Below are 72,089 nucleotides of genomic sequence, written 5' to 3' on the forward strand. Positions count from 1 at the left end.
AAGGGGGAGCCCCATCTTTAGCCCAGTGGTTAAAGCTCAAAGTTGAAAACAGGTAAACAGCCTCACTTGTTCCTCATCTCCATAAAGGGGGAGCCCCATCTTTAGCCCAGTGGTTAAAGCTCGAAGTTGAAAACAGGTAAATAGAGTTTTGGGGGGTCTGAGGCTTGTGTAATCTGAGGACACTCCATTTAAAAAAGTATACATATGTTTTACTTTTGAGAATGTTAACAGCAAAATGATCACATGCATTTATTGCTAAGACCTCCCCGCCCCCACCCCCCTCCCCGCCCCAAAGCCTTGGATGTGTCTCTCTGTAAGGAGGGAACTGAGGCTTCATCTCCATGGCTTCATGACAAGTCCACCTCTGCCTGGCCGTGACCCTGGATACTCTCTTTTCTATTCCTAACCCTCAACATCCAATTCTGCCATTCCTATTTCACAAATATCCCTCAAAGGCGTACGCTTCTCTCTGTAGCTACTAGTAAGGTTCTTCTCGTCCAAGCTAGGATCATCTCTTGCCTGGATATCCATCAAAGGCTCCTCGCTGGTTTCCTCACGCACATGGTTGTGCTTTGGTTATTTTTCTACAGAGCAGCCAGAGTGCCTGTTTGAAAATGTGAATCCAAGTTTGTCACTCCTCAGCATAAAACTAGTCATTTCTCTGTGCATTTAAGAGATCTTCTTTCACTGCAGTCTAAGTAGGAGCATCCCCAACACTTACTCTCAACATTGCTGTGTCAGGTTAATTTTCTTTGTAGCATTTGTCACAATGTATAATTCTATATTTATCTATTTTTTTGCGTGATTACTTATTTACTGTTTGTCTCTCTACTATGTTGTAAGTGTCAAAATGTCAGGGACCGTATCTGTTTTCTTTGAACACATTCTCAATTGAGCATAGCTCTTCACACATAGTAAGTGTTCAATTAAATATGAGTTGACTAAAGGGATTTAACAAGCTGAGTGTGGCCATATTGGTCAAAACCAAGGGATGCCTACAAAAAAATGAGAGATTTTCCTGGGTGAATGGTTGAACTGAATTGAACTGGACGAACTTTCAAGAATGATTTGACAAATGGTCCCACCATTTGGAGGAAGTGTGCAGCCTTCTACATGTGACTGAATGGAAGAAGAAATAACCCAACACACATGCTGATGGGTAGGCAGGTTTTGGTGTGGGTTAAAAGTCAGTTTCACATCTCCACAATCACACCATTCATCATTTGAAGGGTTTTGGAAAGGGATGTAAAACAAGAAACCTGAGACAGGGCCTGTGTGGTGGAATAGGGGAGGGTTTGTGGGGCATGCTGAATTGCAGTTGCAATAAGAATAATATGTAGTGTTTTTGAATGCTAACGATATGATGGGTCCTGGTAAGAGATGGAGCCAGAATTTGACCTGTAACTTCCCATAAATACTTCACTTCCTATAAAGAAATTTACATCAGCTAAGTTAAAAAAATCTCAAGAAATAAGAAGCATGGTTTATTTTGGCTCCTTTCAATTTTTTGAGAAGTTCAGACAAATCTGTCTCCCCAGGGAGGATAGGAACATGTGGCCAATGAACCTAATCTCTAAAGCCTGCAATTTCCCAGTTATCTTCTTGGCACCTTATTACTAACATAAAAATATCATGCTCACCAAAATGCTGCTGCTGTCTCATTTCCAATGCGGTTAACAAGAAAAATTGCTGCTATTTTAAGAATTTTCTTATAGTATTTTCAAGAATTGCTGCCTTCCTCTTCAACATACAATTTTCTCGTTATAAACATTCTTTGATTTTTCTCTTTCTTTCAGACTTTCTTTTTTCTGCTCTTAGAATGACACATCATCATTGATGGTGATGGTAATGACATAAGCAGATTGTGTCATTGCTTCCAAAAAAAGCACAAAAGGCTAAAACTAAATCAGATATATCCAGGTATACATTAACTTCATAAACTTTGTCAGGGAATAGGGGTCATCTTAACTTAAGATTCGCCATGTGGCCACATCTGCATTCATGCCATTGATCCAAGAAGTCCATGGGCTCTGAAGCATTTTGAGTTTCTTCTAAGATTCTTTTTACATAAGTGATAGCCTTGTGATTTGGATACAGCTTGATTTTTCATTTGGCTCTCTGAATTGAAAAACTCAAATGGCAACAAGAAAAAAGGCAACAAAACAAAAGATCCCTTTTTATTCTGGAACTCCCATTGTTAGAGTTCCCTTATCAAAAGAGAATGAATTTTTTATTTTTGTTCAACTGTAGTAGGTGTCAAGGAAGCCTCAACCTGATAGTCTGGCTTATAGAAAAGTCATGTCAGTTCAATTAACACCTCAAGAGGTTCTCTCAAGAGTATTGTCTCTGTGTTTGTTTTATTGAGAGTCATGGCTAAAGATTGTGTTTAAGGCCATGGGCTGGTTGTGCTAAGTACATACCATAACTTCTGTAGTAAGACTGGCCATCCCACCTAACTTTGATTGGTACCTTCTTAGTCATTTTAAGAATTGCCTTTGCTCCTTTATAATTGGCTGATTATATTAATGTGGGTCTGTTTCTGGGTACTCTATTCTGCTTCATTGATCTATGTGTCTGTTTTTTCACCAATAAGACCCTCTCTTGATTACTGTAGCTTTGTAGTAAGTCTTGAAATCAGTTAGTATGATTCTTCCAAATTTGTTTTTCATCTTCAGCATTGTATTGGCTAAACTTTTGTCTTTCCATATAAACCTTAGAATCAGTTTTTTTATTATCTATAAAATAGCTGGCTGGGATTTTTATTGGAATTACATTAAGTCTGTAGATCAGGTTGTGGAGAAGTAACATCTTAACAATATTGAATCTTCTAATCTATGAGCATGGCATGTATTTCCATTTGTTTCATTTTTCTTTGACTTTTCACCAGAATTTTGTAATGTTTTACATTTAGATCCTGTTTATATTTGGCTACATGTATCCCTAAGTATTTCATTTATTTTGGGTGCCACTGTAAATGGCATTGTTTTTGTAATTTTAAATTTCAGTTGTTAATTGTTGATATATAAAAAAGAAATTGACCTGTGTATTAACCTTGTGACAGGAAGCCTGCTATTTCTGTACTTGCTTATTAGTTCCAGTTTTATTTTTGTGTGTGTGTGTGTGTCAATCCTTTCAGATTTTCTACATAGATAAACGTGTAGTTTATGAATAAAGACAATTTTATTTATTTATTTTCAATCTGTATACCTTTTATTTCTTTTCTTGCCTTATTGCACTAGCTAGGACTTGTAGTATGATATTGAATAAAAGTGGCAAGAGAGGCCAAATTTGCTTTGTTCTCAATTTTAGGGGACATGTCCACTTTTTCACCATTAAGTATGATTTGTAGCTGTTCGTTAATTTGAATTGAGAAATTGAGACATTTCTTCTCTATCCTTAGTTTGCTGAGAGTTTTTATCATGAGTGGTTTGTTGGATTTTGTCAAGTGCTTTCATGGTATCAATATATATGATTTTGTGAGTTTTCTTCTTTAGCCTATTAATGTGGTGGATTGTACTGATTGATTTTCAAGTGTTAACCAGCCTTATATATCTTTAATAAACCTCAGTTGTGGGATTCCTTTTATACGTTGTTGAATATGATTTGCTAATATTTGTTGAGGATTTTGCGTCTATGTACACGAGAGGTATTGCGTCTATGTACACGAGAGGTATTGCGTCTATGTACACGAGAGGTATTGGTCTATAGTTTTCCTTTCTTATAATGTATTCATCTAGTTTTTGTATTAGGTAATTCTGTTCTCATAGAATGAGGTAGGAAATGTTCCCTCTGCTTCTGTTTTCTTGGATAGATTGTGAAGATTTGGTGTCATTTCTCCCTTCAGTGTTTACTAGAATTCACCAGTGAAACCATCTGGGCCTGGTGCTCTCTTTCTTAGAATGTTATTAATTTTTTATTCAATTAATAGATGTAGGGTTATTCAGTTTATTGATTTCTCCTTGTGTTAGTATTGGTAGCTTGTACCTTTTAAGGATTTGGTCCATTTTATCTAAATTAACAAATCTGTGGGCAGTTTACAGTTGTTTACAATAGGAAATCATATTTTTACCACATTTAATTTTAGGTTAATGTTCAAATGTATTTTCTAGTCTATATGCATACCTTTTGTTTTTGAATTTTTACTTCAGCTAGTCATCTTGAAAAAGAATATGACTTGAATAAACACTGATACAGTAGTAGAAGATGAAGAAACTATTCAGCAAAGATACTCAAAATCCAAAGTGGTATGAGTTTGATAAAGAAAATCTCTATTAATATAAAACCCTATATTTGGAAATTAGCTTTTGCCCATAATCTTCTCTGACTTTGTTGTTCTCAGTTAAGATAGAGTAATTCCCCTTCATTTAGAACATTTTTGAAAGAAAAGGCCGTAGAAAAAGTGTTCTGTTAATAACCTAGTTGTTCGACAAGCTGTAAATATAGATTAGATTAGCTACTGTTCTGTATTAATACAGAATACCAATGAAAAATGCAAATAAAGCCAAATGTAAAAGCAGTGCCTTTATTTTCAAGTCATCTAGCTTTCGTTTTTGACATCTTTGTAGTTGCACTTTGAACTTTTGTCTTTTCCTTCTTGGGTAACCATTTGTGAAGTTCTCATTTTCGCATAAAATAACTTATCTACTCATCAAAAGATAGCTTAGGCCAGAGAGAATTGGACTTGGTGAAATGTAATATAAAGGCATCTGTTCCTCACTTCTGAGTGCACTGTCATCTCCTGTTCATCCATGCCCAACCCCACTCATGGATCTATAAAGAAAGTTTTAATATACACATGAGGGAGTTTACAAATAATATCAATAAGAAATAATAGTACTTGTTGAGTATGTTCAGGTGTTGTGACATGCACTATATGTTGCCTTATTTAATACTTACAACAATGTTGAGGTAGGTTTTATATTATTATCTATTTTATAAATTGAGAGAATGAGGACCAGATAGGGTAATTAAATTAGTCATGGTCACACAGCTAGCCAGTTGTTGAATAGAATGATTATTAGTCTTCATAGTTGTGATAGATTACACAAATGACTGTAAACATTCTCCTTCTGTATCCATGACCCTTGCATTGTGACTTTGAAGCTCCTCCCATCATGGAAGCTCCTCCCTGATCTCTGAATCAGAGTTTGCTCTGGGACTTGCCTTGGCTAATAGAATGTGAGGGATTTGGCTACATGCCAGTTTAAGCTTAGGCCTCAAGAGGAATTAAATACTTCCAACTCAGGCTTTTGGACCCCAGCCTCTGCCATGAGAACAAGCCCAAGTTAGCCTGCTGGAAGATAAATATCCATATGGAGAAGAGTCCAGTGGTTCCAGTTAAGGTCATCCTAGACTACATATGGGTGACATAGCCCAGCAAAGCAGTGCCATCTACCTAAAGTCCAGTTGATCTCAGAAGTATGAGTGAGCATGGCAGACAGAGACCAGACAAACTTCTCAGCTGATCCTTTGACCAATAGTAAATGCTTATTTTAAGGCACTGAGATTTGGGGTGGTTTGTTATGCAGCAGTAGCTAACTGATACAACAGGTTTCTTAAGATAATGTTATTAATTAATGGGGAATAAAGGTAAAACAGATCTTATTTCTCAAGATACTTTGACAACTCATCAACAGATAGATGGTTCTATAATGACAATATCCCTGATTGTGCTTTAAAATTTTTTTTACCATCCCCAAATCTTGCATTATATGGTCTTTAGGAAATAAATTATGTGAATGCTATTAGAGCCATGCTTTTGGTAAAATAAAGCCCTTAAGTTGCTTGACTTAATTTTAAGAGTTGTTTTCATTTTAATCAGACCCTTAGGTTTTATATACCTTTTTCAGTTTCTACTTGTTAAATTGAAATAAAACTAAAAGCACTCTTTAAATGAACAGTGAATGTACTTTCTAATCTTTGAATTGCATTCTCAAACCATGGCAGTTTTAATTTCCACTATTTCTTCTAAATTCCTTACAACCAATAGGTAGAAAATCCTACAGACACTCAGAGAATGTTTAGTTGCAAGGAACAGAAGCCCAATCAGATAAGTTTATGGAAAGATGAGTTATTTTAAAGACACAGAGGATACTTACAGAAACCAATTTTAGGGAAGAGCTGGGAAAACAGGCAGTATGTCTGTCTCTCTGTCTTTGCTTTTCTCTCTCACTTGAGATACATGGGCTCCTACCTTTACCATGATCTGCTTAATTCTTCTGTGTCTGCAAACTCCCCTTAGGCCTTTTACACAGATCCTGTTGTGGACAGGGTGGTGCATCACCCAGACCCCCGCTTCAGGACTGAGGCATTCTTTCTCCAGCAACTGGGAGTGTCTGTGGTTGATGGGTCTCAGATGAGTTGCTCTCTGTGTTTCCTTTAGCTAGAGAGAGCATCTTTGCCCTGTTTTGTTTTTGTTTTTTGTTTGTCCTGTTGTCAAGGAGGTGTAAAGATTTGGCTCCCTTTTCTCAAGGTGGGACACTGAATGGGCATCATAACTTCACAGCTTCCAGCAGTGAGTAAGCCTAGAGCAGAAAAAGGCTCTGCAGAGGTCCAGGCTGCAGGACAATTTTCCTGCTGCTTGGGCTACTTGACCTGACAGCCCATATGGCTTTGGAAGCATCTGTGGTGGGGAAAGATGCAAAGTGGAGTTTATAGCAACCTCCAGTAGGAAAATAATAATGCAGAGCCCTAGGTTTCTGGAGCATAGCCATGCTATCTGCAGCAGAGAATTATACACAATTTAAAAAAAAAAATAGCTCTTGGAATGCTACTGCCCCCGGTAGAGATAGAGTCCCTGACCATGGGATATCAAGTGGTCATGTGGCCAAGGCTGCTCATGGTGATCTAGGATCTGTCAGGCCCAGCAGCAATGCATCGTGCAGTGCACGTGGCATATCTGGACTTGGGAAGGAGCAAGGCCAAAGGGCACAAGTAAACTCCATGAGCAGGTGGCCCAGTCCCCCACATCATTCACCAGGGTTGTACCATTGGTTATCCATCAGTTCAGACCTGTGGGCACATGAAGGTTCTCCTATGACTAGCTGATAAAGGACAAAAGGGACCAGATTTGTTGCACGGGCGAGTTAGCTCAGCATGTCGAGCAGGCTGTTGCACACTCAGGGACGACCCAGAAAACAGCAGTGAAATCTTCCCAGTGGCAGAGCTTTGGACAGGGTACCCAGATGTACACTGTGGGGAAAGAGATGGGCCCTAAGGATAGAATATGGACTCCTGGGTGGTGAATAATGGCTTAGATGGTTGGCTGGGAGCCCAGAAGCAGAAAGATTGGAAGAATGGGATCAATATGGTTTGGGGAAAGGGCATGTGGGTGAACCGTTGGAGTGGTGCAAAGTGTGAAGACCCTTGCATTTCATGTTAATGTCCACCAGACAGCAACCACCAGAGAAGAAGCACCAAATAATCACGGAGACAGAATAACTCGGCTGGTTGATGTCAGCCAATATCTGTCATCAACCTCCCGGTGCTGCCACAGTGCATGATGGGATGCTTATGTTGGCAGGGTTGGAAAATATACATGGGCCCAACAGCAAGCTTGGATCATCAAGGCTGATGTAGCAGCCACTGCTGCTGGGTGTCTAATCTGCCAGCAACAAAGTGTGTGCTGAGGGAGCGCCTGATAAAATGCCTTTCCACGACGAGTCTATCCAGCCATTTGGTGGTCAGTTGATTACATCAGTCCCTTTCCTTCATGGAAGGCACAACATTTCCTTTTCCCTGGTGTCAACACCTAATCCAGGTATGGCCTTTCCTCTCCTGCTCACACAGCCTCTGCCAGCAGCACGTCCCAAGGTTTTACAGTACCTGAATACTGTATTCAAGTACAGGATCTTGTATAACATGATGGTGGACCACGTTACAGTAAAGGAGGGCATGGCCAGGGTCCCACTGGTCCCATTGCTTTCTGCAGCCCTCAGAGCTGCCTGATAGAGTAAGGAATGGCCTTTTGAAGAAGCAGCTGAGCTTGCAGATAACCTGAGAGGATGGGGTGCTATCATCCGGTCTCGGCACATGCCCTGAGTCAAGTCCGTTACGTGATGTTGTGTTCCCAATAGGTAGGAAACATGGGTTTTAGAACCAAAGGGTAGAAAGATGAGTGGCCCCACTTACCACCATTCCCAATGACCCACCCCATCCCAGCTACTTTGGGTTCTTCCTGAGAGTGAGTGCCTCCTTGAGTTTGGCATCCGGGGCACTTCATTTGCCCCATCCTAGCCCCAGCTCTCCTCCACATATTCACCCCACTCATATTTTTACTGTCAACTGATTCATACTCTGTTTTCCAATTCTAAATTCCCAAGATGGTAGGATTGAGGGAGTATAATGTAGCAGCTGTTAGGAGTGAGACACCGGGGTTCCAATCTGAGCTTTTCCAGGTACAGATTGTCTGATCTTGGACTTGTTACGTAGCTCTCTAGACCATAGTTAATTTTCTCTAAAATGAAAATAACTGTCATGCTACTCTCACAGGTTTGCTAGGGGAGGTTCAATGTGGTAGTAAACGTAACGGACTTATCACATTGCCAGGCACAACAAGTACTCAGACATTGTTAGGAATTATTTTTATTGTTATTGTTATACCACTACAACAATTACTTCTATTTCCAGGAGAATTTCATGAGATTATGTGTACTTGGTACTCAATGGGTGCTTGATAAGTGGTAGTTATTAAACATAGATGCCACTAGAGAGGGTGGCACATTAAACTTATTGGCAATATTAAACATAGATGCCACTAGAGAGGGTGGCACATTAAACTTATTGGCAATATTGTGTGTTTTACAAAGTTGCTGAGTAAAGGAGCTTCACACACAGATCTGTAGTGTGTCTGCCTCTGTTCCTCTGTCATCGTCATCAAGATAGCTGATATTCTTTGACACGTATAAAGTGTGTCAAGCACTTCTCACGTAATTATCTCATTTAATCCTCATGCTGACTCTGGAGGTAGGTACAATGATTATCCCCATTTTACAGATGAGGAAACTGAGGTCACATCTAAAACCTAAGCAGTCTTCCTCCGGTGCCTGTGCGTGTAACCACTGTGCTATGCTGTCTGTGTTGTCACCGTTGTGAACTCATCACTGTGGATCATTTATTAAGCATTTACCCCAGGCAAAGAGGAGGGGAGGGCCTTTGCGTGGCTAGGGCAATATAGAAAGAAGGATAATTTTAAACTAGGTCCAGAGGATGACTATGATGTATCTATATTCTGAATCTTGACAGGAGGCAATTAACCTAGTATTGTGTACAAGACCTTTGCCAAGTTTACATTCATTATAAACTTTCAATCTCAATGTAAATCCTCCATCATTCCACTTTTTATGCAATTTATTTTACAATTTGGCCAAATGAACCTTTCTGTACTTTTGGTGTGGTTTACTTTGTTCTGAAAGAAGAGTGTGTGATGAGAAAGCCACAAAAGTTATTACCAAAAGTAATAAGAAGTAAAAGATAATTATAACTTTATATTAAATCTCTCTGATCCATATTTTATTAGTTGCTAGGTTGCATGAATCAGAGGTGCAGTGATTACCAAGGGTGTTTCTCATGTTTTGAGGTCCCAGATTTTGACTTTCAATCTGAAAAGCTTTCCAAGCCCGGCGAAATATAAGTGGTCACCCCAGTGAATTGCTTCAGTAGTCAAATGTGGATTGTATAGATTTTGTGTGCCTTAATGAAGTGGCAGAAATGTGCTCTGATAAAATTTCAGAGCGTATTTGGTCTTTGAAGTATAAATTACTGTTATTTTCTGAAATGCTTTAGGAAAAGTCATTGTGGAGACAAAATGGTCTCAAGTCATAATCTAGAATTTTTCACCTAGTGCCACGTTTCTGTAATTTCCTATTTAGATGTGATCTACAAAGTGCTTAAGCTTGAAGGGACCCATAGACTTTGTAGATAAGTTGAGGCTTAGAAATGTGCAGTCCATTTCTGTAATCGTGTAGTCACAGCATCGCATTGATTGATTGATTCCCAAATATTATTGTCTGCTCTATGCCAGGCACTTGTACTAGGCTGTAGGGTTCAATATGGAATAAAACAGACCCAACATATTTGACTTCATTGAAATTGCTGACAAGTGGGGGAAATTGAAGCTAAACAAATAATCATACTAATAACACATGGAATTTCTGTGGGAAATTCCATGATTAAGAAGTACAAGGTTAACATATATATCTACCTAAAGTTGGAGGGTAATGCAAGACATTTTCACTTGAATTTCCCCCAACTGAATTCTAGAGCTGCACTATCCAGCATGGTAGCCACTAGCCACATGTGGCTATTTACATTTAAATTAATTAAAGTGGAATGAAATTTAAAATTCAGTTCCTCAGTTGCGTTAGTCACATTTCAGGTACTCAGCAGCCACTGCTGCCTACGGGACAGTGCAGACCTAGAACATCCCCATCATGGGAGAAAGTTCTCTTGGACAGTGGTGCTTGGAAAATGAATGTGATTTAACCAAGTGATGAGGGAGGTGGTCGTTCTAGGATTAGAGACTATTTTCTGGGAAGTTCCTGTGGTGAGAACGAGTGTGGTCCACTTGGGGACCTGCGGGAAGGCTGTGTATTTCCGCTCAAGGATGGGGAGGGGGTGGGTGTCAGAACCTGCAAAGCCTTTCAGTGGTGGGGAGTCTTTCTTCTACAAACAGTAGGAACCGTTGCATGGTTCTAAGCACGAGAGTATTTGGTTTTTAAAACAATCACTTTGTTATACCTGTAACTTATATAATTTTGTACATCAACTATATCTCAATAAAAAATCACTGTGTTTGTAGTGAGGAGAATGGATTGGAGGCTGCAAGAGTGCAGAGCACATGTGGTACCTGATAGTTGTTAATAAGTATGGGATGGATGTTGACTACATGTCATTTAATGAATAGATGCTCTGATACGAATTATATGGGCTCCAGACCATTCACATCACTGTTTTAATCAGCATTATCAATCAGATTCAATTATGATCAGTATTAATTATAAGTAATATAATCAGCATCATCAGTTGGATTTAATTATCAAATCCCTGAGCTCATCCTTTTCATTCACCACATTGTCCAGCAACATAGGAGCAACCAACCAATGTTATTATTTTCCTTAGTTTTCCAAAAATTTTAGAAATTATCATATACAGAATCACTTAGCTCCTTACTTCTTATGAGTGGTTGACTAGGATTATCCAAAGCAGGTATTTTGCATATCTCCATTAGTAGTTCACACCATGGGAAATAGGTGCTCTTTTTACTAGTGGAAATAGAATCTTTGATCATATTAGAGAGCCAATTCCAGAAACGCTAGAACCAAATCAGAAAACTCATCTTTATACATGCACCCCTATGTTCATAGCAGCACTATTCACAATAACTAAGACATGGAAACAACCTAAATGGCCATCAACAGATGAATGGATAAAGAAGATGTGGTACATGTATACAATGGAATATTACTCAGCCATAAAAAAGAATGAAGTAATTTTTGCAACAACATGGATGCAACTAGAGGTTATTATACTAAGTGAGGTAAGTCAGAAAGAGAAAGACAAATACCATATGATATCACTTATATGTGGAATCTAAAATATGACACAAATGAACCTGTCTATGAAACAGAAACAGAATCACAGGCATAGAGAACAGACCAGTGGTTGCCAAGGTGGAGGGGACTGGGCAAGGGATGGAGTGGGAAGTTGGTGTCAGCAGATGTAAGCTATTAAATGTGGAATGGATAAACAAGGTCCTACTGTATAGCACAGAGGACTATATTCAATATCCTATGATAAACCATAATGGAAAAGAATATATATAAAAAATGAATGTATATATATATGTATAACTGAATCACTTTCCTGTACAGCAGTAATTAACACTGTAAATCAACTATACATCAGTAAATAAATAGATAAATAAATAAGAAAACTCATCTTTAAAATTCTGTTCCTCTAGAACCACTCCTGGTATCAAAATCTCTACTAGTAGCCAGGGTTCTCCTGAGAATCAGAAAAAAAATATCTACCTATCTATCTATCTATCTGTTTATCTCTAGAGAGAGATTGATTTACTGTAAGAATTGGCTCATGTGGTTATGGAGGCCGAGAAGTCCCGTGATCTGCCGTGTGTAGCTGGAGCCCCAGGAAAGCAGATGGTGTAATTCAGTCTGAGTCCAGAGGCCTGAGAACCAGTGGGGCAGATGGTGCAAGTCCTGGTCTGATTCCAAAGGCCCGACAGTCAGGAGCACCAATGTCCGAAGCAGTTGAAGATCCACGTTCCAGCTCAAGCAGAGAGAAAATTCATCTTTCCTCAGCCTTTTTGTTCTATTCAGGCTCCCAATAGATTGGCCGATGCCCACTGCATTGGTGAGGGAGATTCTCTTTGCTCAGTCCACCAATTCACATGCTAATCTCTTCCAGAAACGTCCTCACAGACACACCCAGAGTGTTTTATAATCTATCTGGGCATCCCTTAGCCCAGTCAAGTTGGTACATAAAATTAACCATCACAATGCTCTAAAGTGAATTATGTGGGCCCTACACCATTCACACACTTTAATCAGCATTATAATTTGATCGTCATTCAAGCATTAATGTTTATTATGTGCCCACCATAATGAGAATACCTCCAGAACATTAATATCATATCTAATCAAGTACCTGGTGGAGGTGAGATTTTACTTCTTTATGAAGTTGGAGAACCAGTTATTAAAAAGGGAGGTGTACTCTTTTTCTAGTGGTGGAGGCCTCACTTCACCTTGGGTCACCCTTTGTATTTTGAGAAACAGTAGAATTGATTCTTTCATTACACGAATGAAAAGCAAGCACTGAGCCATTGTTCTGAGGTGAGGGTTTTCTGAAACACATGGATTTCGATTATGTTGGTATCGCAGTGTGGAGGTTTACGGGGGAGGTGTTACAGCAATGGGCATAAGACCACAGGGGCATCTTAAGAGGATGCTGGTGAAGAATTTGACCCCTTTCCTTGTGGTTCAACATTATTGAAACATTTCCCATAAAATCGTGTGGTCTTGAGCCTGGGTGTCAGATGAGGAAGAAAAGCCTCATAAACTCATCATTAGGGAGGAGGGAGTTTGAAACAGTGACCTTGACCAAACCAAAGCCTGAGCTATTGGAGAGGAGGGCAGTGTTTGAAGACAGTATGTGGATGATGCTGAAATTCTTTTTCTCCCTGTGTCTTGGAGGAAATAGCTCTTTGTATCCAAACAGAAGGAACGGATGAATAAAAGTTAAATTTGGGGGCTTAAACCATTTTCGGCAAGGATTATCCATGGCCACACAAAGAACTATAAGAAAGGAACCCCTTCCTTCATACCTGAAAAATCACCATGAGGATCGACCACAGTGACACCAGCAGCAAGGGATGGAGCAGCGTTTCATCACAGAAGTGGTTCTAGTTACAGAGGCCACAGCCTTGGGCTTTCAGCTATTCAGACTGTCCAGCCCTGGAAGATAGTGAGGGCTATTAAGATGGCCCCTTTTAACTGGACAAGTCCTCCTGGGATTCTTGAACATACCATCAAGGAGCTTCCAAGGGAGAGAGAGAAAGACTAGACTTCTTTCTCATCTCAGAATGTGGGAGTTTGAATATTAAATAATATGCAGCCTTGGGACATACAGGTAATGCATATACAATTTACGAAATTATTTGTACACAATTTATCTTATACAGCCCTTACAACAGCTCAGTGAAGTAGGTGGGAGAGATCACTATTCTGTTTTCCATGTGTCAAACGCTGTGCTTCTCCCTGTGGCAGGGAGGGGATACAGACATGAATCAGACGGCCTCAAGCATTCCTGGGCCAGCCAAGAAGCCCAAGGGCAAGTCTAACCCAAGTCAGAACGTGCTGAGTGCAGTGAAGGGTGCATGCAGGTTGCTCTCTGTCTTTGGAGGAGGAGAGATGAGCTCTGGCCGAAGGAATCAGGGAAACCGCAGGGAATAAAGTCTAGCCCAATATGGCTCCTCTGAGCCAGCACTCAGGTCCCTAAAGGATGTTCTAGGAAGTCAGTGACTATTGTGCCCCAGTGTGAATTTTCCACTCCTGGGTTTAGTTCTGATCCTCTTGTCACAAAGCTCTTCTCCACTTGCTGAGGGACTAAATGTGCTGCTCCTTTTCCCATATTGTGCCTGACCTTGTATTGGGGTTGTGCCCTGGGATGCTTCTGCTGTGACCTTGACTGCCTTTGTCAAGGTTGAGTCTGCTTCGAGCTGACTTGCCTCACATCTGTCCTGAGGTGGTCCCTGGAACCTTACACTCTCAGTTCTTTTTTTTAAAAAAAAATTGTATTGGAGTGTAGTTGATTTACAATGTTGTATTAGTTCCTGTTGTACAGCAAAGTGAATCAGTTATACATATACATACATCCACTCTTTTTAAGATTCTATTCCCATATAGGTCCTTACAGAGTATTGAGTGGAGTTCCCTGTGCTGTACAGTAGGTTCTTATTAGTTATCTATTTTATAGATAGTAGTGTGTATATGTTAATCCCAATCTCACAATTTATCCCTGCCCCTGCCTTTCCCCCTTGGTAACCATAAGATTGTTTTCTACATCTGTGACTCTATTTCTGTTTTGTAAATAGGTTCATTTGTACCGTTTTTTTAGATTCCACATATAAGCAATATCATATGACATTTGTCTTTCTCTGTCTGACTTCACTCTCAGTTCTTAAGTCTATCTCCAAAGATAACTTTTCCTCCTTGTTTATTCCCTGCCCTTCCTCTCCCCTGCCCCCATCTTGAGGGCAGAGGTCTGGATAATATTAAGTTGGGACCTAATGGACACTTGCATTTTGGAGAAGCAGAGATCTGGCTCAGGCCACTTTTTGTCATGCAGATTTATACCTGGACGCTGAACAGCAGCGGGCTGAAGCACCACGGAGTTATCCCTTAAGGGGTTTGCAGCTAGAGCGTCAATTTCCAGACTCTATTAGTTAATTCACTCATTCATTCAACACAAAATTATTGAATTCCTCCTGAGCGCTAGGCATTGTGCAGGGTATAGGAATTATCATTCTGAACAAGACAGATCTGATCATAGGTCTTAGGGAGTTTATAAACTATCAGAAAGTAAAACGATTAGTGGTAATTGTGACAATCAACAAGAAAACCAAACCTAGCATGTCTGGGAGGAGAGGGCATTCCGGGACCAGACAAGGGGAGGGGCCCCATAGGGAGTGGCATTTAAGCAGTCTTGAGGAAATGTAGCAGTGACCCCACTGTAGGGGTCGAGGTGGGCAGAGGGATCTGTGGGCACATAGGCCCGAGATGGGAAGAGTCATGGTTAGATGTGAAGGGTTACACTCAGCTTCTGTGGCTGGACTTGGAAAGTAGAGAGTCTGGCGGGGCGGTGAGTGGACATCACAGCAAAGGTGAGGACATTGGGTTTTATCTTACAGGTAATGGGAAGCAAATGAAACATTTTCATCAGGGGAATGATATGGTCAAACTTCAGTTTTTAAAATTTCTCTGGTATCATTTGGGGGGAATGGAAGAGGAGGAACACCCTGGATTCAGGGTCACCAGTCAGAAAGCCTTTCAATACCGAGGTGGGAGATGCTGGTAGCTTAACCAGAGTGATGGCAGTGAAGATGGAGCAAAGGTGGAGGCCTGTTTTCTAGAAGAAATTCTAGGGGACCCTTAGAAGGGTCCCACTCCCACTTCTAGAAAAGGTGAATATTCCATTTCTGCCCACTTTTCATCATAGAATTAGATACTCTGTTGTGGAACTGTAATACGGATGCCTTGTCTAGTCCCAACAAAGGTACAATTTCAGAACTTTCTGACGAAAAGAGAAGAAAGAAAAGGGGACTTCAAGCGCTTGAGAGGGAGTGGCGTTCAAGGTAGGGAAGCGAGTATTGAAAACCCAGGAAGGGGACTGGGGGGGGGCGTTCCTTCCTGAAAGAGCAAAGAAAGCTTTATGGCACCTTTCTCCTCCGTGTTTCATCTATCAAACAGGAACCCCTTCCCCTGGACCAAAGCAGCTGACTTCTGTAGATCCTCTTTATGAAGATATTTTCAACCATTTCCCTTTGGAAAAGGCTGTTTCATGTAAATCTGCAGTCCAGAGGATGAGCGTATGCAGGTTTCTTCCAGGACGTGTGGTGTGTGTGTGTGTGTGTGCGCACATGCGTGCACACAAATGCACACCTGCACACATGCTTGCACACGTGCTCACACAGTACAGATTCAACAGTTTGTGTAGAACTTGAGAATAACTCCTGTGGGGTTTTTTTTTTTTCTGTTTGATGTGAGAGTGTTTCCATAGCAATGTGAATAATGAGAACTTGAGTTTTTGAGAGGCTATTTGATGGGGCTTCGGCAAGCCATGTAAAATCACTAATTGCACACGAGTCTGTCTTCTTTGGCATCTGCTTGTTGTAAAGGAAGCTCTTGGGAGGCTGGGTTGACATCTTTGTGTCTCATGTGCATCTGGAAGCAGCGTTCTTCCTTCCCTTCACTATCTGTGGCTCACCTTCCTCTCTCTGCTGCCCGTGCTGGCCACAGAACAACTGGAGGTTTGGGAAGCAAGAATTTTCTCCTTTGGTCAAAGATTTGGGAAATAAGTGTTCTTTCAGGGCTTGTTATTGATTCCATCTCATCATTTTAATTGTCTTTGTTAAGGATGGTTTTTTCCCAGCTCATTTGGGCTAAAGTCCTCACTTGGTTGTCCTCAAAAGGTCTTGGACCCACACAGCTCTTTCTTGTCACTGCACCGAGTCAGATTGGTTTCTCTGTTAATACTTTTCTTGTAAACTTAAGTGAAGCATCTTCCTGCATAGAGCTGAGAATAGTAAAATGTTAGCAGGGAAATGTTCATTTCATGTTGATTACCAAAAAGTGTAGAAAATTCATTTGCCCCCATATCCTTTTACTGTTTTCTATTGAAAGCAAAAGACAACTGTGTTACTTTGGAGGTTTTGGTTGGAAGAGGCAGAAGTTCACCCTCATCTACTTTAAATATAAGAAGGATGTATTGGCTCTGTCGAGTGAGTGGCATCTGTGGCCTGTCACCAGGAGCAGAAGTCTGAGCACTTCCGCCCGCTGCATCTTGGTACTGGCTGGAGCAACAGTTTCTTCATGAGAGAGAGACAGAGAAAGATCAGCTTCTGTAATAGCCATCGGGTCCCCCACGGCAGTGGATGCAGGGTCATTGGCTTATACGTACCCTTCTTGTCCTGCAGCAGAAGGACGCTGTCCCCTCCCTGCAGGGAACAGAGGTAGCAGTGGGGTTGGTCCTGTGCCATATGCCACACCCTTAAAGCAGAACAAAAGAGCACATGAGCCTGAAACAGGAAACGATACTCCCACCCAAGACGATAAGCCCAGCACAGGCTGGGAGGACTCCTTATCTCTTGGGAAGGAAGTGTTCCAGGCCCATCCTCATGTGGCCGAGAGAGGGTTCAAAGGCTGTGCACAAGAGATTGCCTTTCCCAGTGGACTCCACTTGGGCCAAGTCCTGATATGGGCGAGGGGGAGGCTTAAGTATGAGTGGGCAGACATTTCATCTGCAGAAAATTTTCATCTCCATCTCTGCTTCTTGCCTAAGCTTCCTTATTTTGGCATCATTCTCTAACACTGCTGTTAAAGAAAACAGCCATCGGCTGGCCTTGATTCCTGCCCACCCAGGTTCCTGACTCAGAAGGCAAGGGCAAGGTCCTTTCTCTTCTGCTTCCAGATATAAAATCCTCATGGAACAACTCTGATTGGTTCTGCTTGGGTGACATGCTCATCTCTGGATCAACCAGCATGGCCAAGAGCATGGGGCATTATGATTCGCTGGGCCAGGGTCCCAGGCCCACTCCTGGAGAAGGAGAAGGGTATTATGATCAGCATTGGCCCTGTCGGTCGTGACACTGAAGTGGAGGAGTAGCAGCTTTCCAGTGGAGAGGCACGTGCCTGCATGTCAAAACAAGATGCCCACCATGCTAGGCAACCTCACTTTAATCCGAGTGAGGATTAATTCTGCCACCTTCAAAATCAAAAGATACCCATACCAGGCTGAACATTAAACCACCGAGGAAGCCTTAAAATACAGATTCCCAGGACCCCATCCTTACAGTATTTAATTCAATGGGTCTGGGCTTGCCCTCTGTATTGATAACATTTTTAATGCTTTCTTGGTTATCCTGATAAAGATCCTGCTTTGGCAAACACTGGTGAGTACAATTGTAGTAAGATGACAAAGTGTAGACGCTTCAGTGAAAGGTTAAATTGAACCAAGTGTACTTGCAGAAGGCCGTATTTGATTGCACTTAAATTCTCTAAATATCACAGTCTATATTGGTAGATATCATCTGATTCTTTCTACGCTGATGGGGAGGCAGGAGGGGAATCAGGCTTGAGGATGAAGACCAGAACCCTGGCTGAAGGAGGGTACTGTGAGGAACAGCCCAGAAGTGCAAGGCGCGGGGGGTTAGTGAACATGGGCAATACATTTTGGCCACCAGCACCTAAACCCCTTTCAGTGTCTGGGGAATTTTACATCCTTTTGAGTCTTGGTGAGAGGATTACCTTGCGCTTTAGTAGCTGAAAATGCCAGGAGCATATTGTCCAGCCTCCCTTGCAGCTTAGATGTAGGTCCTACCAATGAGCTATGCCATCCTGAGACTTTGTCTTGTGAGGTTGTGACAATAAACAGCAAGGCCTGTGGTCAAGGTGAGAGCAAGGCATCCTAGTTGGTGCAGGAACATCAGGAGATGATTGGATGCTTCTCTGTGACAGAGGCAATATCTGAGGCTGGAGATGTTGCATGATTCAAACATTTTGATTGGCTGGGTGGGTTTGATCAGGGCCGTATGGGCAGCTGTGGTAGTTTGGAATTAGTATGTGTTATTTCCCATTCAGACCACCCTAGTCCCCAACAATTTTCTGTCTAAATCTATGAGTTAGCTGATTTCCTGTAAAATGTAGAGTTCAAATGGGAAATAAAAACGTTATGGGACTTCCCTGGTGGTCCAGTGGTTAGGACTCCACACTTTCACTGCCAAGGGCGTGGGTTCAGTCCCTGGTCGGGGAACTAAGATCCTGCAAGCCATGTGGCGTGGCCAAAAATAATAATTAAGAAAAAAAAAGCACCACACTTCAAAAAAAAAAAAAAACCACACACAAAACGTTACTATAAAGAAGCCTCTCTGTCACAGGTATCCTGAAATGCTTCTTAAAAGTAAAAACAGAACAAAACCAGACATAATACAAAAACAAAAAAACACCACACACACACACACACACACACAAACAACAAAAATTAACAAGTAAAGAGGATGCAGGCTGGCAGTTCTGGAGCTATCTGTAGCTTACAGTCATGTTTGGGTAGCCCCCAAACAGTTTTGAACTAGTTGCTAGTATCTAAAGGTGGGAGTTTCACCAGAAAATCTGAATTTATCTTTCTACTGAAAAATCAAATATCTGGCATTGTGCCAGGCTTACTAGCAGCTGCCTGCTGGGCATGAGGCGTAGATGATCTACCTTTTCAGAGTTACCCCCTGCTGATGTCACCATGTCTGGTCCCTGATTAGCCCCGGTGTCCATCTGGACTCACAGTTGCAAGCAACCAGAGCTGACTGGCTGATTTCAGTAGAAAAGGAATTTATTAAAGTGCATTCAGTGGTTCACAGAATATCTTAGAGAACTGGAGAACTGGGTTGGATCTGATGCAGCCAGGAGTGACACCCTGGCTCATAACTTCTGCTACTGAACTGAGGCCACTGAGACAGGACAGCCATGGCCCCTGAGCACAGACCCTGAGGCACGCTGCACCCGTATCCCCTGCTCTAGGTACGTGATGCTGGCTCTGTTCCAGAACTGCGGCACCAGCAGCCACTTTCCCTAGAAGGGGTTCTGCCAGCTCCCTGCTCCCTCTCACAGACTTCAGATTCAGCGTCTGGGGTGGGTGTGTGTGATTTGCAGAGTTTGGGTCACATGCTTGCACCCTAGCTGCAAGGGAAGCTGAACATGAGTATTTGGTGCTTTCAGCTTCTGTGGTGGGAGACGGACTCTGCTTCATAAGGAGGAAGGGTCCTCAGACAGAGGAAGAGGTTTCTGATGTTGAGTAACCAAAGAGAACAGCAAGTGTCGCCCCCCAGCCCCCCAAAAGCACTTGAGTTTGCTACCATCACCTAGTCCACTCTAAGCCCTAATTATATATTGGTTGAAGGGAGTATAAGACTAAGAACTTGAGACAAAAAATGTAGGAAGAGGGTTAGAAAAGAAGAAAAGCAGAGGATGCATGGAAAAGCGAGAGGGAGAGAGAATGAGATACAGCCACAAGGGGAAAATTCAGAGTGACTCATGCCTTACAAAGCTGCACTCTAAAGTGCAGCCCATCTATTTCCTCATTCACTTTGCTGTTCTTATCTCTTTTGCTTTATAAAGACTCTCCAAAGCTCATTCAAAGCCCTGTGAAATTCATTTTTTATGTGTGGTCAGGAAATATTGGACCCAGCCCAGAAGTTGTTCAGCTCAGTCAGTCGCCAAAACACCAGCTGCCTAATTGATGAGTTGGTCTATCCAAGAGGTAGTTATTTAGCCAACAGACAGATGGCCAAGAAAGTCAAGTTAGTCGGTGTATTGTTTGTCATTCGGGATGCTCACAGCCAGCCGAAATAGCCGGAAGCCAACGGATTCAGAAGCCATAGCCTCTCACTTTGGATTTGTTCCTAGAATCCTGCAGGTACCCAATTAGCAGGCAAAGGGCAGATTTTGCTTCACTGAGCCCACAACCTAGCAAAGAAGAGGCATCATCGTAACCCCAGTGGTGGATAAGAAAGTGGCCGAGCTGGTAGCATGGCCAAAAGTGAAGATACAACCCAGCTTGAGGAACAGAAAACAAGGCACAGCTGTTGGGTGTCCGGGGAACAGAAGAGCTACTTAACAACACTTTCCCCAGAAACATATCAAATTCCCAGGTACAGAAGGATGGCTTATTACACAGCACGAAGAGTGCATGAGCTTCTTAGAGAAAACATGAGTTAATTTTTGAAACTGTCTAGTGTTGTAGTTGGAAGTACACTCAGAGAAGGTAGCCAGAGTTAGAATCTATGCCACACCGCTTTATTCATTAACTTCAGCAAACATCTAACACTCCTGGACTGTGTGCCGGGAACTGTTGTGGGGAATCAGTTATGATGTGCAAATAGCAGCCCACTTCTGCCCTCATGGAACTTACAGCACAGTAGGGAAGACAGTTTGAGTCACATGACAAGACAATGAATGTAAAATTGCAACTCTGGTGAGCGCTGTAAGTGAAAAGCACATAAAGCTATGAGAAGGTCATAAGATGATCTAACCACTTATCTAATTGCATATATATAAACCATATATATTATTTAGTTTATTATATATTTTAATATATATACACATATGTATATATGTGTGTATATATATACCACATATATTACTCCACCTTGAGTTTGTGGTCAATAGCTTTTATAAAAAATTCTGTGATTTGAAATCTGTCTTCTTATGCCATAAGTTTCACTCCTGCTTGCTCTCTACTGATATTAATAATTCTAGGAATACTGTCAGCTTCTCTTCTGAATTTGGTTCAACTGACAAAAAATAGTTCTGAGCGTACCAGAAGCCGTTCACGTTTTTGTTTCAACCTTCTTGTGTGGTCTTAGGGGGGAAAGACCTTTGGACGAGAAGACAGGTGTCCTGCACTCAAATCCATCCCTTTGGCAGCAGCTTCTCAGGCCCTCTCTTTCCTCATCTGTGAAATGGGGGTAATAAGATCCATCTCTCAGAGGAGCGGTGGCAATTAAATGGGAGAAGTTACCAGCAATTGAGGTTTTTCCCTAAACAAAGGAAAAAACCAATGGAGTTGCATTGTATTCCAGGGTTAGATTCTAAAGTTAGTGCACAAGGGAAACATTGCTTAGGGTCAAACATACCCTTGAAAATCCTCTTGGAATTCTCACCGTGGTGGCTGACACAGCAGCTGTCAGGGAGCCACCATAGGTAGCTTTTCCTTTAGAGTCAAAACAGATTGCCTGTTCTTCAGCTGAGAGCCAGATGAAGTGGTTGGCTTGCTTTTAGTGGCCATGTTGTAGGAAAATACTTCTCTTTAAACACTAGACTCGCACTCAGCCACGCAATATGCTCATCTGAGAGAGACAGTGGGAGCCGAGACTCTCAGCTGCCTCAGCTGATTCACGCCTCCCATCCCACACTCACTCCGGGCAGGTGCCGTGGAGGGTGATGGAGAGAAGGGTTACCTTGTGGATTAAAGCTGTTTCTCTCTCTCTCCCGCAAATGCACGGTTAAACTCAGGGAAATTAAAAGTGTCTGGGACCCGCCAACTGCCACATAAATAGTTGGACTACCGGCTCCTCAAGAGACCTCTGTCTGGCTCAGGTGTCTTCCCCCCATCCCCACAGGGCTTTCTGGTTGCTCTGTTGCTGTAGTGACTGTTTCTGGCCACCCGTTCTTCACTTTCTGTTACTCTTCAGTTGGGAGAATTGATTTCTGCTAACTGTGTCTTTCAGATCCTCAGTGATGAGATCCAGTGATTAAGGGAATGGGGAAGAAAGAAATAAAATGAAAACCAGCCTCTTTGTCCATTCTCGCAGGAAGCTCACAAACCTGCCTGGTGCCCTAGCTTCACGTAAGAGCCTTTAACCAGGCAGAATTATCGCAGATTAACTCACTTCAGCCTCATCACTCTAGAACTCAGGCACTCACCTGACGGCGATGGCTTGCCCGCAGACTTGGCCTTGCTTATTGTCTCTGCACTGGGTTTCTGGACCTTCAGTCTCTCCCACACTGGGGGAAGCTGCTTTCTCCCCCATTATGACGTCTGTGAGGTTAAGTGGCTGGTGCTCGCAAACAATTGCTGGGCCTTGGTCCGGGGTGCTGTGGTGCCCTCTCGCCTTTAGTCATGGATAGATTCCCAAAATCAATGATAATAGTCGCTACCTTTAATTAATCGCCTCCTGGGTGCCTGATGCTGTGCTAAGCGCCCTGTTTACGTTTCCCTGTTCACGTTTCCCTGTTCAATCCCCACCAAGACTCTGGGCTGAGTATTATTTTTATGATTGCAATTTTCCCGCTGAAGGAAGGTCTGTAACTTCTCCCATGGTCGTAAAGCTAGTAGGAGGTGAAGCTGATTCTAAATGCCCTATTTTCAGCCAAAGGGATAATGAACCTGACCGCAGATGGACCCTTGGGGGATGCACCCCACCAGTGGCATCTACAAAGTCAAAGCACCGTCTGCTTCAGATTCACCCAGGTGCTAGTTAAGAAACAGATTCCCAGTTCGTGGGCAGAGCCGTCCTCTCAGATGAGGGCCAGAGAATCTGCATTGATAATAAGCCTCCCAGCAGATTTTTTAAAAAAATTATTTTATTTAATTATTTTATTTTTGGCTGTGTTGGGTCTTCGTTGCTGCGCGTGGGCTTTCTCTAGTTGGCGGCGAGCGGGGGCTACTCTTCATTGCGGTGCACGGGCCTCTCATTGCAGTGGCTTCTCGTGTTGCGGAGCACGGGCTCTAGGCGTACGGGCTTCAGTAGTTGTGGTGGCTCACAGGTTAGTTGCTCCGAGGCATGTGGGATCTTCCCGGACCAGGGCTCGAACTCATGTCCCCTGCATCGGCAGGTGGATTCTCAACCACTGTGCCACCAGGGAAGCCCTCCCAGCAGATTCTTAAGAGTAGAAGCTATTGGTTTGGACTCTACATTCAGATCCTCCTTATGTGTGCAACTGAAACTAACATGGCCAGGCACATACCATGCTGAGTTGAATCTAAAATGTAATCAGCTATTTTGATATGACTCATGAGCTTAACCAGTTGCAATGTAATTTTTTTTCTTAAATGTAGACTGGGAGGCTTTATATGTCTGGGCATCTTCCTAGACGTTGAGTGAGTGATTTTTTAGAGTTGTATCAATATAACAAAAGAAAGGAAATTGCTCTTCAACCAGTGCTGCTTATGAGAAGGAATGTTAGTTCCTTTTCTCTCCAAACTTTAAGTTTAAATTATGAAAAAAAGTCAATGTAGTAGATTTCTATTGGATGGTCTTCCCAGCACCCTCTTCCTTTAAAAAACTGTATTAGATGTGAATCACAAGGTAATACATGATTACTGTGGCCATCCAAATCATAAACAGCTGAAGTAAAATTAACAGTTTCTTTTCCTTTTATTCTGTTTCTCTGCTCTTAACAATTTGCTGTCTAGCTTTTCATAGTTTTCCTTTGCTTTTTCAAACATATCCATATCTCTATACAGTTACAGTCTGTTAACACGGAATCACACATTACGGATGAATCTGTATCTTGTTCCTTTTCACTTCACCACACGTTACTTGTAGCATTTTTTAGGAATTGTACTCTCCTCTGGACCCTGCTCCAATTTTCCACATACCCAGTTGTGGGAATCACTGTGGGTGCACTGCAAGGGGCGGACATGTGATCCCAGATGGGGCAGTGAGTCTCTTCCCTGGGATTTGGGGGCATCCTCTGGGTGGATGGATCTGTTATGTGTAAAATTTGGGAGTGTCAGTTGCTACCGTCTATCACGTAGGCTTCAGGGAAGGCTAGATTGCAGTGAGCAAAAGAATAATGCAGATATACCAAAGAGAGAGAAAGATAGAGAGATGGAGATAGATAGAGGAAAGGCAACATTTTGAGTTATCCACAAGGCTTCATTACATTCCCAAAGGTTAGTTTTGCCCTTGGACTCTGTGAGATATGGTCCTTCCAGTAAATCCCCATTGCCTCATTGGCCTCCCTTTCTTGGACCTAAGCATGGATGAAACATTTCACTCCCCCTATCAAAAATAACAAACAACTTAATCAAAAGATGGGCAGAAGACCTAAATAGATATTTCTACAAAGAAGACAAGCAGATGGGCAATAGGCACATGAATAGATGCTCAACATCGCTAATTATTAGAGAAAAGCAAATCAAAACTCCAATGAGGTATCACTGCACACAAGTCAGAAAGGCCATCGTCAAAAAGTCTACAAATAATAAATGCTGGCGAGGATATGGAGAAAAGGGAACCCTCCTACACTGTGGGTGGGAATGTAAATTGGTGCATGCACTATGGAAAGCAGTATGGAGGTTCCTTAAAAAACTAAAAATAAAGTTACCATACGATCCAGCAATCTCACTTCTGGACATATATCTGGAAAAGATGAAAACTCTAATTCGAAAAGATACATGCACCCCAAAGTTCATAGGGCTACTGTTCACAATAGCCAAGACATGGAAGCAGCCTAAACATCCGTGAATGGATGGATGAATGGGTAAAGACGAGGTATGTAAATACAATGGAATGTTACTGACCACAGGAGTATTGCTTTCCTATGCAAGACCAGTTCAGATTTTAATTTACTTCTACTAACTTACTTTATGTTGAGCACAAGCACAGAGAAATGAAATTGCTAAAGGTCTAGCAACAAAACTCCTAGCATCAAATGCAATCTGGGAATCTCAGGAAAGTGAAACATTTGGGTCACAATCACAACTAGGTTTTTAAAATAGTACATCTTCAAAAAGAAAGAAAGAAAGAGAGAGAAAGGAAGAAGGAAAGAAAGAGAGACAGAGAGAGAGGGAGGGAGGAGGAAGGAAGGAAGGGAGGGAGGGAGAGAGATCTGTGTTGTGGCTGGTATGAAACTTGGACTTGATCCTGTTTCTTTCCTCCTGGGGATGCTGGGCTGGAGTAGGGCTGGGGAGCAGGTGATGCTTCCGTTCCCAAAATGTTAGGAAAACATTTCCCACAGGCAGGGCACTGGATTTGTTAATGTCTTTTGGCAGGAGATGCATGGGCTTATGTGGTATGATTTCTGGGACATTGTTCTAACGAGGATTCTGGATGGCAAGGAACAGTAGTCGGTTCCTAAAACTAGCTCAAGTGAAATCAGTTTTATTACAAGGATGCAGGAGGCTCTCAAGAAACTCAGGGTTGCTGGATGTCTTGTGAGTAGGAGTTAACAAGCTGGAGATTTACAATTCACTCCCTCACCCCTTCCATTTCTCAGAAGTGCAGAGAATCGGCCCCAGTCTACAAGTGTGGTCAGTCCTCCTATTTCTTCCGGCATGCTCCTCTGCTTAAACTTGCACATGGCCCTTAGACGGCCAGTTCAGGAGACTATAGACCTCTCCTCTGCAGGACCCAGTGCTTACTGGAAGCCATATCAGTGTCCCATTCAGATCCTAGAGAGAGAAAATCTAGCAGCCCCACCTTACCTGGCTGAGTCAGGACATATAAGTCACGGATCTCTGGCATCAAATGGATTGACAGCCCTAGAATACAGGGGCTGTCCTTGTTCAATCACCCATGGTGGGAAAGGGAGACAGGACCCTGTGCTTTACCATATCAGATAAGTTCTCTCGGTAGGAGTCAAAAGAAAAAGTGGTGTTCCACATCTTTAGAACACCCTGAATAGGGGAACATCTTTTAGTAAGAAGCCAAGACTTTCATCTCCAGTTACCCAGGAGGCCTGAATGTAAACTTTACCGAGAGAGATTTATTTAAACCAGTTTATACTATAAGGTGAATGACTGATACTGACATTCTATCTGGAGAGCCAGCCATTTCACAATCAATTATTGAGTCCCTGATATGGTCACTCTGCTGGATTAGGGGGCTAGGAAATGAGTACTTTTGGAGAGGAAAAGAGGAGGGAGGGAAGAAGTTTCTTTAAATCTGAGTTCTTGCAGGAAGAAAAATGCCTAGAGAAGAAAAGGACACAGAGAGAATATATTGGGGTTGTTAGGGAAGACAACTTATTGACAATTTAACAATTCTGTAGTCAACAGAGCTTTTTTCTCAAACTCCTTCCAGCCTGAAATTGAACAGCCCAGGTCTTAGTTACTAAACAGCTGTTTTGGACAAGGAAGGCAAATTACTTACGCAAACTGGGAACCAAACTAGACCCAGCCCCTGTCCTCCAAGGGCAGCATCAAACGAGAAGAAATCTCAGCTGCTGTCCAGGCAGACTGTGGTAGAAGCCGGGAGAGAGTTACAAAGTGCAGCAAGGGTTCAGATGAAAAGCTACCCTAGGCTTGGGGTGGGGGAAATGGTGGCCGTTTTCAGAAGGCACCAGTTCACTCTTTTTGGTTGTAGCTTAGATTAGTGACATTCAACATTGTTACAAATAGCACAGCAGGAGCACCTGGAAATCAGAACTGATACTGGCCCCATTGGAGGAGAATCTGGAGGCCCCTTTGGCTCCAGGCACCAACTCTTTAGTTGCAAGATTATAGGGAGCTAAGGGCTAGGGAAATACCAACCAGTAGGAGTATTTACTATTTTAACAATTGGAGCTGCAGTGCAATGCTTATGGCTCAACACCCAGCCCTTTGGAAGGGCCTTATGAGGGGACAAGCCTGGAGATGCTGGTCTGGCTTCTGTTGTGGAGGGACTTGAATCCATGCTAAGGAGGCTGTTCTTCTTTCAGGAAGGACTAGAAAGCCATCTATCGGGAGACAATGCTCAGTGAACACCCCTTCAGTGAATAATTAGTCAGTACATTTCTAGGAGCTCCGAATGGCTGATGGGGATGCTGTTTTGATTAAAGATGTGGGGCCTGTCCTCTGGCAGCTGGGACACTAAAAGGAATTTGGGAAGGGAGTGACATGACTCCAAAGCATCATAGAACCAGTGGGCTAATGGGACCTTAATTAGTGGAGTCCCTCCCTCTCAGAAAGGGTAAGTGACTTGGCCAAGTTCATGCAGCCCATCAGAGAGACAAGCCTTTCCCTCCCAGTGATGGCTGCGGAAGAGGAAGATAAACCTTGCCAATCAGAGGCCAAGGTGGCAATGGGGTGGCACGGGGGGGGGGGAGGGCGGGGTACATCAAGAGGGAGAAAGGTGCGGTATTCTCAGGAGGGGGTTGGCATTTTTTAGGGGGAAGGTTCCGGAGGGCTGATTTTTGCTGCTTTAACTTCCTCTCTCTTTTTCTGGCTTTGCCTGGGTGGATTCGCGGTGTGGGTGGGAAGGCGCACCCTGAAGCTTTTGAGGCTCCTCTTCCCGGAGCGGAGCGGAAGGCCTGAGGCACCTTCTCCCAGCGGCCCCCAGCGGCTTTGGTCCGTCCCAAGGCTTCCCGGAGCTCGCCAGGCCCCAGGGCTTGGGGAGGCAGTCTCTGGGCAAGGCGCGGTCGGGACGGCGGCGTGGGTCCCCAGGTGCCAAGCAGCGCGCCGCGCGAGGCCGCTGCCGCCCATCCAGCTTCGCAGCCGGGGCTGCCAGCGCCGCGCTCCGCTCGGAGGGCGCTCGGCGGCGGAGTCCGGTGCTCGGGAGGGGCGAGGGGAGCCTCAGCCCCCTCCGCCTGCCCAGACCGAGGAGGGAGCGAGCAGGCGCGGAGCTGGCCCAGGCGCAGGGCGGTGGGCGCCTCTCCCTGCGTACAGTATCCCTGCTGCGCGCTCCCCGGGGCTGGGTGGCCGCAGACCTTGGCAGCCAGCAGTGCTGTGCGCCCCGCTTGCCCCGGGGTGCGTTAAGCGCCAGGCAGGAGCTGCTCAGCGGGGGTCACCGGACTCCTTCTTCCCCTTTCCCTGGAGCCGGCGGGTTGAGCTAGAAGCCAACCCCAGCCGGACGTGCGCTCCTATAAATAGCGCGCGTGTGCCCGCCTCGCGCTCTCCCGGCTGCGCGAGGACAAAGTTGTGCGCAGGGACTCCGGGCGTGCGGCCGAGGCAGGAGAGGACCCCACCGGCCGAGCCGCCCCGCATCTGAGAACTGATCCCGCGAATTCGTGCTTTCCGTGCTGGGGATCCGGCTAGCCAATGCGTAGCTGCCGACTTCCGAGAGACACCAAGCTTTGGGGAATTTCTGGCTAAGCGAAATTGAGAGTCGCTAGAGACCTGGCCATGAACACAGCCTCGCGTTCTTCCCAGTCCGGGAAACACCTTCTGCTTCTGTAATTCGTCCCTGCCGCGAGCCAGACACGTACTGGACCGACGCGGGCACCACTCGGCATCCACCGTCCCCGTGGCTTCTCTGAGTCTCCTTCGTTTTTCCTGCTTCGTGGTTCACCCGGGGGTGACTGGGTTTGGGGAATTTATCATTTTCCTCTTTGAGGTGTGAATGTGAGGGTTTGGTGACTTTTAGATGTCTAGGAACGAGGGTGGGTGCAGGGGCCCCAGGCAGGGCTGATTCTTGGGCGGAGGAGGGTGGGGTATAGGGGGTTCTGCATGAGCTCCTTAAAGGACAAAGGTAGCAGAACCAGCGAGAGAGCGCGAGGGGAGACTTTGACTTCAAACCACAGGATTGGAAGTGTGCGCGCCGCCGCCGCCGTTCCCGCAGCGCTGTCGATCTAGCCACGGGCATCTTCCCGAGCTCCGGGGTCCCGGGGTAGGAGGCGACGCGGGTGAGCAGAAGCGCCAGCCGGCTGCCCACGAGGCTCACCATGGGCGCTGGGGGCCGGGCGCTGTCCGTGGTGCCGGCTGTGCTGCTGGCCCTCACTCTGCCCGGGCTGCCCGTCTGGGCGCAGAACGACACGGAGCCCATCGTGCTGGAAGGCAAGTGCCTCGTGGTGTGCGACTCGAACCCGGCCACGGACTCCAAGGGCTCCTCTTCCTCCCCTCTGGGGATCTCGGTCCGGGCGGCTAACTCCAAGGTCGCCTTCTCGGCGGTGCGGAGCACCAACCACGAGCCGTCAGAGATGAGCAACAAGACGCGCATCATTTACTTTGATCAGGTCAGACCCCGAGGGATGCGGGGTGTCAGGAGTCGGGTGGCGGGAGGAGCGATGTCCAGGCAGCTCAGACCCGGGTTGAGCTGCTCTGATTGCGATTTGGGCGATCGTTTCGGCACTCGCCTCCGCAAAGGTTTTGGTCTGAAACTTCTGATATCTCTCCCGCCACCACCCCGCCCCCCATTCCCTCTTGGCCTCCGGAAGAGCTGCTGGGGTGGTGGGAAAGAGGCCGGGGGTGTAGAGCCAGGCGTCGAGAGCTCAGCACAAGTTTAACAGCAACAGGTCCATAGGACCTGGCAGGATCCTGGTCCCTGGACCTCGAAATCTCTTGGCCAGGGCTTGGCCCCCTGGCTCAGACTCCTCTGCGGGTGCTGCCGAGGCCATTCTCGGGCACAGTACTCTCTCTGATGCTGTATAAATGATTTGTTTCTCCCAGGTGGAGAAGCGTCTCCCCAAAGAGAGCTCTGGGGGCTCCCCAAAGAGATCTCTGCAGAGATCTCGCAGGTGGCTGGGGAGTGTAGGAAGCTGTGGCCCCGGTCTCATCTCGCCCACCTTTCCGCCGCCGGGATCCCCATATACATTGCATCCCCATATACATTGCAGGTACCGCTGCAGCGGAAAGCCCTTCTCGGCTACTTGGAGAAAAGTTGAGAGAAGGAGAGGAAAAGGAATCGGGCAGCTGCACTGAGCTCCCCTAGGGAAGCGCTGGGGAGCCGTTCTCCCTTCCCCTGCTCCGGTCCTTCCAGAGACATGCAAATTAGTGGGGAAAGACAGCCTTGGGGGCTGAGGATAAGGGGGTGGGGGGGGAACTGATGAAAGCTGTGGCTTGTTTTTTTTAGCAACCTGGAGCTCTGGGGTTTGGCTGATGAGAAACCCCAGGGTATCAGCTTAGCAAGGAGTCTTAAAACTGAAATCAGACTCCAGGGGTATCATCTCAACGTCAACAGCACCCAGAGTCTTTTAAATTCCAAAGTCGTATGTGTAGTTCACAGTTGTGTGCCGCATGGGCAAGAGCACAGGTTAAGTGGTGCTGCAGGACGTGCCAGGGAAGGGATGCGGTGACATTTCTATTCCTTACTTAATTGTTCCTAAGTAATATACTCTCCAGCTGGCCAAAGACAGAGAATGCCTCTCTGGGGCTTCCTATTGAATAGCCATCATCTTAAAAGAATTAAGCAGCCCCTTTGGGGTTTTGGTGCAGTATTTTCCGTCTTGATGTAAATGAAGTCAGCACGACCCCTGGTTTGTGTGTCAATGCATTAATTAAATACTGTGGACATTGCACTATCCTCTGTACAGTGCATTCTTTTCAGTGACCTTTCTGTCAGTTAGAAGAGGAGAAGGGTTTGTTCTTCTGTTCCGGGTGCCCATGCATCTTAGAGACAACAAGACACATTTAGTTATAGATCTCGATGTGCTTGGATGCTCTAATTACAATGTAGAGTCAACATCCAGCCTTATGTGTAGTCAACACTAATCAGCCGGTGCCATTATTGCTAATGAATTATGCTACTTGTATCTGATGCAGGAAGTCCCTGCTAAGTGCCTCAAATTATGTTAAATGTGCTTAAACAAATCTTTGTAAAATCTCTGTTAGGAATTATTGCATAGCTTGTGATTTGTTGTTGAAAGACCATTGATCATTGGGTCAGAGAAAGAAGTCTGATGCTTACTTGGAAAAAGGTGTAATCTCAGAATAAAATGCTACACCAACATACATTTTAATTTGGGGGTTGAGCCTGGTACATCTACCTGACCATCACTATAATTCTGGTGCATTACTCACAGGCAATAGTATGTCTTTAGGGAATTATGCAAAGGGCTTAATATTAGCATGAATGTAGCGTTTAAAAGAGATAGTAGCAGATTGCCATTGATATAGGGGAAATGCATCTTTAGAAGGACATCTGCTTTTTTTGAATGCCACTTATAGATTTATTTCTTGGAGAGAGATGGAAGAAACCCTAGTTATCTCCTGCCCTCCGCTCCTGCAATACACACACACACATACATTCTCCTGCTCTTTTTCATAGGAAGGGTCATACCTATGTGACATTTAGCTTATGAGGTCACTTATTGAAATTCAGAGCTAATTTCATAACCAGTAGAATCAGGCCGAACATTTCGGAATACAGAGTGCACTGTTGTTTTCTTGGGAACCAGTGCTTTATTTCACTCTTCGTTTTTGCCCCTTGAACTTTAAATAAAGAGCAGGTGATTGATAAGGGAATGGATGACGGATAACACTGGGAGCAGCACAAGAAGGCCACCTGTTTCACCGTCTCTACCCTTTGGCAGCCTGCAAAGGCTGAGTCACTGCCAAAATATTATAATTAAGGCCTGGATGGCATAGGAATGGAACAAATGGCCGTGGGGCTTAGCAGAGGTTTGGCGGAGCCTCAGAGGAGGGCTGGGCATTCAGCTCACTCTGTGTACCAACTGTTCAGTGTCATGGATTATGTCACACGGTGGAGGGAGTGTCCAGACCTCTGTGTGGTGTGTCCGGGAATGACTGCAGAGAGCCCATGGGTGCCAGTTGGCTGGCTTGGACACGTCACCTCTGGACACTGTGAAGGCTCGTAGAGGGTGGGCACGTAAATATGTGGCAGAAGCCTTTTATTTGACTCTCAAGGTAAAGCTAATATTTATAAGCCTTCACGTGTTTCTAGATGTTTCCAGAGCCATTGGGCCTTGCTGGAATTGAGGCATGACTACAAAGCTGTTACTTTATTTTTTCTTATACCATTTAAAAGACAGAAGAACCTTCCAATATAAAATCCGTTTTCCAAGTCACTAAAGAAAAAGGGATAGAACTCAATGTTTTATTTTCTATGGTTTTAAAAGTTAGTTTTCTTTCTTAAGAAAGAAAGAAAAAAGAAAGGAAAAGGAAAAGGAAGGAGGAAAACTTATTTTACTTACAGAAGAGAATATTGTAATAATTGACTGCTGTTTATTCTTTTTATTTGTAGATCCTAGTAAATGTGGGTAATTTTTTCACCCTGGAGTCTGTCTTTGTAGCACCAAGGAAAGGAATTTACAGTTTCAGTTTTCACGTAATTAAAGTCTACCAGAGCCAAACAATCCAGGTATGTCTTTCGACCTGTTCCCTCCGTACTCTCAGGCGACAGTGTTTATCAGCAGTGGGTTATGTATTTAAGTATTTATCCAAAGATGTGTTTCATTGTAAAAATAAACAACCATCTTTATAGTAGTTTATTTTTAAAACACTTAATTTCCAATAACATCTATTAAGGCATGTGACAAGAAGCATATAGAAGAATAAGCAATTGAACTTACTACCTTAATAACAACGTCACTTAAAAAATATTGCTTAGTGGGCTTCCCTGGTGGTGCAGTGGTTGAGAGTCCACCTGCCGATGCAGGGGACATGGATTCGTGCCCCAGTCCGGGAAGATCCCACATGCCGCGGAGCAGCTGGGCCCGTGAGCCATGGCCGCTGAGCCTGCGTGTTGGGAGCCTGTGCTCCGCAACGGGAGAGGCCACAACAGTGAGAGGCCCGCGTACCGTGAAAAAAAAAAAAAAAAAAAAAAAATATATATTGCTTAGTAAAAATTCAGTGACACAAATCTCTTTATAAGATCTTGATTGCTTTTAATGCATGTGCAAAAATTACCTGAATTTGTAAGAAAAAAACTAGTAAGATTATCAGAGCTTTACAAGTAACTACTAAATAGATAAAACAAATTTGCTGTCATTGTTAAAATTATGAGCTACAGTTAACGACTGAGAATAAATCTATGAAGGAACAGTTATTCAATATACTTTTAAAGAAACAATGTGCTGTGCTTATCCTCTAAGTAGTTTATCCTCAGTTACTCTGATGTTGGTGAATTCTTACCAATTGCAGTTTCACAGTTAATATATTTTGTGTTGTGCTTTCTAAGGAACGGGCTTGAATTTACACTCACGGACAATGATGAAGCTAGTTCCTATAGTATCTAACATGCCAGCACCCAGTAACACCAATACATGTCTATGGAATTCTAGGATAACTTTTTATCATATGTTCAATGTTTGTATTGTATACTATGTCCATGTGAATGATAGATTACACACTCATCTACTACTTTTACATGTCCTAGTGCATGGATAAATTGATAGGTCTCAGATTTAATTTATTCAATATTATTTTTAACATAAAAGGAATGAATATCTAGTAAACAAATTTCCTTCCATGGAAAAGCTTTTCCCAAGCCCCAACATTTAGAAATTTTTGTAATGTTTAACACAGTATAATCAAAATTGTAGTAAGGAGAGAAGGGAATAAATTTGATTTTATTCTTTGCTAATTATCCATCATTAAAATCTTCAGTGGTAGTGGTGATTATTATTTTTAATACACATTTCTTATCAGGGAAAATGAAGAAATCACAACACACATATTCCATAATTTCAACTGATTTTTAGCACTCTGCATGTCTCAGCGGTACAGTAAACCTGCAAGGATGTTAGTAGAACCTTGCGGTACCTGGGTTTCTCAGAGCAAAGGGCACTGGGGCTCTTTTTGCTAATGTACTGGGAAGCCACAGGCTCGCGTCATTGCCAAAAACTTGCTACTGAATACGAGAGGTAAATAAAGTATTCAATAGTAGGCTTAAGTTATGTGCTGAAGAGAAGCCAGTTTTCACATGGCTAGGTTGCTCTCCATGGATGGTATTCTTTTGTGAGCATTTAAGGAAATTTCTATGGGAGAAATGAAAAAAATTTTTTTTTAATTAAGAAAGATCAGCTTGGTAAGACCATACTAAGCCTAGCCACCACTATCTGCTAATTTGAAAGGTAAGGGGTATATTTACTGAACATCAGTTATTTTACCAGGTTGGTCATTTTAGACATTATTTTTTACCCCCTGCCCCTCATAGATGCTTTGACTTCCTTTCTTTTTTTTCTTTCTCTCTTTCCTTCTTTCTTTTCTCCTTCCTTTCTTTTCTTTTCTTTCTTTCTTTCTTTCTCTTTTCTTCTCTTTCATCTACAATATTAGTTTCAGGTGTACAACATAGTGAGTCAAGATTTTTATAGATTATATTCCATTTAAAGCTATTATAAAATAATGTCTGTACTTCCCTGTGCTGTGCAATATATCCTTGTAGCCTATTTATTTGATACATAGTGGTTTTTACTTCTTAATTCCCTACCCCTATCTTCCTCTCCCACTGCCCTCCCCTCACTGGTAACCCTAGTTTGTTCTCTGTAACTGTGAGTCTGTTTCTGTTTTGTTTTATTCATTCGTTTTGACTTTAGAGAGAGATTTTCAGTGTTTTTTTTTTTTTTTCCCTTGTAGGTTAACCTGATGTTAAATGGAAAACCAGTAATATCTGCCTTCGCCGGGGATAAAGACGTTACACGTGAGGCTGCCACGAATGGGGTCCTGCTCTACCTGGATAAAGAGGATAAGGTTTACCTAAAACTGGAGAAAGGTAACTTGGTTGGAGGCTGGCAGTATTCCACGTTCTCTGGCTTTCTGGTGTTCCCCCTATAGAATTTGATTTCTTCGCGATGTTCATCCGGGTGAGGGGCGGCCCACCCCTGACTTCCTGGAAGATCATTTCCTCATCATTGGATTGATGTCTTTCCTTGGTTTCTCATGGGTAAATATGGATTCCCTGTAAGGATGCTAGGCCTGTCTGAAGCAGTACTGAGCTCCACAGGTTATTTTTGTGCGTGTGCGTTTCAGTGTACTTGGATCGGGACTCACAGCAGTTGATACCCATCTATGCTTAAGCGTAACAGTTCAAAGCTGTCTGCAAGGTTTGTTCTGAATTTAATTTCCTGGAATTACTGAATTCGTTGCAGATGTGGCATTTTATTTAGTTAGTTTTCAAAGACCGGCAACTGGGTCTGAGAATTAGAGAACTGTATAAAAGTTCTGACTTCAATCAACGATTTGTGTGATACTGCCAAAGAATTGTGTGCTGTGTTGATATACTGGTTTCACTTGTTTTTATTGCTTTGGAATTAGTTTTTTTGGTTTTCTTAGGGTAACTGCTGGCTTTGTGTCTTCTCTACAAATAGGGTAATGGCTTGTCTGCAAATTTACTCTATGAGGCCAGCATCAGGACTTCCCTTTAAAAAAAAAATGCTTCATAGTTGTATTTTAATTCTATATGTGAAAGAGTCATATTTTCCAAATTATATTTTCTAATAGGAAGAGTAGATCATAAATCTAACAAGGAATAAGTTGCTTACCTGAATTCTAAGTGCTCAATCCTCAAACCTCCGCAAAACAGCTCTCCTCCATGGGAAATCTTACACTTTATTTCTCACTTTAATTAACGTGATTGATAATAACCACTTTTTAAGAACCTAAGGGATTTTTTTTCCCTTAGACATGACCACTTTATTAACTGGAGATGGGATGCCCTTGTTTTTAATTATACCTATTTTTCAAACCTCCTGTTGTGTTTGAAGTATCATCTGGTTTTGCCTTAACTCCTTAAATTGTATAGATTTATCTGTTTAGTTAATACGAAATCCAAATAGCCCAAGCTAAACTTAGTGCAATATCTTTTGTCTTTTGTATAGGTCATATGAATTCATAAAATTATTTATGTCTCTGTTATAGAATAAAGGTTAATATATGTTAGTTGAATTGTTTTGTCCTTTCGGATTTGGAAATATATGTTTTACATGATTTATTCTCTCTCTCTCACCAACCCTTCCTCTCTCCCTTCCTCGCTCCTGTCCTTCCTACCTTTCTCTCATTTCTTTGTCTTGGAGTTTAAGAAAAGCTTTCTGAATTTTTAGAGAATGTACTCTGAATTGGCATAGGAAATCTTTACTATGTTTAATTTGTCCAGATCCAGTGAGCTTGGCAAAAGAGGATCAATGAATTTAGGAAACTCTCCTTTCAGAAGGACTTACTGTTAGGAAGTTAAGTTTTAAAAGCTCCCCTAAAGCATCATGAAGGACTCAGGGAAAGAATGAGTGGTGATGTGTATAAAGACCAATATTTTCAAACTAAAGACTTTGGGGAAAAGTTCTGCCCTTTTCTCAACATTAAAGGACAAACAGAAGATGGCCCATTTCTTTTTAGAAGGAACTATAATTATAGATGTGTCATGTGGAGATTTCCATGCTCAACTTCCTTGTTGGTTGTCAAATAAAACAATTTTGGGAGCCCCCCTTTTGCAGTTTGTGGCATCGAGGAAGCTGTTGCAGGATTCTGTGGGAGGAAACATGCAGGCAGGTCTTCCAGTATAGCTGTGATTAGTCACCAAGTCAAAATATTCATTCATCACAGGAAAACTCTCTGCTCCAAGAAAACGAAACTGAAGGAAATAAGGAGCTTAAACATAGGACCTCCCCGATTCCAAGTGCTTTTGGGGGTTCCTGGTGATCCCGGATTCTGTTATAACAGCCTGATTATCTAGTTAAAATTTTGTTTTAATTCTTTCTTTTCTTTGTTTTTTTTTGGACTTAAGGCTGTTTTCCCCATTCTTTTTGGTTTCTAGAAACCTGGATAGCTGAATGTCTTCTTTTGGTTTTCACTTTTTTAGCAAGTTACTGTTTTGATTCTTAGAATAAACAGCTTCAACCAACATTGCTTAAATTATCTTACAATGTGTTACATGCTTTGCCACGTACTGAGTTTATAGAAGTGGTTACATCTGCCCTTTTTAGACCTCCCTAGACAGCAAACACAGCCAGAATCTTCATAAGGAGCAATAGAGGTCGAAAAGTGTGGTTCTACTTTGCCTCTGACTGAGGGTACTGGGCTTTACCAATCTACCTTTACCATCCAAACCATCTGTCTCCAGAACGATGGTAATCCATTGGTCCCCCAATTGGTTGACCTAATGACCAGAGAGAAGTAATGAAAACAAGGAGAGGTGACAGCATGTGATAGCTGTTCACATTCAGAGCTGTGGAGCTCAAGTTGAATTCTTGTGGTTTTCTTTGGTAGGGAGGGAGGTGGGGTTTCAGAAGTTGGTTTCTAAATAGGTTATTCCGTCCCCTCTAATACAGGCCTACCTTTAATCTGGGTTTCAAATGGCATAGAATCAAAAAAAAATTTTTTTTTTTGTGGCTTTTGGTCTTCTCTGACCTTTCTCGGAAAACAAATTCTCTGTGAATTTGATCCTGAAGTTCTGTGTCATCTTCTCAAACTAAGAAGATGTGTAAGAATCACCAGAGGAATCTTGATAAAATGTAGATTCTAGTGCAGTAGGTCTGGAATGGGACCCGAGCGTGTGCATTTTTTTTTGGCGGTACGCGGGCCTCTCACTGTTGTGGCCTCTCCCATTGTGGAGCACAGGCTCCGGACGTGCAGGCTCAGCGGCCACGGCTCACGGGCCCACCCGCTCCGCGGCATGTGGGATCTTCCTGGACCGGGGCACGAACCCGCATCCCCTGCATCGGCAGGCGGACTCTCAACCACTGCGCCACCAGGGAAGCCCCGTGTGCATTTTTAACAAGTCCCCAGATGGTGTCAGTGTTGCTGGCCTGGGTATCACACTTTGAATGGAGAGACCTACCATCACACAGCGTGGCCTGTGGACCAGTAGCGTCCATATCATGGGGGCTCGTTGGAAACCCAGGTGGGGTTTAGACTCACCCCAGACCTACCGAGTCAGAATCTATATCTTTAACAAGATCTTCTGCCCCTCCCATCCCCATGGTTCTCAGGCACATTACAGTTTACGAAGCTCTGTCTTCAAGTAAAACCCACAGACCACCTGCCTCAGAATCACCCGCTAGGCTTCCGACAGGTGTAACAAATCCCCCAGGTGGTTCTTACTACCTCAGTATATCCCGGGGCAGGGCGTTTTCTTTGCAGTGACCCCGGAGTCCAAGTACTCTCATTATCCTCCCTATTTTAAACTTGGGGAGCCCAAGGCAGTGAGCACGAGACCTTCATGCAGGTAAGCACGAGACTCTCGCTCTGTGATGAGAAAAGGCTGGAAGGAGTGTTGCCGTTTTGTGCAGAGGAAGGGCTACAGGAAGACCTCACCTCCAGGAAAGACGTGAGAGACCGGTGTGAAGACGAAGGTAGGTCACCCGCAGAAAGTGGCGCCTTGTGAAGAAAGAAAACCCTTAGTGACAGTCCTTATTTTGTCAGCATTTGTTCTGAAATAAAGATGTAGTTGCATCTTGCTTTTCTTTGTGACTGAAGTGATCCTTCTCCAGGGATTATAGGGTCTCTGTCTAAGTATACCTGGCATTTGGCTTCAGAAGACATTGTTCAACTTAATAAAGTGTGTGTGTGTGTGTGTGTGTGTGTGTGTGTGTGTGTGTGTGTGTGTGTGTGAGTGAGAGAGAGAGAGAGAGAGAGAGAGAGAGAGAGGGAATGAGAATGGGAGAATATATTCGGAAGGATCCATGATGCCAGCAATTTCCAGTGGACTAGAAAGTACGTTTAAAATTCATTCAAGGGCAGAAGTCTTTCTCAAAAATTTTTAGGTCCAACTGGTGATATTTATAATGAGAAAATATATTGTCATAGGTACTGAACTAAGGAAGTCTTTATTTCCCATGGAGTTACCTTGAGAACATAAATTTTGACCCTCTGGCTCTCCAGGAACTGGAAATTCTGACGGAACCTCAGAGGGCATCAGTCTGCTAGTTCCCTGGGAGGATGAGGAAATCTGACAAATAACTGTTGTGGCTGAGAGTGAAGGGTAGAGAAATGGACCTTGTGTCTCTCCTCTTGGCTTTTTTCTGTTGTTGTGGGTTTTTTTGTTGTTGTTTGCTTGTTTTGGTTTGTTGTGTTGTCGTGTTTCAGCTTGGGTGTCAAGGTACAATCAATAAAGGGAAGAAAGTGCAGGGAAATTAATACAGGCTGAGTCGCTATTTTCACATTTTTACTTTTTTTTCTTCAGGACAGGAGGAAAACATGGTTTAAAATGACCTGTCCATTCAGTGGTTTTCTTTCCTAGCCTTCCAGAGAGAAGGGAGTTAAACGAGCAAGAGCAGGCCTGGGGCCCACTTCCGGGGGCGGGGGAGTGCACTGACCGAGCATTCAGTGAGGCTGAAGATCGTTAAGTTGGAAGCAGGTTCTGGTGGGCGTGGAAATGGCTGTCCCACCAGTGAGGATAGGGCTTTATCATCCTGGTTAGGGCGTCGCCACCCAGGAAAGAGGGCTGTTACCATTGGCCAAGGAATTTAAGGAATGCGTCTCCACTGAATACTCAGGTCAGAAAATACCTCTAGCCCCCCCGCCCCGCCCCCCGAGTGCTACAACAAGAGTTTTTCTGTATTTTATACTCTGTAGCCCACTGTTTGGACTGGACAGTTATCCTGTTTAGCCAACAGCAATGGCCGATCCGCGTGATTCCACTCTCAGGATGGGGTTAGGGGGATTTGATCATGTTCCGTGTTTTACACAAATGGACCCAGCTTCCTTTGTCAGTTGTGTACGGCTGTTTTCTTCTCAGTTCCTTTGCTATTTGGAAACACATATGCATTCATGAGTGCTTCATTTAAAATAGCTTGGCATTCACTTCGAGTGTGAACATTTTTTTAACGCTCAGTGAAAAGGTGTCATGCTTTTTGCCCCCCACATAAAAAAAAAACGGAGCAACTCCAGGCATAAGAAGCATTTGGTCAAAGAGGTAATGTACAAGGATAAAAACTAATTCAACCAAAACCTGAGAAAAAGCGAATGATAAAATTTCACTGCTCTCTGACATGACAGTCAAATGGAAAGGAGTAAAATCGATCCTGGTTTCTGTTCAAGTGTTGTGTTTTTCCTTCTCTCTCTCTCTCTCTCTCCCCCCCTTTCTCTCTCTCTCTCTCTCTCAGTGTTGAGCCCAGTTCTCTGCAGGTAAAATGATGCTGTTTCATAAGCAAAGATTTCAACTCCCCTTCATTAGTGTGACTTTTTGAACCACGAGCAGTGTCGGAAAGTGTGCTAGGTTCTGCCCTTCCGTTTCTTGGCTAGCCTGATTGGAGGAGTAATGCTGCTGGAATAGTCTGGTAACTTCTCTCGGGGGAGAGGAACAGCCCATGTTTCAGTAATTCAAGGAAGCTGTTTCCGGGCCTGGAAGGAAGCCATTTCCAGGTTTGGAAGGAAGCCACGTCCAGCTCTCTCTCCTCAGGACAGGAGGCCTCTGGAGGCTTCAAGATTTAGGAACAACTTCAGAAGCACCTGGGGCTGGTCTCTGGGGAGCTGGGACTTTGCAGTATTTTATAAGTATCCATAAAGGGGACTATGGAATCTATAAGAGCCATTAAAAAGTCCTAGTTTGCAAGATTGCCTTTACTCTGATTGAATTGGTTGTTTAAAAACTAAAGAAAAAATACCAAGTCCTCCTTTACTACCAGAAGTTGGCACAATGCCATGGTTGAGGTTGGCAAGAATCACAAAGTCATCCATGATTTTCTGAGAGTTAGAGGCCAGGTTTGTTAGGAAGGAAATAAGTCAGGAGCCTTCTCTTGGGGTTTGGGCACATCCATTTTTTACTGAATAAACCATCACACACTGTGCACCTACTGCGTGCCCCATGTTCTGTAAACTTTACCATTCCTACAAGTTGCAAACCTCTTTGTGAATGCTGCTTCACTTTCTGGGTGGAAATCCTGCAATCTGGAAAGCAGAGTGTGGTGTTAGTGTTTACTGAGCCCAACAGTCTGGGAATTTTGAAACAGTAGCCTGCTGTAAGTGACCTCCTCGTTGCTTTCACCATAATGTTCTTTCAAGGTCAAGCCTTGTTAAAATGATGAATGATACAGGGCTGCCATGTCCAGTTGTGAAGGTTGTACACTGCACTATTCCAGGGGTGTGCCATGTCTGTCATAGACATCACAGAATTATGTGTTTATTTCTGCAATTTTCTAGCAGAAAGCAGTAAACAGTATTCTGACAAGCATATTATGACAAACTTCTGATGGAAGTATCTTTAGTAAACATTCCTTTTCCTACTTTGCACAAAAGTGCCTCAAAGGTTAGTGGTAGCCTGAAAAGAAGAGAGAGGCTTGCATTCCTAAGTCCTGCCTATCACGTCTTGTTTCTAAAGAGTATCTTTGGTTATGAGAAGATGGGGCATGAAGCCTGCGTACTACTGGGTCGGTGTTAGATGGTTCAGCGCCCTTCAACACTCACCTGTTTAGAGCTCAGGTGTCTGGTCCGATTCAGTCTGTGAAACGTCCCCATTGACCCTGGAGCTGAAAGGTGAAGGAAACTTTCTCCCTAAGAGTCAGCCTGCTTCTTGTGAACCAGTAAATACGGCTCCCTGAAAAGCTTCACAGGTTGAACATAAATCTATACATTTATGTTTTCAAGGAAGACACTTCTTTAAAAATCTTCTGTAACTCAACTGTATTTCTGCCTCTAAGACCCCCCCACCCCCCCGACACACACACACACACACACACACACACACACACACACACACGCACATTTGGACTGGCTGGTAGGGAATTTCTCCTCGGTTTTTCTTTTCGCCAGCCCCCCGCCACGGATCCGGATGGTAGTTCTGAGGTCTGATGAATTGTGGGTGGGGATAGCCTCCTCGGTCACGGGTTCACGTCGATTATGGCTGAGGTGCTGAAAGTCCCACAGGCGATCTGCTTTCTGCCGCACATTTCTCTCGAGGAAATGAGTAAAAAGCAAGCTACCTGCTTGAAAGGCGGGGGAGGGGAAGGGCTGAGCAGGAACATTTCACTTTGTCCAAATAGTCTCCCCCTTCACGGGCTCATGGCCACCCAAGCAGCTGCGTGCCGGTGCAGGCGGTCCCAGCCGTGTTTCAGGTGACTGTGCACCTGTGTCCCTGACTTCCTGACCCATTTCTAAGCTTTGAGACTCACGGCCATGCTTCCAGCCATGTGCACGCCCATCTAGTCTTCCTGCTGAGTCTGGGCTCCCAGAACTGACCTGATGAGGGGTTAAGTCACCTTGGAGAAGCTGCCTTTCCAAAACCAGTTCCTACAGTGCATCCGAAAGGACTTCCTCATAGTCCAAAGGGAACCTAATTTCTGGAAGAATCTGGCTCATGCTAGGCTGGGGAGAATTAGCTTTGTCTTCCCCAGCGGATGTTCGGTCTCTGTCACTTGGATGAAGCTGCCGGGAGGGCTAGAGAGACTTTCCAGGACCTGCTTCCAGCATATTCATGAGCAGTTGTGCTGCCCTGTGGCTTTGAAGGTTCTTGGAAAGTGGGGTGAAGGATCCCCCGCTTCACCCCCATGTGACCTTGGGCACGTGGGTGGTCCTATCTGCCTTGCCTACGAAGGGGGGTTCAGCACGCTCTTCAGTTGTTCTTGAACTTCCCTGTGCACAAGAACCCCCTGGGATGCGTGTTTAAGATGTTATAATATCGTCCCCCATCCCCAGGATTTCTGGTTTCGTAAGCCTTGCGGAGAACCCAGGAAATCTGCATTGTTGACCAGCATCACAGGGGATTCTGATGCTGGTTGTTTCTGTACTGCCTGTTATTTATTATTTAAATAAAAATGCACACTGAGGCTTTACAAACAATAAAGTGCTGCGCTAATGTGAAGAAGATTGTTCCTGATACTATGATTAGGAATGACCATCCTTGCATTGTCTGTTGTCTTTTCCATGCAGCCACTAAGTTTGAGCCAAATAGATGAGTCTCAGAGTGTGAGGTTGCTCTTTAAATTCCCCACCTGAAAAGTCAAATCTGTTGGAATAATTTTCCTGATGGTTTATTTTTTCCTCCTTCTGTTTTCTGAATTATCAAATCAACGCATGTTTGCTTAAAAAAATTACAAACGATGCTGCCGTGTGTAGGGTGAAAAAAGAAGGATCATTCTCATTCTCCCTGCCAACTCCACAAGCATCTCTGACTTACAGGGACCCATATGATGGGCACTGGAGCCCACACATCTGTTCTGTTTTTCAGTTTCTCCCGGTGACTCGAATAATCAGCTAGATATTAGAGATGCTCTGGAGTGACTTTTCAAATATTGCCATTATTCAGTCCCAAACAAGAAGTTGACTTTAACCCATCTTTCTATTTAAAATTCATGAAAATATCTGCCCCCAATTCCAGATAGGATTCATTAAAAACTCGTCACGGTGCTGTCAACAGCAGCCTCTTGGTGCTGATGTAGTTCCTGATGTGCGGGGACCCGGGAGGGCTGCTTACTTCTGCAGCTTCGGGAGAGCAGCCAGACGCCTTTCTCCCCAGCACCTCTCCGGGTGTGAGTGACAGGAAAGAGGGGCGTCTTGTTAACAGTTCCCAGCCTTCAGCCCCGGAGAACAGACTGAATGGAGATCCTGAGAGAGAGCGCCCAACCTCTCGGCTTCCTACACAGTGGAAACTCGTGTTGAATACGTACAGGCCTTAAACTGCTCTGAGGGTAGCCAAGAAGGCTGCTCCGGGGTGCCAGTGGGTAATGCTGGCAATATGCAGCACTGCTGACTGTGAGGGTGAGTGTCACGGGGCTTCTCCTGGCATGATTCTGGAGATACCTTCTGTGCAACAGACAAAATGAGGCAAACCTCTTGACAGGCAGAGTCCTGCTGTCTCCTGCAGGTTACACTGTCCTACTTTGCTGCCTGTGTGAAGCCTTGAGCTCTGCAAAGCTGTGGCTGAAGAATCGAGATGCTCGGAGAACCCAAAAAAGCATTGAGAACAGCCGAGCCGATCGACTCTTTCTGCAACACTTTCTCATCACAAAAGGAATGCCCGCTCCTAGTAGTGAAGTTTAGAGGATTCAGAGAAGCAACAGCAACAAAAATTCTAGACCCAATCTTGCCACCCAGAGATAGTCCCCATTAATATTGTAGACGTGTGTGTGTGTGTGTGTGTGTGTGTGTGTGTGTGCGCGCGCGCGCGTGCTCACGCGCACGCATGCGCGTGCCTGTGTGTGCATTTTTTTTTTTTTTTTTGCGGTACGCGGGTCTCTCACTGTTGTGGCCTCTCCCGTTGCGGAGCACAGGCTCTGGACACACAGGCTCAGCGGCCATGGCTCACGGGCCCAGACGCTCCGCGGCATGTGGGATCCTCCCGGACCAGGGCACGAACCCATGTCCCCTGCATCGGCAGGCGGACTCTCAACCACTGCGCCACCAGGGAAGCCCTGTGTGTGCATTTTTTAAATTTACTTTCTAAATTTTATTTTTTTTTATTGAAGTATAGTTGATTTACAATGCATTCCTTTTTTTACAAACAAAATTGGTCATTGTCTTCTTTGGGAAAATCTATTCATCTCCTCTGCCCATTTTTTAATTGGGGTGTTTGTTTTTTTGTTGTTGAGTTGTACGAGTTCTTTATGTATTTTGGACATTAACCCTTATCAGATATGTGATTTGCAAATATCTTCTAAATGCCATATGATTTCACTCATGTATGAAATAGAAAAAACAAAACAAACAAACAAATACAGGAACATACCAAACCAAACAGAAACAAATGGGTAGGTAAAGAGAACAGAGTAGTGGTTACCAAAGGGGAAGGGAGGGATTGTGTAAAATGGGTAAAGGAGATCAACTGTATGGTGACGGACACTAAATGTTTGGCGGTGAGCCTGCTATAGGGCATACAGAAGTAGAAATATAATGTACGTGTGAAGCTTATGTAATGTGACAAACCATGTTGGAAACTCAATAAGAATAAATTTTAAAAAATTTAAAAACTGTATCTTTTTGGTCTGTAACTTTCTCTTTCTTAGTGTATTAACATATTTCCATTCTTTTTAGTGTAACTTTGCATTTTTTTGTTATTTTGAGGCAATAAAAACTTACAAAATTTGCACATACAGGACTGAATTCTTTCTTCCTGAACTATTTGAGGGTAAGTGTGTCCCCTTACCCACAGATACTTTAGTACATATTTCTTACAAAAGAGGAAATTCTTCTACATAGCTGTGGTACAACCATAAAAATCAGGAAATCAGCTAATAATTCTCAGATTCTGTTGAAGTTTCACCAGTTGCCCCAACAGTGTCCCTTATAGTGAACGGATCTAGGTCAAAGTTATATGTTGCATTCTGTTGTCATGTTCCTTCAGACTCCTTTAGTTTAGGACATTGCCTCAGTTTGTGGCTGACTCTTGTGACCTGCACACTTTTGAGAACGACAGTCCAGTGTTTTATTTTGTAGCATGTCCCTCACTTTGGCTTTGTCTGATGTCTCCTCATGATTGGATCAGGTTAAGCATCTTCACTAGAGATATCCCAGAAGTGAAGTTGCCTTGCATCCTAGCAGTTAACACATGATTTAACTTTGTCCCATCACTGATAATGTTCCCTCTGGTTGTTATGGTGGGGTCTACCAGGTTTGTCCACTGTAGTTACTCTTTTCCCCATTGGAATTGAGAGGTATTTTATAAGGAGGAATTTTGAGACTGTGTAAATATCCCATTTATCACTGGACTGTTTGTCTGCCTGTCTGTCTGTTTGTACCTGTATGGACTCCTGGTTTCCTACTTTAGTCATTGGGTTATAATCCACCACTATCATTATTAACTTAAATGCTCAAACTGTCCTCAGTGTGGTCAGAGGGAGCCCTTTGTGTTTGGCTTCATTTTTTAAAAAAAACATATTTCTGTCATTCTTTGAGCACATGCTTACATAAAAAGATGTTTCAGCGTCTTGTACTTTTTCTTCCCCAGCACAGGAAACAGCCCTTTCTCCAAAGCTCTGGTTTCTTTTAGTGGATATTGGTACTTAGAAGCCAAAATCTGGGAGCTAGGTTTGCTCATTGCTGGTGTTTCTGTTCCTAAACATTCTCAGTGGACAAACTGGGGAATGTATGTAGGTACAACACACACACGAATCTATCCATCTGTCCATCCATTTATCTATCAAAATCTATGAGTTTCTTCCAGTAACCTCTAATTCCAGTCCAACAACACAAGTTCACTTTGATTTTCTCCATTTCCATATTTGTACCTTACTTCTCAGAAAGTGAAAAACCAGGCTCACATCATTCTTAATTTACTTACTGATCAGTCCCCCTGTACAGAACTGATTTTGGTTTCTACCATTTTGCCTCTTCCCCTGCGTGGATACCCTCCTTACCTCACTGGGGATCCAACATCTCATGCTGCGCTTCCCTCCCCACCTCCCCACACCACTGTGGAAGCCTTCCTCACCCCACCTGGACGCCACACCTGGCATGGGGTCACTTCCCCATTTGAACTCTCTCCTCACCCATTTGGGTTTCAACAACTCAAGGCAGGTTGCCCACCCATATGGATGCCTTCCTCACCCTGCTTGGGCATCAATAGTGCACTGGCCCATTACACACACACACACACACACACACACACACACACACATCTATCTTATATATATGCTTCACAACATTTTTCATTGTATGGTTTATTTATCTACTGACTTACATTTTCTCTTGCCTTTCTCTTTTGAAGGTAACTACCATCACTGAGTGACTTTCTCTTGTCACTGCAACTAGGGACTCAAGAAATATCCATTGATTGACATACGTGAAAGCCATTTGCCCGCCTCCACAGTCATGCTCCTGTCATCAGGTGGCCATTGAGAATGAGGTTGACCATTTAGCATTTGCCGTAGATTTCTTTCTTGTGGCAGTCATTCTTGCTGCCCACAACATATTTCTGGTTCTTCCCCCTTCCAGGCACATGGGTGGGCCATATGAGAAGTCTGTGGCTAAATCACATGCCAGTAAATTGAGAGCAGAAGTGATGTGTGTCACTTCCATGAAGACACTTTCAAAACCCATGTGCAAACTGCTTTCTTCCCATCTCTTTCCTTTGGTGAACGTGGAAGAACAGACTGAAATACCTTCATTATTCTGAGATCTCAGTCATGATAAACAGAGGCTCCGTGCTGACCTGGGCATGTAGTGAGAGAACAAAATAAACACCTTGTAAATTAAGTTTTGTTGTCACTGTTCCATGCCCCAGACTATCCCGACGAAACATTGCTTAGATGGAACAAAATAGATTATGACATCTTACTTCGTGTTAACACTTCACTTCAGCTTTTGCAAGAAATAGTTTGCAGACGAGAAGAGCAGAATTTGGATTGTGACTTTTGTAGGAGAGAGAAGCAAAAGAGCAAGTGTGAACTGACCCCCAATTTTCTCCAGGCACGAAAGTCATTTTAACTAGGCGATGTCATAAAACCCTACAAAATATACACTAGAGACCTGCTCAGTGAAGACAGGTAATGGACTGAATGACCTGCCAAGCCTCTCGTTTCCTCCTCTAATTTCTGTGATTATCAAAATGATGAAGTACAGCCAGTTCATTAAAATCTCTCTTTGAAGGCTGACACAAGGCTCCTCACATGTCTGTGTCTCTCTCTGTGTCTGAGTGATAAATGCCTAAATCATCCTTCACAAGGCCTAGCTCAGAGGCCAAACCGTCACACCTCACACTGGGGGCTTGTTTGGCCAGCCCTCTGGCTTTGAATCTCGTCTTCTCAGAGTTCTTTAATGTATTTACTTTTTATGTGCCAGACATTTAAAGGACCTGTAGGGGACAGGTGGACACGACCAGGCCTGTCTGATGGTAAGGATGCCTGCTTTAGTAGGGGTGGGGCAGGAAAGTTGTGGCTGGATGAGAAACTGCCCCAGGACTGCTCCCTGGGCAGCTGGACAGTGCCATAATGTTCTGTCTTTGAGTATCATACCTTTTCTCCAAAATGAAAGATTCCCATTTTCTAATCAATGATTTTCCTCAAGCTTTTTCATCCAACATCTCAGGCAAACTCAGTCAGCAGGGCTGGGTCTTCACCCTTCCCATAGGCTCAGGCATGTATGAGGGGCAGAAATAGCAGAAGCCTGCTTATCAACTTCGATGTGGTCTTGTTAACATTCATACTCCTACCCATTCGGTCTAGGGTTGGGCCTGAGATTCCACATCACTAATACGGTCCACTAACTGATACAGATGTTGCTGATTCTTGGACCACACTTTGAGTATAAAAGAAATCAGAGGAGATAGTCCCTGCTCTGATGGAGGCCACCATCTTGCAAAGGAGACAAAGAAGAGCCGGAAGATTGGAAATAGACCTGCATACGTGGAAACAGAAATGGAAGTAAATGCTGTTCTAGGCATTTTTACACACTCTCCTAGGAATCACATTTTAAGTAGGGCTTCTCTAACAGTGACATCCCAGCTTGGGTTCTCAGGAAGCGGATGCTGGGACAGTTTGGGGTATAAAGTATTTATGAGAGATCAACATACAGAAAGGAAGGGAGGGGAAGCAGGAGTGGGCAGAAGGAAAAGAAACTGAGATGCAGGCCATTGAAGCTTGGGTTACCCCAGTGGGGAGCTCTGGAGTGCCCAGAGCTCCAGCTCCCTCAGAGTGCCCAGCACTGGGCCAAGTGGCTAGGCCCTCTACACACTCATGCTACCTGCCCAGCTACGAGGAAGGGTGTGGCCTCCAGCAAGGCCAGGCAGGCCCCGAAGGCATCGGCAGCTGGACTCCGATGCTGACGCATCCCTGCAGCTGAACACTTCCTGAAGGAAGGGTCTGCATGGTGCATTTCTATATCCACCACGTGAGAACTGGAAGAGTTCAGGCAGGAGTCTTCCCCCGTGATTAGAAACCGAAATATCTGGTGGGTAGCCTTGTGTGGCTGCTTACAGCTGATGAATATAGTGATTGATAAATCAGTTTCCAAAGTGGGATTTTCCCACAAGACATGGCTCCTCAATCGTGTAGACTTTGGGGGGGATGAAGGCTTCCATTTATTGGTAGTGAGTAGAGGAGGGACCCAGGCAGGCAGACCACTTGGAGAATGAGGCCTCCACCTCTGGGGGATTAATCTGGCTGAAGAGGCAGCGGCCATCATTATGGCTGTAGCATCTTAGCTAGGGAAGACTAGCGGCCTAAATAAAATCCAGAAAAATAAGTGTGTATGTAACGTCTTCACAGAAAGATAATCCAGAGATTATTGATCATGGTTTTCTGGAGTTTCTTAGAACTTTAGCCAGATAGCATAGACCTAGTTAGTGGTAACCAGTGATTCATTTTGTGCGATTCGACTTCTGTGGGTCCGTTGTTCAGAATTGCTCAGTGAGATGAGAAGGGAAAGGGTTTCCTTTGGAATTTTTTTTTTTTTTTTGGCCATTCTGTGTGACATTTGGGATCTCAGTTCCCCAACCAGGGATTGAACCCACGCCCCCCCCGGCATTGGAAGCATGGAATCTTAACCACTGGACTGCCAGGGAAGTCCCTCCTTTGGACTTTTTTTTTTTTTTTTTGGCGGTACGCGGGCCTCTCACTGTTGTGGCCTCTCCCATTGCAGAGCACAGGCTCCGGATGCGCAGGCCCAGCAGCCGTGGCTCACGGGCCCAGGCGCTCCGCGGCATGTGGGATCTTCACGGACCAGGGCACGAACCCATGTCCCCTGCATTGGCAGGCGGACTGTCAACCACTGCGCCACCAGGGAAGCCCCCCTCCTTTGGACTTTTAATGCTGGTTGATAGAGCTGTCCACAGAGTGGAGGTCAAGCACCTCACGTTAGGCTACTTATCAACTGACATGGGGGTGATGAACACTTCAGAAGGATCTTAATTTCCAGGTGTATTAGTCACCTATTGCCACATAACAAATTACCTCAAAATTTAGTGGCTTAAAACAACACATGTTTTCTTATCTGACGGTTTCTGCAGGTCAGGAATCTGAGCGCAGCCCACCTGGCTCGGAGTCTCTCAAGGGGGCAATCACATGTCAACTAAGTCCGAGGTCTCATATGAAGGCTCCACCGGAGAAGAACCCGCTTCTAAGCTCACTCATGTGGTTGTTGGAAGGATTCATTTCCTTGCGGGCTGGTGGACTAAAAGCCTCAGTTCATTACTGGCAGTTGGCTTTAGTTCTCTGCCGTGTGGGCCTTGCCAACAAGGAAGCTTGCTTCATCAAAGTGCAGGCTGAGATGGCAGTGGAGAGACAGGCCAGCAAGATGAGAGTCACAGTGTTTTACAGTCTGAAATGACACCCCATCTTTTTTGCCACATTCTCATTAAAAGCAAGATCTGTAGATCCAGTCTGCCCTTAACAGATGAGATTACACAAGAGAATACCGGTAGGTGGGGATTATTGGAGGATATTAATAAAGAAAAAGATAATTGATTCATGCAGAAAAAAAGCTAATAAAAGGAGAGATTTTAGGGAACTGTCTACATTCAAGGTGAACCATCAAAAGAGAATTCTGATGAATTCAAGGATGTTGGTAACTGACATAATACAAGTGGTCCTGAGGGTTAACCAGTTCTGAGACTCCAGGTCAACAACAAAGGCATCCTTACCCTTTGGGGATGCTGAGTTTGAACATTACAACTTAAAGGTTTCCAATTGATAACATGTCATTTAATTTACCAGAACCTCACTCAAGGATGGAACTCGGGATGTTTGGAAGAAATATTTTGATAAGCCATTGGCACCAGGGGTTAAACTCAGGGCAGTCAGTGGCTTGTAACCTGCCGTTGGGTCCTTGCTTCTGCAGGTTATTTTGTTTTGATGAAGGCTAGAATGCAGGTTTGGGTGCAGAGAGGAATTGCTCAGTGTCACACCATGGAGGGAAGTGAGTGCAGTTGCTTGCTGGCAGGGAGAACCACCTGAAGAGGGGCTTTGCTGTGGAGAAGGGGTATTGGGGAGAAGAGTCATTCCAAATGTCTCTGCTTTATAAAATCATCAGGAAAATTCTCAATTATTCACCAGTGCTTTGTGGAAAAGGAATCCTATGGGGGATGTAAAGAAGAGGATGAGAGGGAAGCTTCTGAGCAATGTTGGATGTTCATAAGATGCAAAGTAGGGGAAATTGAGTGTTTTGCCTCCTATGTTTTCATCTGCCCTTTCATTCAACAAATATATAATGTTATTCACCAACCCGCTGAGTGCTGGGGGTGCAGAGATGGACAAGACCAATATCGTTGAGTTAACAAAAGTATGAATAGACTAAAGGACATGAAGAAAACGTCTCCGGATTCTCTGATAAGTCATGAGCAGAGGAAGACGCGTATCACTGGGGAAGATATCATTAAGGATCCCTGTGTGTGTGTGTGTGTGTGTGTGTGTGTGTGTGTGTGTATTTGTGTGTATACCTGTGTGCATATAAGTAACTGCAAGAGTTATTTGTGCTGGAAAATGCTTGATCAAGCACCTGAAGTGGCCTATTCTGAAGCCGTAGTTTGGGGGCCCAAGATGAACCCATACAAATGGGTGAGGGCTGTGGAAGGTGCCTTCGGATGTACCCCGTCCTCTGCCCAGAATTCGTGGGTGTTGTTTCCTGGACCTCAGCTGGCAAGTGAGGTAATGAGATGCCTCAGTTCACTGCTGCTGCCTCAAGTGTTTGTACAACCCAGCATTGACTTTTCGCCCCCCTTCTCCAGAAGACCGAAGTCATACATTTTTAATTGGAGTTTTTCAGCCAGAGAACAAACTGGCTTGCTGCCCAACTTATGGGTGAAGATGTCGAGAGAGAAACCTTCACCTTCTGTCCTGCTGGCAGCAAATGCAAACAAACGTCTTTTCTCCCTCTCTCAGCTGCTTTCTCTCCTCCACGGGCCGACTCTATTTAAAGCACTGACTCCTTCCCGGATTTGAAGACAAGGGGTAGAAATAGTCTGGCATAGCCTTTGTCTTTCTCTGTCAATTTAGGCTGGGACTGCGGGTAGAACTTCCTGTTTTCCTCTCCCCTACGTCCCAGCTCCTTTCCCCGGCAAATTCAGCTTAAAAGTCTGTTGTTCTTATTTGGTGTATGTGTATGTGTGTGTGTGTGTCTGTGTGTGTCTGTGTGTTGGGGGGTGTTAAGGCTCCCCCAAAGCAATAAGCATCATTTAAAACCATAGTTGGCAACCTCTACAATACCCCCATAGGGACAATCTTTATTTGCTTCAGTTTGGTAATTCAATTGTGATAGGTAAAGTTGTGCAGTCATAGCAAAAGAGAGAGAAGAAAAAAAAAAACAAAAAGGAGGGAGGGAAAAAGCCTGCCAGCAGCTGTCATCTATCTTGTGAAAAGTAAAAAGTGCTTACCCGCGTCCAGATAGTAAATCCTACCTGCTTTATTAAATAAGTGTAGTATTTCACTCAGGGAAGGAGCCTTTGGAATATCTGGAAAATCTTGCAGGCTTTGAAATGGAATAAAGATTGATTTATGTGGAGGTTCTCTTGTATGTTTTTCTTTCCCCTGACACAAAGAATGGTAACCGAGACACAAGATTCATTTTAAAAGACCAAGAGAAAGAGTTGGGTATTGGGCATTTGGACGTTTTATTTTTCTTTCTTTAAAAAAGAAGGATCATAGGGTTTATTGGAGAACCAGAAGTGTGTATGGTTTGGGCATTGCGACGTATATCAAGTGTCTGGCTGGAGGCTGTCACATAGTAGGTGTTCAGAATGGTAGCTTTTGTGTAATTAAGGATTTGCATCCATGTTTTTTTTTTTTTTTTGCATCTATGGTTTTGACTTTGTTTTGTTTTGTGCCTTGCCTTGAACCAAAGGTAATTTAAGTCTGCCCTATTGGTCAGGATCATTTCAACTGCAAATGATAGAAACCCCAAATCAAACTGGTCTAATTAAAAAAAAAAGTTGGCTCAAGAACTGAAAAGTTCATAGGGTAATGGCCTCAGGTATGGCTGGATCCAGGTTCTTAAATAGTAGTAATGGGATTCTTTCCCCATCTTTTGGCTCTAATTGAGTATTACCGGCTGATTCTAGTAGGCCTCTCTCTTGTGGTGGCCCCAAACAATTTCAGGCATCCATCTTTGCACCTTCACTGGTTCATCCCCTGCCGGGAAAGAGAGCTTCTCCTTTAAGGAGCACCCACAAAGTTTAGGGATTCACTTTAGTTGGATTAGCTGTGCTTATGAACACAGCTTGAACAAATCATTATGGCTAGTGGGATGGGATGATGTTGACTGGCACAGTTTCCCTCATCCCAGTTATAGGGGGTAGTCAGCCCTGCCTAACTTCATGGACTGAGAGTGAGGAAGGGGGGCTGCCCAAGGAAAATGGGGTGTGATTACCCCAAAAGGGAGATGAAAGCAGTAGAGATCAACTTTGGTGGCTGAGATAAGTTCTGGGAACTTAACTTCATCTGTCCCCTTCTTTTGCCACTTTCCACCTTTTCTTTGCTGTTTCTCTTTCTTCGTTTATTTAATAACTATTTGAAGGCTTTCCATATATCAGTTCCCATATTTGTACCAGAAATACAACAGACTATTTCAGAAACTGACATTCCCTCAGTGATTTTATAACTGCATACATGTTTAGTGAATACTTGTTATACCCACACTTTCACCCCTTTGGGCTGAGCCCAATATTAGGCACAGGTGGAAGAGAGGTAGGGAGAAAAGAATGACTTAAACTTTGCCTCTTGGAAAGGAAATAATGAACATGTAATTTTTTTTCTGGCCACACTGCGTGGCATGCGGGATCTCAGTTCCTGACCAAGGACTGGACCTGCGTCCCCTGCGCTGGAAGTGTGGAGTCTTAACCACTGGACCTCCAGGGAAGTCCCAATAATCTTGCAGTTAAGAACACTGATGTGCCTGCTGCATATCAGACCTTGTGCTAAGCACATGGTGTGTATTAGTTTTAATTACCACATAGTCCTATGGAGTGGGCACTATTACTGTGCCCATTTCTCAGATGAGGAAGCTGAGGCACACAGAGTGTGAGTTACTTGTACAAATTTACCCAGCTGGTAAGTAATAGTCCGGGATTCCAACTACCCCAACCACCACCCTGTACTATTTTTATGTTGAGGTCACATTATGTGGCCTCAATATTACAGCACTGAGTGATATGTCATCCCTTCCAAAGTGTGGGACACTGATCCCCACAGAGAAGACCAAGGCCAGCATAGGCCAGGCAGGTGACATGTAGATGGGAGGAAGAGGCTGGACACCAGAAAAGCAGGGATCTCTTAGCCTCTATCATTTTCTCCCCCCCCCGCCCCGCCACTAGAGGCATGGCCACAGAGAAATATTTCTCACTGTAATAAAAACAGCAGAACAAGCACCATGATAAATGGAAGTGGACCTTTAACTTTGGCTAGTGATGGAGAGATATTAAGGAGTGCTGTAGACTGGGGCAAACTTGGCCTTCATGCCGTCTCAGTGGAGCAGCTGCCATGTAGGAAGGTGAGATTTCTATTGTCAGAGCATGTGACTTTTTTTTGAGAAATATTAAAAATATGGATTTATTTTTTGATGAAACCCCTTGATTTGTAAATGTTGGTATCTAATTCAAAAAATTCCAAAACTCTTGTGGGACAAATGAAACCTACCTGTGAGGCTGCCATCTTGAGATTTCTGGACCAGAAACTTCTTAAAGATAGAGTTCTATAACCACATAAATTAGGGACACCATAGGTGCTGCACCTACCCTTGCAGGTTTATAAAATGCACTAGCAACTGCAATGATTTGAGGTGTCCTGAATAAACACACCTTCGATTTGATGTAACTTTGCATTGCTTAAACATTCTAAACCACAGATGCCTCCCTGGCCTCACTGCACCTCTTCAGCATCCTAGGGACTTGTGTTGTCTGGACCAGTGTCTATTGGTGGCCCCATGTCAGGCTCCAGAGAGGGCACCATTCAGACATGGCCTCCTCTTCCCCAAGTATGATTCCCCCATCCTGCTAGATATCAAGGGATTTCTTTGCTCTTACAGTTGTCCTGAGGGCATTTGGGGGACATGGCCCCGTGGAGTCCTGACACTCATTTGACACGTGCTCTGGCTACAGTGTTTTCAGCAGCCAGGGCACAGTGTCTCCTGATTGGACAGTCAGCTGGTCCCCGCTGGCGGTGTGATGAGAGCCGCCTCTCGTGGGCTGGTGGCTGGCCAGATCCCATAGCTTCTCTCCATCAGCTTCTTCAGCATTTCCTGGGTGGTGGCTCCACCCTTGGACCTGGCATTCTGGCTTCCTCGGCATCTTCTTTCGGCCTCTCTCTGCTTGCATCACCCCCTTTATCCCTCCACATGAAAGAGCCCCGCCTCTCAGGACTAGAGGCAAGCGGCCAGGTGCTTAGGGCACATGCGTAAGGAGGCTCTCGTTCCCAGAGCTGACATGGGGCTTGCACGGCACGAGAGGGAGCTCCTGTCAGTTCTCACCCTGCGCACCTCTCTCGCCTCAGCTCCCAGACCCTGTGTCTTTCTTTCCCCTCATAATGGCACTGCAGAGCCCATCAGGAAGGGCTTTGACTACCCATTAAACCTGGACTTATAATCATTAACAATAAACAGAAAATACCCTAGTCTGATATGTCTCTTCCCTTCAGTTTTCATTCTGTCCCGGAGAAGGAAAGCACTGTGGGCTAAAATTCTTTACTGCGGTTAAAAACAGATAAAAATTTTCTTTAAATCAAAACATGTGCATTTATATCCTCCTATACTTGCGTTGTAAGTCACTGTTGAAATGGTCGAAAACATAGGATTTGGAGTCACATGCTTGATTGGAATCCCAGCCCAGCCAGTTACTGGCAACTTGACTTCGACAAATTAATTGAACCCCCTGACTGTCGGTTTCTCGGTCCGACTGGCTATATTTACTTCATAGAGTTGTCGAGGGGGTCACATTGAATTCGGTGACGTTCACAGAGCATGGCAGGTAATACAGTCCCTTGAACACAAAGTACCAATAAACAGTCTTTCGACACAACATGTGTTTGCTGTGAATCCACACATGGCAGGCTTTGCTCTACGCTCTAGAATCACAAGTGATGCAAGTGTACATCCAGTCCCCGCCCTGGAGCTGCCCACCGTCTGGTGGGGGGAGAAGGGGGATTAAACTAGCAAGAATGGAGGTGATTAAGTGTCCTGTAAGGGGAAATACTAATGTCCAGGTGGTATAAGGTGGGATGTCCCATCAAGCCTGGGGAGTTGGGGACAGTTTCATGTTTAATCGGATTCTTAAGGTCTCAGCCAGGAGAAGGGGGATGGGAGGAGAAAGATGGGAGGAGGGAATGGTCCAGGCAGAGGGGAGAGGCTGTGATGAGAATCCATGAAACAGTCCTTGTTGGTTTTTGCCACTTGAACCTGTAGGGATGTTTCTTTTTAGTTTCACTTTAAATAAAACTGCTAATCACAGGTGATTTCCAAGTGTATCTTCTATTAGGGCCTTTTCAGTGGCACTATTTGACGTGAGGTTTTAGAGAACCGGAGTGACATTAGCATATCTGAGAGAAATTCCTTTGGGAGAGAGTTTGGAAAAGTCATTAATATAACAGAGAGGAAGTAAAAGGCATCACTGAGCAAGTTCCAATTTCAGATCCCCATTTCTCCTAGCATTATTTTGACCTTTCTCTTCTATTTATTTAAAAAAAATTAAATTTTCGACTGAATTCAGTCCTTCACAATGGGGAACTCTATTATTGCTGACCTGAGTCAAAGCATAATTCAGTCTTCGGTCCCTTGTTCTCTGCAAGTTGATGTGATAGAAATGCAGAGCCTGCTTCTGCAGCTTCTGTAGATACTCCAAAGATATGCCCCCATGAGCTCCCAAACACCCCAACTCCAAACTGGAATAGTCAGTTAGTAATTGGTGATTCTCCCCACTTTGAAATAACAATAATGGTTTTAACAAGAACTAGCATTTATTGAGTCGATAACCTGCTCTTTGCTTCCAGTCTCTTCTAATCCATTCTCCACTTAGTATGGGGTAAACTTGACAACAACCCACCTTTACTTCCATGATCTCCCCGCTTAAAACTCTTCAATGGCGCCCTATTGCTTTTGGGGCCAAGAATAAATTCTTTAATATGGCACAACAGCCTCCTGAAGACAGCTTTCCTGCGTCATCTTACACTAATCGCTGTGTCCTAGCCACACTTGCCCTCTTTTTGGTCCTAAAATGGGACATGCTCCCGTCTGCCTCAGGGCCTTTGCACATACAATTCCCCTCACTTAGGGTGACCAACTGTCTCAGTTTGCCAGGACTGAAGGGCTTCCTGTGCTGTGGGATTTCCAGTGCTAAAACCAGGGAAGTCTGGACAAAGCAGGATACATTGACCTCCCTACCCGCAAGGAGAACTCTTTCTTCTGTGTTCCCATCTCTCTTCACTCCAGTTAACTCCTGCTCTTCTTTGAGCTCCCAGCTCAAGTGTCACTTCCTCCAGGAAGCCTTTCCTGACTACTTGGGCTAGATTGGAATATGCAGCCTATCAGAACACTATTATTTTCCTCCAAAGCATTTATTTGAGGTTTTCATCTCATGGTCACACAAATAACTTGTAAAATTAAGCTGTGTCTTCTCTGACAAGGGAGAGCTCCAGGAGGATTGGGACAGTCTGAACGGTCCATAACAGTGAACAAATACAACAACACAGTGCTTAGTACATGCTTGGTGCTCAATTAGTACAAGTACAGTGAATGGGCCCCTGTTGTGAGCTGGATGCAATGCTGTATACGTTACATAAATTATTGTAATCCCATTTCATCCCTATGGGATAGATATTGTCATCATTCCCATATTGTAGATGTGGGAGGTGAGGCTTAGTGAAGTTAATGATGTTTTTATGGCCACCCAGTGGGAAAGTGGTAGACCCTGGATTTGAACCATGCACTCTGGCTCCAGAGCCTGAAGGACGCTTAACAAAAAGCCGCGTGGTTAATGTTGTAATAAAAGCATTGCTTACGTATTTTATGGTGCTGCTGTCTACATTTATGAATGTGTGTGCGTGTGCGCGTGAGTGCAGCACTCCAGCCGCAGCCGCTTCTGGCTTCCTTGCAGGCCCATCGGTGACCTGCCTGGGACCCTGCCCGGGAGGAGCGTTTTGGAAATTGTCTCTACTGACCATGGCTGATGCTGCGTAGGCCAGTGTAGACAAGCCAGCGCACTGTCAAAGGTCCCAAGTTGGGCTTCCCTGGTGGCGCAGTGGTTGAGAGTCCGCCTGCCGGTGCAGGAGACACGGGTTCGTGCCCCGGTCCGGGAAGATCCCACATGCCGTGGAGCGGCTGGGCCTGTGAGCCACGGCCGCTGAGCCTGCGCGTCCGGAGCCTGTGCTCCGCAACGGGAGAGGCCACAACAGTGAGAGGCCAGCGCTCCGCAAAAAAAAAAAAAAAAAGGTCCCAAGTTAATTTCAGCATCCCAGAGACAAGGGGTGGGGGAAGCTCGTCTTTTGGGCTCCCTGCTGGTGGACAGCCTTGCCTGGCATTCACCAGCAAACTGTCCATAAGTCTGATGCCAGGTCAGTTAGATGAGCAACAGCGGGACATGACTGTCAGAAGGATCTTAGTTCACTTGTTCCTTCATTCACACAACAGATACTTACTGAGGACCTACTACATGCAGGACGAGGGCTACGGAAATGATAGAAACAAATGAAAATCCCTGCCCTCCTGAAGCTTCTATTCAAGTGGGCTGATGTGGACAATGAAGAATAAAATGTTTATCTGAGGCTAAGTGCTATGGAAATGGGAGGGCGGGGGAAGGGGTAGGTTGTGCTGAGCGTCTGGGTGGGTGTCTGTGTGTACAGCTTTAATCCACGTGATCAAGGAAGGCCTCTCTGAGAAGATAAGGCATGAGCAAAGGCTTGAAGGAGGTCAGGGAGGGAACCACCTGGATATTTGGCGGATGAGCTCCCCAGGCAGAGGGAACGGCGAGCGAAAAGACCCTGAGGTGGGGTTAGAAAGACTGAAGACCAGTAAAGAGACAGTGTGGGCGGAGTGGAGAAAGTAGGGCTGGGGTGGGGATAGCAGGAGGTGCAGAGGAGAAGCACCGTCGTGGGTGTGGAGGACCGGACCACCTGACACCTTGCCGGACATTGTCACAATTTTGACCCCTCCTCTGAGGCAGGGTGGATTGGGGGGCAGAGGAGAGATTTGATCAGGTACACTTTGAAAGAAATTGATGGTGAGTCTGCGCAGCGGGGCTCGTTACGCAGCTTTAGAATGAATATGGTAGATGTGTGTGGTGTCGTGTGCCGGTTTGCTTACTTGACTGGCTCATTCATTTTTGAACAGATATTTGTGTGCCCACTATGAGTAAGCCTTGTGCTGGTGGCTGCGGATGAAATGGTAATTGAAGCACATGACAAGCCCTGATTTCATGGGGCTTAAAGTCTAGAAGAAGAGCCAGATTAAAGATAAGTAAGCAGGGGACTTCCCTGCAGGTCCAGTGGTTAAGACTTTGCCTTCCAATGCAGGGGGTGCGGGTTCGATCCCTGGTCAGGGAACTAAGATCCCACATGCCTCGGGGCCAAAAAACCGAAACGTAAAAGAGAAGCAATATTGTAACAAATACAATAGAGACTTTAAAAATGGTCCACATCAAAAAAAAAAATATATATATAAGTAGGCACGAAAAACCAACAAACAAAATAATTCCACTTCTAGGTGTGTACCCCAAATAATTGAAAACAAGTATTCATATAAAAACTTGGACATGAATGTTCATAGCGACACTATTTACAATAGCCAAAAGGGTGGGAACAGCCCAGTTGTCCATCGAGTGATGAATAGCTAAACAAAATGGGGTATATACATACAATGGAATATTATGCAACACCGTGGCTGGACCCTGAAAACATTATGCTGAGTGAAAGAAGCCAGACACAAAAGCCACATATTGTGTGAGTCCCTGGGTATGAAGTATTTAAAATAGGCAAATCCACAGAGACAGAAAGCAGATTAGTGGTTGCCAGGGGCTGGGGGAAGTGGGGAAAAGGGTGAGATGCCTAATGGCTTTCCTTTTGGGGTGATGAAAATGCTTTGGAACTAGATGGAGGTGGTGGTGGCACAATATTGCGAATGTACTAAACGCCACTGAATTGCACACTTTAAAACGGTTAATTTTATGTTATGTGAATTTTTCCTTTTTAAAAAAAATCTAAGTAAGTCACTGTGCCAACATGTATAGATTTTAAGCGCTATGAAGGAAATAAATAAGATGATGTGATAGTGAGACAGACAGGGAGAGTGGCCGGCTCGGCATACAGGGTATGCTGTCATGTGAGAAAAGCAAAGGGAAGAAATAGGTGTTAGTATGTTTCCATTTGTAAACATTCATTTGTATACAAGTGACAAATTTCTGGACAAATAGACCAGAAACAACAGTGGTTGTTTTGGCGGAAGGGAGATAGGGATCTGAGCTGGGATCAGAGGAGGAGAATTTACTTTTTATTTCTGTGGGTCTCTTTATTTTATTTTCAGAGAATGGTTTCTTATGGACAAATATAAACACACACACACAAATAACAGAGTACCATGAATTGTGATGTAGCAACTGCTCAGCTCAGGCAATATTCGTTCGTTGCCAATCTTGGTTCATCTGTGTCCCCACTAAATCATTTTGAAGCAAATCCCATTTTATTTATATTCAATACATATTCTAGTATGTCTAAGAGGTAAGGATTTGTTTTTAAAACGTTATATATTAAGTGTGATGATAGTGTGTTAACAATAATAGTTTTAGTTTTTATTATATATATTTAGTTGTACTATTTGATTAAAATTATCTTTTTATATTTAATTGTTTTAAAAGAGAGGCAGGATCCTTTTTGGTTCTTTGGTTCTTTTTTCTGAATGTGATCTGCTAAGAGGTTGAGTGCAGTGATTCATGTATCCCACTGACACGTCAGCCCTGTGATTTAAGAACAGAGGTTTTAGCATCAGCCAGGTTCAAATCTTACCTTTCCTACTTGTTCTCTATCTGACCTTAACTTCTTTGAGTTGTCCTTTCCTCATGTAAAGTAAGTAAAATGAGTATCTGGCTCATTGTGAGAATCAAGTGAAATTTTGCAAGAAAGGATGATAGCCTTTAGCATGGTCGTGAGACATAAGACACACTCTAAAAGACTTTGTTTTATAACTGGCTGTCCTGTAATAGTTTAGTTGCAAGTATGGATTCTGGAGCTCACATCCCTATCTCTTAGCTGGGTAACATTTTAAAAGGGATCAAATGTGCATATAATGTGTTCAACTCAAAATATGGTAGCTAGAATTATTACTTTATACTTAACGCATAGCAATTTTGTATCACAAAAGTAGCTGCACCCTAGTTCGGGATGGAAGAGCATCAAGTTCCCCAAAGATGCTGAGGTTCAGTTCCCACAGATAGCACCGTCAGATTGAAAAATAAGGACGCGCATTCACTCTTGAGTGGAATCTATGCTTGAGTTTGTAGTGACGGGAGAGAAGAGAGGGTCAGCCCAACTCCCGTAGCATTCTAATCAGCTCTCCTTTCCCTTGGGGGGAAGGGTCAGCTCACGCAGTAAAATGCAAGGATCTTTGTTTTTTTTGTGGCTTTGGTGTACAAAGGATGAGAAAAGCTATAAGGGCTAAAACTTCTGGAATTCTGTTCAGCTGTAAACTTCAGGAAAAAGTTTATCGTTTCCCTTACTTCAAGTATCATCCCTTTTGTGTCCAGGGATGGGGTTTTCTTGTCAATTGGGGGATAATAACATTACGCCCCTTTAGAAGCATGTCTTTACGTGAAAAGGTATGTGAAAGCACTTAGCACTGATGCAGAGTACTCATGCAGAAAAATGAGTTGTTGTTATAACCGTCATTGTGATCATGATATGTGCACAGGTGATTGTGACACAAAGCAGAGAGCAATGAGCATCTTATGAAAATACAAATGAGAATTGGGTGGGAGTTTCGAGAAGAAAGGGTTTGCTTCCAACTTGAAAGTGGACGACAGGGGTCTTGAGAAAAGGAAATTAACAATGATTCTAAGGGGTGGAGGGGATTTTAAATGACCCTTGAATGACAGGAAGTGTTCGGACATGTGAAAATGAGGGGAATGTAGAAGAAACCAGTGCAGGGTGAGGAGAGATACTATGGGGTGTGTGTAAGAAGTTTGGCTTCACTAGAGTGTGGATTCCACGAACAGGGAATTGTAAGAATTAAAGTGGGAATTACAGATCATGACTGAGTCATGGAGGGCCTTGAATGTAAGGCTGAGAGAGAGTTTAATCTCTGGGCCAGTGGTTCATAAACTTCTGCCTTGACACACCTGATGGATGGTACTCATATATGTGACTCTCCCCTCTGGGAAGAGCCAGGGCTTTGCACAATCCAGTGTAATTCCATTCCTTCCTCTTCTATTTAAGGGAACCTATCAGAAGGCAAGTGAGTGAGAATGACATTTTCAGAGGGATGGATCCCATCTGATTCATTTTGAACAAATTAATCCTTCCCAGACTTTGGGTTCTAATGATAATTTAGAGGTAGTAGATTATATGATGGTTGAGAAGATGATCTCAGGGGCCAGATTGCTTGGGTTTGATTCCTGACTCTTCATCTTACTACCGGGATGACCTTGGGCATAATACTTAATCCCTCTGTGCCTTTATGTCCTCATCTGTTGAATGTGGAAAACATATTACCTACGTCACAGGTTTGTTGGGAGGATTAAATGAAGTATCGTCTGTGACGTGCTTTACATAGAGTAAGTGCTTTGAAAGTGTAGGTATTACAGTTTGTAAGTCACTGACGCCTCACGCCTGGTGCATGCCATTGGCTCTCAGCTGTAGGGTGTTGAGCAGAATGATGGCAAGATCAAAGGTGCAGAATGGGCAAGCAGCACAGAACAGAGTAAGAGTGTGGGCTCTGGAGTCAGCCATGTTTGAACCCTGAATTTATCTCTCACTGGCTATGTGGCCTTGAATGGGCAGAGTAAATTCTCTAAGCCTCAGGCTCTTTCCTTTTCTATAAAATGAATACAGTAATAACAGCACCTACGTCACAGACTGGTTGTGAGGATTTAGTGAGATGAGGCATGTGAAGCACCTGTCATAGTCCCTGATGAGTCTGTTAGCTGTCTGCTGCTGTGTAACAAGTGACCACAAACTTTGCCACTTAAAATTAACAACTCACAGTGTCATCTCACAGTTTCTGTAGATACTGCCTACTGGGTTCTCCACAAGGTTGCCATCAAGGTGTCAGCAAGGGCTGGGTTTTCATCCAAAGGCTTGACTGGGGAAAGATACAGTTCCACATTTACATGGTTGTTGGCAGAATCAGTTTCTCACTGGCTGTCGGTTGGAGACCACCTTCAGCTCCTAGCTAATTGCTGGCCCGAGGCCACCCTCAGTGCCTGGACACATGGGCCTCCCTTGAAATGACAACATGCTTCACCAAAGTTATCAAGGGAGATAGTTTCTTCCAAAGTGGGCATTGAATTCTTATTTAATGTAATTGCATATGTGTCATCACATCATTCTGTCACCGTTGCCATTTCTATTGATTAAAATCAATTCACAGATCTTGCCTGCACACTATGATAAGGATTACACAGGGTTGTGACCCTCAGAAGGTTGGGGTTATGGCAGCCACCTACATAATACATACCTGATACATTCTTGCCGTAAGAAATGAATTTGGCAAGCAGAAAGCGTCAGGAGGACAGGAGTTCACTCCTCCCAAAGCATAGCGCCTTTCGTATGGTGGATTTTCATTAAATACCATTTGGATAAATGATAAAAATGTGAATTTCCCAGAATGCTTTCCCTGCCCCAAAAGTAGGCTAGTGCAGTCCAGATGGGGCCATATCAGTCAGTATAGGCTTGGTATTCTGTAGTAACAAAACAACTTCAAAATCTCAGTGGCTTAATAGTGGTTTATTTCTTGTTTATTCTGCATATCGACTGAGGGGTGACCAGGGGGATTTACCTATAGTCTTCATTCAGGGACCCCCTTCTGGTGGCGTAGCCACTATCCGGAATACTGCTAGTAACTGTGGCAGAGGAAAAAGGGGAATTTTGAAGGGTCTTAACCTAGTAAATAAGTAATTGGTTCCAAAGTGCCTCACATTACTTCCATCCAAGCTCATTGGCCAGAAGTAATATCCCATGGACCCACTCACCCCAGGGAACAAGGTGGTGTAATCATATCTTGCACTCAAGAGGCAGAGAGTCAGGGGTATTTGGTGACCGGCACTATTGACCACCCCAGATGGATAATGAACTGAGAAATCAGAGAACAGTGCTTCTGACTACTTAGAGCTTTGCATAAGTGGCCTGGACTTTGTCTGACATTCCACATCAATCCTCCACCCTTCTTCTTTGGTCCTGTGCCCCTGGATGATGACCTTCCCAGAATGCATCACCTGGACTCCCTCTAACCTCTGGTTTCTGGTTAGATTCAGCCGAAGAGTGACCTGTAGGAGTTTGGAGGATGAAAAAGAGGTATTTGGGTTATTTATCTTCCTGGTTTCCTTTCTCCTTCATCTCTGTCCACAGCTCATGTCAGGCAGCACCGCACACACAGCTAGAGCTTTGGGTGGGTTCTGCTAGCAGCTGCGTTTATATGCCGTTTCCCTTCTAAGGTGGCCCAGTCCTACCCTAGTGCCTGCGTGCCTCCCTATCCTCTGTTGCCCCTGAAAACTATGCCCACAGCTTTGTAAATAATCTCTTCCCTGAACTCTTTTCCGTTACCACTTTGAATGGGCTGTTCTCACTAGGATCCCGGCTAATAACTCTAACTCATTGCCTTTTGACAACAACAGAATGATGTAAACGCTTCGTGTTTCCTGTGGTTGGTTTTTAGGCATGTGAATTCCTATAGAGTTATATGGAAACTACTCAAAATGATTAGCCTAAGATATTCCAGAAAACACATTGGCTGGAAGCTATGTCAGTCTCAGACCTCGTTTTTTGGGGAAGATCCTGTTGGACGTTCTCCCACCTACGAACTTCTCTGATTGTTCTTATGAGACACCTATTTTCTTGACACTAAACTCTAAATTCTTAGTGTCTGGATTATGTGTCTAACTTTTCAGAGCTTGAAGTCGGTTGGAAAGAACACAGATGCTTAAAGTGATGTAGTCAATTGCATGAATGGCCCCAGTGCTTCGTTTCTCCCTGGATTCATGCCCTTTGCAGCCACTTTGCAAGTTATTTTCTCTAAAGAAGCAGAATATGTTTCCCTGCCCCAGACCTTGGGTCTGTCTGCATGATTTGCTTTGGCAAACTAAGTGTTAGTGGCCATGGTGCAAAGTCCTGAAAATGCTTCTGTCCTTTCACTGGCCCTCTTGCACCTCAGCTGTTGCCACGAAGACAACGTATCTGGCTGCCTTGCTGGTCCAGGAGGAGGGTGAACTAAAGACACGTGGAACACACTGCTCCCCTCCATTCCAGTCTTGCTCTGCCGACTCACTGAGCTCAGCTGAGGTCAGTAAAGTCATAGCAGGGCCACGACCCACACGACTGTGGGAATAAACAGTGGCTTGTGCAGAATTACTGTGGCCGTAACTAATCCAAGTGGTGATGAGAAACAAACGAGTTCACTGCTTATTCTTCAGTTCGTTCCACTCACAGGATTAAGTACCTACTCCGGGGAAGGCACTGGGGTGACAGTCGTGAATAAGCCAGACGTGGTTCCTAACCTCGGGTCTGCCCCTCCTCAGCTCACTCGCTGCCACTCGAATGTCAGAGTTTCCCACAACTGTGGACAAGTCTTGTGTTATATCGTTTCATGTCATCCTGCACTCTCTCCTCGAGGCTGTGTTTCTTCCGGGTGTTTTTGATTGCAGGTGATAGCACCTCAGACTGACTTGAACCCAGAGAGGAAAAAGGACTTATTGACTTCTGTAACTGAGAAGGTCAGGGAGGATAGTTCAAGGCACAGGTGGATTCAGGGTCGTGAGGACTCAATCCATGTCTCTGTGTCAGCCGTTCCTCCTCAGCCTGGCTCAAATCTCAGACAGGCTTCCGGCTGAGGGTCGCTGCACCAGCAGCTTCCACACTGGTCTCATCCCTGGAGAGACCCTTATCGTCTTGGAACAAATCACAGAGGCGGATGGCCATGCCTAGAGCATGCGTGTATCCCTAGAGCCCGGGATACCTAAGAGTGGGCGAGGTGGGTTTCCAAAATTGTAGGAAGAGAAGAGGAAGGTTCTTCTATTAGTAAAGGAGAGAATGGGGCTTCGAGATGCAGAACCAATAGGGTGGAGATTATTGCAATTTCATGATGTCATGTTTTATGTATTCCCCTTTATTATCTTAGCCTCTCCCACTGGACTGCAGGCTGCATGAAAGGCAAAATGTGCATCTCTTCTGCTCACCTCTAGATTTCCAGTCTCCTATATAGTCTGGTACATATTAGGAGATCAGTGAATATTTCTCTTTAAAATCTTTATTATTTTTATTTTCTCAAAGAGACATTTTTCTTTAGATATGCTCTACCTTCCCTTTATTTTCTCCCCAGGTTTATTGCAATATGATTGACATACAGCACTGTGTAAGTTTAAGGTGGACAGCATGATTTGACTCACATACATCAAGAAATGATGACCACGAGTTTAGTGAACACCCATTGTCTCATATAGATACAAAATAAGAGAAAAAGAAAAAAATGTTTTTCACTTGTGATGAGAACTCTTAGGATTTGCTCTTTTAACAGCTTTCATATATACCATACAGCAGTGTTAATTTTGTTAATCATGTTGTACATTCTTGAATGAGCAAATGAAGTCTGTAGTCTGTTGGGAAAAGATTAAGGTAAAACATGGTCAAATTCAATGAGTTACCTCAGATTTGGAGGGCAAGAAGTGCAGAAAAATTTTGTTTATAGTAATTCAAGCACTGTGTTAGGATGAGATTTATATATGACCATTTAAGAATCTAAAACTTTGGCAAGAAGTATAGTAGTAAGCAAAAGGCACCCCTCCCCCATGTCTCCCTCTTCATCTTGGTAGTACAGCTGGTAGGATGCACAGTATTAATGTTCTGTAGACCACTGGGATTTGTGTGTATATGCATTTACACACACCTATGCACAGAGACACACAAATGGTGTGGAGAGTATTGTAGAACCACTTGGGGGAAAATAACTAAATTTATTTTTCATCTATTCCTTTCAGCCTAGTCTTGTTTATTGTGTCCACTTAATGTGCTGATATTATACATTTTAAGAAGTGTGGCAGCTGTTTTAAGCAGCATAAAAGCTGGGCTGTCAATGGAATTCTAGGGAGCTGATATCTTCAAGGGCGTGGAGAAGAAAAGGTGCTGGGAAGAGCTGAGGCTTGGAGGAAAGTCTGCATTGATTTGGGTGTGTGATTCTGGTGAAAGGTTTTGGTCTGTGAAAATCCAAGCTGTCTTGTCCAGGGGATGGTGGGGGAGGGGTGTTTTCACAATTAGAGTACCCGGACAGATCATCCCCAAAGGGAAAAAAAATGAGCATCAGATGTTATCTCCCCACTTTTGCTTCCTATAACTTTCCTGATAGAATTAAACCAATCTTAGGGCAGAACACATGTTCCATATTTTGAATGGATTTACTAGAAATAATTCCCTAAAGAGAAATTATGTAGATGACTTATACTCTTCCAAAAGAATATTCTCTCTTAAAAATAGCTTTTGTTCCCCTTGAAGACATGCAATAACATATCCTGCATATTACCCAACAATATCGTGCATGTCACTTACAATTAACTGCCCAGACTGCGTTCTTTGATTACATCAAGAGGTAGTAAGGGGTGCATTAAGAGGGCAGGTTCTGGAGCTGAAGTCGAATCCAGCCCTCCCTCTTACTCAGTGTATGATCTTGGCCAGCTACTTAATCTCTCGTGCCTCAATTTTCTCATCTGAACAGTGGGAATAATAATGGTGCATATATTATGGACTCATCATGAAGATTAAATACATTAATAAAAATAAAGCACTCATAATAGCACTCAGCACATAGATTACATTATGCATGGTGGCCATTATTATCACATCAGTGCCCAGGAGAAGAGGGAAAATGTTTCGACTTCTCCACCTTCCATTTTTGATCAGACTTGGTCCTCTCTTCTTCAAATGCAAGAATAGATGGAAAGCGGGTCAAAGTGAGGATGGACAGGTTGGGAGCCACAGTGAACATTATCTGCATAGGGAAATGAGTGAATTCATCTCTTTGTTTCTATTTCTCTTCCTTCATGGTTTGGCCAGTCGTCTTGTCTCCCAGTTTATGGCAGTGGCCACCTAACCTGACTCCCTGCCTCCAAACGTATCCCCTTATTTCCATCTTTTAGGTTTCTATCATAAATAAATTTATTTATCAGATATTTTAATTATGTTGCTGCCTTGCATTAAAAACCTTGAATGTTTCCCCAGTTTGAAATTCAAACTCCATAGCCTGGCGTTCAATTATCTTTGCAAAATGGCCCCAGTCCCTCCTTCTGGTACAGCCGTCCTTCCCCATGATTCATAGATTCTCACCATGCTAGAAATACTAGTCACCTCCTGAAATGCACAAGCTTTCATTCTTCCATATCCTTGCCTGATTGTTTCTCTTGCCTGAATGCCATTTTCAAGCAAAAAAAAAAAAAAAAAAAGAATCCAACGAACAGCAAGAATAAAACCTATCCTTGTCAATTATTATTATTATTAAAATCTGAGATTAGCCTCAACCATGCCATCCTTACTTTGTCTTTCCCCAAAAGAATCCTGTTGAAAAAAATTACATATACAAATATCTAAATAGAGAGAGGTACCGAAGCCAAGAATATAGTTAAAATATATAATGATGATCCCCCTGAATGCTTACCATATGCCATAAACTACAGAGTGTTTCTGATGTAGAGTCTCACAACCTCATGAGACAGGTGCAGTGTGTTACACTGTATTGTGTTCACAGTTCACCTACCAGAATTCAACTGTAAACACTCCGTGGGGCAGAAACAATGTAAATTGTACAGCTGATACCGCCAGCGATTCTAAGGAATGCATCTCTGCCTGGAATAAGCATGTAGGAATGCAAGAAGTTCACCTCCTTTAGTCTTCGGCCATTTTGTCATCTTCAAGGATCTCATACAATCATTCCAGAACATGACGATTTACATATTTCATATGGCATGCCCACTAAGTGTAAACTGTGACTTTATCTGGAGCGCTGCTGTAGAAGCAGTAACTTATTCCAGCTCTGGAGGGAAGATCTACATTGAACTTGGATGAGACATGTGGGTGACCATGTGATTTTTTTCATCCAAACCAAGACACTTTTGACCTTAGAAGAGGATACTTTTAATAATTATGTAGGGACAAAAGGCATGAAGTCGGACTGCCCCAATCAGACTGGAACTGCTCCTCTCTGCTCTCCTCCACGTGAGGATTTGATGGGAAGGTGGCTGCCTGCAAACCAGGAAGAGGACCTTCACCAAATCCATTGGCACCTTGATCTTGGACTTCTCAGCCTCCAGAACTGTGGGAAGTAAATGATTGTTGTTTAAGGTACCCAGTCGGTGCTATATTTTTGTTATAGCAGCCTGGACGGACTAAGACACCTAGGGGCCTCTGTCCTGTGTGGGTCAAATGCAGCAGTATGAGAAGATCAGACTGCCTCACTCCCTTGCTTAATACAACCCACCCCCCATGGTTCCTTGTGTCCCCCGGCACGGAGCAAAGTAATGCACGCTTCCCGCCAGAGGCAAAATCCACCGAGATCTGTCTCTGGCAGACTGTTCCAGTGTCTCTCCTTCTCGTGCATTGCTCTGACTGCGCTGGACTTACTGTTCCAGTGTCTCTCCTTCTCGTGCATTGCTCTGACCGCGCTGGACTTCTTGTTCTTTCAGCAGATCAACTTTTTCCTAGTTAGGCCCCCTTGCACTTTCCTGTGCCCAGGACAACCGCCTTCACCTCATCATCTCCAGGTGGATGCCTGCTAATCCTTCAGAAATCTGTATGGCCTTTCTGTCTAAAGTGGGTGACCCCCCTTCATGCCCCAACAGCTTTCTGTAACCCACATATGCTGCTTGTCTTCTAGCCCTTCACAATGTTTGTAATTTAATTTTTTCACTTGTTTGTTTTTTCCCCACACTGTGGGCTATAAACTTCATGAGGGCAGCGTTCGTGTCAGTCTGTTTTTCACTCTTTGCCTAGCACTGGGCTTTGTTTATAGTAAATATTCCACATGTTTTTGCTGAATGAATGTTTAGTCACATCAGGATTGCCAGTGTGCCATGCAGAAAAAAGACCACACAATTTCAAAAAGTTTTTATTCCATACTTGATTATTAAAGAACAATATCTCTCCCCAGAGCAGGTCTATAGCATCCAGCTAGGTCTTATACCTACTAAAAGTAAAGTGTCTGTATTTTATTTAGAATTAAAATCAGAAATGAAGGAAAGATGACCCTTTCACTCCAGCCCCTCTGCCTCTTTGCCCTACCATGAACACATGGGGCATGCTGCCTCAGGACCTTTGCACCTGCTGTTCCTTCTGCCTACAACACTCTTCCCTCAATATCAGGATGACCTGATTCTTCATCCATGTCAGATCTTATCCCTGAAGCTTTTCCTGACCACCTATAACTTCTGTCCTGCCAGGTACCAACTGTGCTCTCTACAAAAGAGGGAGGAAACTTAGGGAGGTTGAAATTCAGCCCACACTCTACCTTTCGTGAACTCCTGATAGAGGAGGAAGAGACCTCTTTTTCTAATTGATTCACCTAGAAGGGGGTGCCTTTACATGATGCAAAGATGCTCTTTGTGCTGAACACCCTAATAGTGGGATGAAAATACTGCCAGGTTATATTATGAAGGCATAAGCAACAAAAAAGCCTCACACTTCCATGAAACTAAGATAAACCTGAAATTCCCTCCTGATGGCTCCTCTGGAAAACCGTTTCTTCTCTGAGGCTTCCTGGGGTCTCTCTCTTAAATGTAAGTTTGCCAGGAACATCATGACTTGAGAATAAATATTTCCCAAGCAGCTTTGGTAGACTTTTCCAAATCTGCACTACTCTTTTTTTTTTTTTTTTTTAAACTAGATCCTTACTCTAGCTACAATTTCCCCTTTCTTCTTTGCCTTTAATATTTATTTATTTATTTTTGGCTGTGTTGGGTCTTCGTTTCTGTGCGAGGGCTTTCTCTAGTTGTGGCAAGCGGGGGCCACTCTTCATCGCGGTGCGCGGGCCTCTCACTGTCGCAGCCTCTCTTGTTGCGGAGCACAGGCTCCAGACGCGCAGGCTCAGTAGTTGTGGCTCACGGGCCTAGCTGCTCCGCGGCATGTGGGATCCTCCCAGACCAGGGCTCAAACCCGTGTCCCCTGCATTGGCAGGCAGATTCTCAACCACTGCGCCACCAGGGAAGCCCCTGCACTACTGTTAAAAAAACAAATTATTTGAACAAGTCTTTATGCAACATTTTAAGCTTGGCATTAACATTTTTGTTTAGGCATAATTTATAGCAACTCAAGTGTTTAAATATCCCAGTGTACACCAGTGTTGGAGAGTGGGATGCCCCTTTAATTATTGAGATTCAACCTGAGACTGATAGAACTATTAAGACTGAAATTCAGTGCCGGCCTGGAATGATGCTACTAAAATTGAAAGATAATTCCCTAGTCTGTCAGCCTCACCATCACTACTAAATTTCCTCCCAATGAAAAAAGGTGTAACTCGGAAGCCCAGCCGACTGGGGACTTAACGATTGCCTAGGAAAACCAGATCTGGAGCCCACATGGCCCCAATCCCCCTAAACTGATTACCTTGGTGTCTTTTAAGGTTTGGGCGCTAATTTAATTGACTGCTGTGTACAACCCCAGGAAAGGGGGTACGAATCCAGTCAAATCCTCACTGTTAAATAAAACCCTCGAGGAAATTACTGGCAACTGAGGGGTTTGCAGAGGAAGCATCACCAGCAA

General features: G+C 43.9%; 1 protein-coding gene across 1 annotated transcript; it reads left to right on the top strand.

Annotated features, from left to right (window-relative positions):
• The first annotated feature begins 28,104 nt into the window (after nucleotides 1-28,104).
• On the top strand, nucleotides 28,105-36,261 carry CBLN4 (cerebellin 4 precursor). The gene is made up of 3 exons (XM_004282290.3): nucleotides 28,105-29,660; nucleotides 32,627-32,743; nucleotides 34,960-36,261. The coding sequence occupies exons 1-3, from the start codon at nucleotides 29,370-29,372 to the stop codon at nucleotides 35,155-35,157; spliced, it is 606 nt and encodes a 201-aa protein (XP_004282338.1). The 5' UTR covers nucleotides 28,105-29,369; the 3' UTR covers nucleotides 35,158-36,261.
• The last annotated feature ends 35,828 nt before the right edge of the window (nucleotides 36,262-72,089 follow it).

Source organism: Orcinus orca, chromosome 16 (assembly GCF_937001465.1).
Source record: "Orcinus orca chromosome 16, mOrcOrc1.1, whole genome shotgun sequence".
Classification (NCBI taxonomy): domain Eukaryota; kingdom Metazoa; phylum Chordata; class Mammalia; order Artiodactyla; family Delphinidae; genus Orcinus; species Orcinus orca.

Bases quoted from the DNA above. Each gene is read 5' to 3' on its own strand.
- CBLN4 (XM_004282290.3), top strand. From the start codon at position 29,370: ATGGGCGCTGGGGGCCGGGCGCTGTCCGTGGTGCCGGCTGTGCTGCTG. The intron at 29,661-32,626 runs GTCAGACCCCGA...TTTTATTTGTAG, and splicing joins GCATCATTTACTTTGATCAG to ATCCTAGTAAATGTGGGTAA. The intron at 32,744-34,959 runs GTATGTCTTTCG...TTTCCCTTGTAG, and splicing joins ACCAGAGCCAAACAATCCAG to GTTAACCTGATGTTAAATGG.